At 43.0% G+C, this 72,089-nt stretch overlaps 2 protein-coding genes across 7 annotated transcripts in view; both read left to right on the forward strand.

Moving 5' to 3' along the window:
- The first annotated feature begins 18,629 nt into the window (after positions 1-18,629).
- hmg20a (high mobility group 20A) lies at positions 18,630-44,714 on the forward strand. Of its 4 annotated transcripts, XM_014123821.2 has the most exons (10): positions 18,655-18,752; positions 20,549-20,606; positions 32,778-32,864; positions 33,142-33,351; positions 39,136-39,268; positions 39,850-39,887; positions 41,282-41,357; positions 41,612-41,827; positions 42,488-42,620; positions 44,087-44,714. In XM_014123821.2, the coding sequence occupies exons 3-10, from the start codon at positions 32,802-32,804 to the stop codon at positions 44,088-44,090; spliced, it is 873 nt and encodes a 290-aa protein (XP_013979296.1). In that variant the 5' UTR covers positions 18,655-18,752; positions 20,549-20,606; positions 32,778-32,801; the 3' UTR covers positions 44,091-44,714. The 4 variants fall into 4 exon arrangements, with proteins under 4 accessions (XP_013979295.1, XP_013979296.1, XP_013979294.2 ...); XM_014123820.2 differs by lacking the exon at positions 20,549-20,606 and having other exon boundaries at positions 18,630-18,752; XM_014123818.2 differs by lacking the exons at positions 18,655-18,752; positions 20,549-20,606 and adding an exon at positions 32,611-32,632.
- Positions 44,715-68,375: 23,661 nt separating this feature from the next.
- Positions 68,376-72,089, forward strand: part of peak1 (pseudopodium-enriched atypical kinase 1) — a 298,688-nt gene continuing 294,974 nt past the window's right edge. For 2 of the 3 annotated variants that reach the window (XM_014123825.2, XM_014123826.2), the window contains exons 1-2: positions 68,376-68,568; positions 68,720-68,803. The gene's annotated coding sequence lies outside the window, so the exon portion shown is untranslated. The remainder of the gene's footprint in view (positions 68,569-68,719; positions 68,804-72,089) is intronic. The other variant, XM_014123828.2, reaches the window with a different exon arrangement.

The following is a 72,089-nucleotide window of genomic DNA, read 5'->3' on the forward strand; positions in this document are numbered from 1 at the left end:
GCATGCTTAGGCAAACATTTTTCTAATAAAACCAAATCATCAGTTTCAGAGATTTACAACAGTAAATGGTTTTATTATGGTTGCTCCTCACTGTTAGTAAACGTAGCTAGCTAGCCAATAATTTTTATTTACATCTGTTTGGGATCCTAACTTTATCTTGTGTCATACCTCTAATTTTGTGAGATTGAAATGCATCCACTGTCACAATCATAACCAAAATGTCAACCCTTGTCAATTATGTTAAATTGCTAACAGTGGTTGATGTTACATGTTTGCTAACAAGTTACAAATCGTAAGACTGGTGCATAGCAAGCTAGCAGGTGCCAGGCTATCTAGCCAACTCCAGTCCTATGCTATCATTTGCTGGTAAACCTAGCTTTAGGTGGCTGGTTGGAACGTTAGTAGCTTGCTGTTTAGTAGCCATATCTATGACTAAAAAGAGAAGATGTTTTACAATCAAAATATAGTAGCTAGATCTCTGATTGTAAACCTCTTTCTTTTTAGTCATAGCTAAGCTGCTAGCTAAGTTACCAAAACAGAAAAATAACAGTTTGATTTCCCCCAACTGTAACACAGTAGTATGTTAGCCAGCAATACACAATATGGGTTTCGGTAGATAAACTAAAGTTAGTTAGCTAGTTAGATGCCTGATATGACAAATAAGTAACTTTGCTATTTGTCATCTGCCCTCTTGGTGCTGGCATCGGCTGTAGCTGAGTTTGTTGCTAAATTCAACTCAGTATTTCAAATTATATTCGCTATATTCCTGTTGAAACATAGGGTTGAATGTCATTACAATGATTTTAGGACGTTTTAATGGAAATTCCAAAGCCAAAAATGGTTTTAAGTTTTGGCATGTCAGAATCATGTAATTACACATGAATAGCAGTTACTTTTGGGTATGTCTATTTAGGCAGATATCTAAATTTTTCCATTACATCTGAGAGGTTTTAACAAGGGCCCCCAGGACTAGTGGAATCAGAATAGCCACAACATCAAAGATCCACCACCATATTTATTTTCAGGTTACTTTCTGCTTATGCATTCTCATTTCAACACCAAACCCACCAATGGTTGGCATGGTCAAAGAGCACTACTTTCATGTCATCTTACCAAAGAACCGGTTACAATACAAGTGGCAATTCTATTTAGCAAACTCCAGGCATTTACATTTGTAAAAAGAGCCCTTGGTCACACACACCAGTCGTGGGTTTCACAGTGAAATTATAATATTTTGGTTTCCTGCGCACTGGTCTGATACTTAAAGGTGCAATATGTAGAAATCACTCTGACATTTCCTAGTTGCTAAAATTCTAATAGTTTGCCTAGTTTTTGTTTGTGACAAAGCAAGTAGACATTCACTAATGAATCATTGTATCAACTAAACCACTCTCTTTTCCATATCCAAAAATATAGTATTTTCAGCTGTTTGAAGCTGGTGTTTCAAAACTGAATGTCACAGTATCCACAGAAAATGGTGCCCCCCCTCGGCCGGGCGGCGCTCGGCGGTCGTCGTCGCCGGTCTACTAGCTGCCGCTGATCTGTGTTTCTGTGTTCATTGTGTTTTGTCTGTCTAGGTCCACACCTGTTTTCGTTTCTGTCATTAGTGGGGGGGTATTTAGTTTGTTCCTTTGGGGTTGTGTGTTGTGCGGGATTGTTGGTTTGTCAGCGGGGTTTTACGCTGTGGCCGTGTCTTCTCCATCGTTTTTATTGGAGGATTTATTTTCTCGCCGGGCTGCGCCCCGTGCGTGATTGTCCCTTTGTGGATTACCTGTTTCCCTTTTGGGTATTGTGCACTCCCTGTGTCTTTTTGATCACCTAGTGTTTGGGTGTGAATAAATTTCGAGCTACTGGACAATATCTCCTGCATTTGACTCTGCTCCTTCCTCCTGCCCTAAGTACCCGTGACACTGAAAGTAAAAGACGCAAAATAAAACTTAAGAACAGGAAGCATTCTTCAATGTGAATTTGGTTAGGTCACCCAAAAAGTTACATATTGCAGTTTTAATAACAAGTATTTAACAAGTTTACCAACTTCTTCATTTTGTCCTCAATCTACTACAACTTTTTCACCCCAGATGTTTTGTCTGAACATGGATCTGCAGGACCTCCTGTGGCCGAAAAAGCTAAGTAACATTATGCCTTCTTGTAGTTGCTGTACTCATAATATACAGAACTATCGCCTTATGGTGAGGATAGCCGAGTTGCAAGCCCGTCTTCAGACGCATTCATTAGGCAAGGGCAATTTAAGTGCCACCACTAAATACAGGTAGTAGTGTTAATCCCTCTGCACAGTTGCCATAGCCGGACAATTTTGTCACGAATTCTGGAAAGAAATGTTGTCTACATGCTTAACCTTGTTGCTCATTCAGCCAATAGAAACTTTAAACCAGTTTTCACTACTAAGCAATGCATCGGGGTCAGAGCCTTCCCAGGTCTCTCCTCCACCCATTACGGGGTCTGAGCCGCTGAAAGCTCCCACCATTAGCTCTGACAAATTAAAAACCCTAGTCATTGGCGACTCCAATACCCGTAATATTAGAATTAAAAAGGATCATCCAGTGGTTATACATTGTATACCAGGGGGCAGGGCTACCAACATAAAGGCTAATCTGAAGATTGTTCTGGCTGAGGCTAAACTGTCAAGGGTAGATGGTATAGGGTATTGTTATCCACATCGGCACCAACGATATTAGGATGAAACAGTCAGAGTAATTTAGAAAGATGTGTTGGCATCGAGTAATTGGCTCTGGCCCCGTCACCGGTTAGGGGGAGCAATGAGCTCTACAGCAGACTCGCACAACTCAATCACTGGTTGAAAACTGTTTTCTACCCCTCCCAAAAGATAGAATTTGTAGATAATTGGCCCTCTTTCTGGGTTCTCACCCACAAAACGGGCTCCATCCTAGCTGGAGGGGTGCTCTCATCTTATCTATCAACATAGACAGGGCCCTAAACTCCTCGAGCTCCACAATGAGATAGCCTGCTGGTTGCTCTGCACCCTGTTAGTCAGCTTGCCAACTTAGTGGAGTCTGCCCCTAGTACAGTCAGTGTAGTCAGCTCAGTTTCCCAGTTGAGACCGCATATGTGCCTCGATCTAGATTGGTGTCCGTGTTTGCTTTAGCAATCTCACTGGAATAAAGACCTCCATTCCTGTACTTATTGAAAGAGATTGTTATTATACCTCACATCTCAAAATAAGACTACTTAATGTTAGATCCCTCACTTCTAAGGCAGTCATAGTCAATGAACACTGATGATAAATATTGGCCTGACAGAAACATGGCTCAAGCCTGATGAATTTACTGCATTAAATGAGGCCTCTCCTCCTCGTTACACTAGTGACCATATCTCCCACGCATCCCACAAAAACGGAGGTGTAGCTAACATTTATGACGGCAAATTTCATATTATGAAAAAACATTTGTGCATTTTCATCTTTTGAGCTTCTGGTCATGAAATCTATTCAGTATCACTTTTTTATAGCTACTGTTTACAGGTCTCCTGGGGCGTATACAGATATCCTCTCTGAGTTCCCTAAATTCCTATCGGACCTTGTAGTCATGGCAGATAATATTCACATTTTTGACCAACATGTCTCTCAATCTACGCTGGCCACAATCATAACCTGCATCTAGTTTTGTCACGTGGAATAGATATTGTGGATCTAAATATTTTTTCTCATAATCCTGGACTATTGGACCACTATCTTATTACATTTGCAATCGCAACAAATCATTTGTTCAGACCCAAATCAAGGATTATCAAAAGCCGCGCTATGAAATCTCAGACAATCCAAAGATACCTAGATGTCCTTCCAGACTCCCTCCACCTACCCAAGGACTCCGGAGTACAAAATCAGTTAACCACCTAACCGAGGATTCAAACTTAAACTTGCGTAATACCCTAGATGCAGTCGCACTGCTAAAAACAAAAAACATTAGTCACAAGAAACTAGCTATAAGGGCTCAGGGCCAGACCCAGATGCAGACACAGTAGGCAGATGGTTTGAGTGTTTGATATTTATTAGTTCCAAAAGGGGATAGGCAAGAGAATGGTCATGGACACGCAAAATGTCAAAACCAGATCAGAGTCCAGGAGGTACAGAGTGGCAGGCAGGCTCAAGGTCAGGGCAGGCAGACTGGTCAGGCAGGCAGGTACAGAGTCCAGAAAACAGGCAAGGGTCAAAACTGGGAGGAATAGCAAAAGAGAGAATATCAAAAGCAGGAGCATGGGGAAAAACATGCTGGTTGACTTGAAACAGACAGGAAACACAGGGATAAATACACTGGGAAAAATAAGCGACACCTGGAGGGGGTGGAGACAATAACAAGGACAGGTGAAACAGATCAGGGTGTGACACTAGCTCCCTGGTGTACAGAAAATAGCCAAGCCCTGAAGCAAGCTTCTAGAAAATTGGCACAGAAATGGCGCTCCACCAAATTGGAAGTCTTCTGACTTGCTTGGACAGACAGTACCATGCGATATCGAAAAACCCTCACTGCTGCTCGATAAGCCTACTTTTCCAACCTGATTGAGGAGAATCAAAACAGTCCAAAATGTATTTTTGATACTGTCGCAAAGCTAACTTAATAGATGCATTCCCCAAGTGAGGATGGCCTTCACTTCAGCAGTAATGAATTCTTGAATTTTTACAGAAAAAAAATCATGATCATTAGAAAGTAATATACGGGCTCCTCTTTCAAAATGCGTATTTCTCCAAAACTCAGTTGTCCTGAGTCTGCACAGAATTGCCAGGTCCTCAGATCAACGGAGACTCAAATTTTTTAATTCTGTACCTCTCAAAACATTCACGAATATAGTAATTTCCTCCAAACCTTCTAGCTGCCTACTGGAACCTATTCCAACTACTGAAAGAGCTACTTCCTGCAACTGGCCCCCCTACATAATATATGGCTCCCTATCCTACCGATGTGTGCCAAACTCACTAAGACTGTTAGCCTATATCAAATCTCCCACTGCTCTCAATTTTTTTTGAAAAAGATGCTGCTCAGCAACTCACAAATAATGTATATGAAATGCTCCAGTCTGGTTTTAGACCCCATAATAGTACTGAGACTGCACTTGTGAAGGTGGTAAATTACCTTTTAATGGAATCAGACCATGTCCTTGTGTTCCTAGACAGTGCTGCTTTTGACACAATCGATCACTACATTCTTTTAGAGCGATTGGAAACTCTAATTGTAGTACACATGGACAAGTTCTTGCCTGGTTTAGATCTAATCTGTCGGAAACATATCAGTTCTTCTCTGTGGATGGTTTGTCCTCTGAAAAATCAATGGTCAATGTTGGTGTTCCTCAAGGAAACACAATGTCAACTCTCACTGTTATGCAGAAAACACACAGCTAGCTGTACATTTGGATGAAACATGGTGAAGCCCCAAAATTGTCTACCCTGAAAGCATGCGTTTCAGATATAAGAAAGTGGATGGCGGCAATTGTTTTTACTTTTAAACTTGGCAAAACAGAGATGCTAGTTCTAGGTACCAATAAACAATGAGATCTGCTGTTTGATCTGACAATTTATCTCAATGGTTGTAAAGTCATCGCAAATAAAACTGAAGAACCTTGGCGTTACTCGGGACCCTGATATCTCTTTTGAAAAAAATATAAAAATATTTCAAAGGCAGCTTTTTTCCATCTTAGCAACATTGCAACAAACTTTTTGTCAACAAATTATGCAGAAAAGCTCATCCATGCTTTTGTCACTTCAAAATTAGACTACTGCAATGCTCTACCCTCAGGCTACCTGGATAAAGAACTAAATAAAAATATCACTGCTATAATCTTGACTAGAACCAACAAATTGGATTATACACTGCTCAAAAAAATAAATGGAACACTTAAACAACACAATGTAACTCCAAGTCAATCACACATCTGTGAAATCAAACTGTCCACTTAGGAAGCAACACTGATTGACAATACATTTCACATGCTGTTGTGCAAATGGAATAGACAACAGGTGGAAATTATAGGCAATTAGCAAGACAACGCCAATAAAGGAGTGGTTCTGCAGGTGGGGACCACAGACCACTTCTCAGTTCCTATGCTTCCTGGCTGATGTTTTGGTCACTTTTGAATGCTGGCGGTGCTTTCACTCTAGTGGTAGCATGAGACGGAGTCTACAACCCACACAAGTGGCTCAGGTAGTGCAGCTCATCCAGGATGGCACATCAATGCGAGCTGTCGCAAGAAGGTTTGCTGTGTCTGTCAGCGTAGTGTCCAGAGCATGGAGGCGCTACCAGGAGACAGGCCAGTACATCAGGAGACGTGGAGGAGGCCGTAGGAGGGCAACAACCCAGCAGCAGGACCGCTACCTCCGCCTTTGTGCAAGGAGGAGCAGGAGAAGCACGGCCAGAGCCCTGCAAAATGACCTCCAGCAGGCCACAAATGTACATGTGTCTGCTCAAACAGTCAGAAACAGACTCCATGAGGGTGGAATGAGGGCCCGACGTCCACAGGTGGGGGTTGTGCTTACAGCCCAACACCGTGCAGGACGTTTGGCATTTGCCAGAGAACACCAAGATTGGCAAATTCGCCACTGGCGCCCTGTGCTCTTCACAGATGAAAGCAGGTTCACACTGAGCACATGTGACAGACGTGACAGAGTCTGGAGATGCCGTGGAGAACGTTCTGCTGCCTGCAACATCCTCCAGCATGACCGGTTTGGCGGTGGGTCAGTCATGGTGTGGGGTGGCATTTCTTTGGGGGGGCCGCACAGCCCTCCATGTGCTCGCCAGAGGTAGCCTGACTGCCATTAGGTACCGAGATGAGATCCTCAGACCCCTTGTGAGACCATATGCTGGTGCGGTTGGCCCTGGGTTCCTCCTAATGCAAGACAATGCTAGACCTCATGTAGCTGGAGTGTGTCAGCAGTTCCTGCAAGAGGAATGCATTGATGCTATGGACTGGCCCGCCCGTTCCCCAGACCTGAATCCAATTGAGCACATCTGGGACATCATGTCTCGCTCCATCCACCAACGCCACGTTGCACCACAGACTGTCCAGGAGTTGGCGGATGCTTTAGTCCAGGTCTGGGAGGAGATCCCTCAGGAGACCATCCGCCACCTCATCAGGAGCATGCCCAGGCGTTGTAGGGAGGTCATACAGGCACGTGGAGGCCAAACACACTACTGAGCCTCATTTTGACTTGTTTTAAGGACATTACATCAAAGTTGGATCAGCCTGTAGTGTGGTTTTCCACTTTAATTTTGAGTGCGACTCCAAATCCAGACCTCCATGGGTTGATAAATTGGATTTCCATTGATTATTTTTGTGTGATTTTGTTGTCAGCACATTCAACTATGTAAAGAAAAAAGTATTTAATAAGATTATTTCTTTCATTCAGATCTAGGATGTGTTGTTTAAGTGTTCCCTTTATTTTTTTGAGCAGTATATTACTCCAGTATTAGTCTCTGGCTTCCTGATAAGGCTATGGGCTGATTTCAAGTTGACTTCTAACATACAAAGCATTACATTGACTTGCTCCTACCTATCTCTCCGATTTGGTTCTGCTGTACATACCTACACATACGCTATGGTCACAAGATGCAGGCCTCCTCATTGTTCCTTGAATTTCTAAGCAAAGTGCTGGAGGCAGGGCTTTCTCTATAAACATTTTACGGAATGGTCTGCCAATCCATGTGAGACAGACTTGGTCTCAACCTTTAAGTCTTTACTGAAGACTCAGCTCTTCAATAGGTCCTATGATTAAGTGTTGTCTCACCCACGGGTGCGAAGATGAATGGCAAAGCACTGGAGTGGCGAACCACCCTTGCTGTCTCTGCCTGGCTGACTCCCCTCTCTCCACTGGAATTCTCTGCCTCTGACCCTATGACTGTGGCTGAGTCACTGGCTTTCTAGTGCTCTCCCATGCCATCCCTAGGAGGGGTGCCTCACGTCGTGCGATGCTTTTTTTGATTTGAGTGGGTCTTTCTGTCCGGTTTTGCGCACCCTTGGGCTTGTGCATTGGAGGAGATATTTGTGGGTTATACTCCTCCTTGCAAGGATAGTAAGTTGGTGGTCTGTTGATATCCCTCTGATGGTGTGGGGGCTGCCGGTGGGGTTATATCCTGCCTGGTTGGCCCTTTCCGGGGGTATGGTCAGACAGGGCCACAGTATACCCCGACCCCCCTCTGTCTCAGCCTCCAGTATCTATGCTGTAAAAGTCTCTGTGTTGGGGGCAAGGGTCAGTCTGTCCTATCTGGTGTAATTCTCCTGTTTTATCTGGTGTCCTGTGTGACACCATTCTCAACGCCAACAGTAAAGAGGCTGGCCTTCTAGTCAGAGTTTCTCTGTCCAGTGTCTGTTCTTTTGCCCATCTTAATCTTTTATTTTTATTGGCCAGTCTGCGATATGGCTTTTTCTTTGCAACTCTGCCTAGAAGGCCAGTATCCCGGAGTCCCTCTTCACTGTTGATGTTGAGACTGGTGTTTTGCGGGTACTTGTTACGAGGAGTGTAACAGGGGAACCCAAGAGCAGACTCAGATGAGGAGACCAGGATGAAGTAACCAAGGTATTTATTGAAACACGGGGGGAAGATGGAGTGCAGGCCAGGGGAAGCTTGGGCGGGTTGCAGGAAACCAGGTGCGGAGGCTGAAGCTGGAGCGAGAGGGGTTGGGACAGGGTAAGCAGGTCCGGAGGGGACAAGGGTACCTTCTACGTCAACACCATGTCCAGCTGGCTCAACTGGGGATAGCCATGGAAGAGGTTCTCCGCAGTCTGCAGCATCTCGAACACCCAGAGAAACGTTGCAGCCCATCAGCGGAGGATAATCTAGAACCAGTCTACCCAGCGAGCCAACGCAATGGCCCATTCAGCAACCCGCTCAGGATGCCAGTCTTTCTCTCCCGGAGAAATATGACGGTACACCATCCAAATGCCGTGGCTTCCTCCTTCAGTGCTCAATCTATATTTCACACCAGTTGGGAGTCCCCGCCACTGAGGTCTAAAGTTGCCACGGTTATTTCACTGCTGACCGGGAGGGCATTGGAATGGTCTATGGCTGTCTGGGAGAGAGGAGGAGCTAGATTCTAACGAGGGGTTTATGGCTCTATTTAAATGCTTTTTTGATCATCCCACAGAGGGCAGAGAGGGAGGTGAGCGTCTGCTTCAGCTACAGCAGGGGAATCAGACGGCTGCTGAGTATGCGCTCACCTTCCGGACAGTAGCAGCTTCCAGTGGATGGAATGAACCGGCACTTCACATGCTATTTAGAAGAGGTCTGCGCGAGGAGGTCCAGATGGAACTGGCCTGTCGGGACGACAACCTCACCCTGGACGCACTCATTGTGATGTCCGTCTGGATAACCTTCTCAGGGAGCATAGGCATTCTCATTGCTTCTCTCCCTCCTTCGGCAAGCACTCGGGATCAAAGCCTGAACCAATGGAGGTAAGGGTCACACGCTTTTCTGAAGTAGAACGACGCAGATGGATACAGCTGGGGCAATGTCTGTACTGTGGGCAATTAGGGAACCAGCTACAGTGGTGTCCAGTACTTCAGAATCCGGGATCCACTAGAGCAGAGAGACGGTCACGTGATGTTCCATCCCCTGGACCAGGAGTGAGTATTCCAGATTCAGCTCTTCCTGCTAGACTCTTTTTGGTGTCCATCACTCTGGCTGACTGTCCCTCATGTACTATGTCTACAGCTTTAGTGGATTCCGGCGCTGTGGGGAACTTTATTGATCAGACCCTTGCCTCCTCCCTCAACATTACCATCAACCCGCTCTCCCCTTTTCCAGTCCGAGGTCTTGACTATTGGCCATTAGGATCTGGAACCATGACTCAACCACTCACCCTCACCGTGGAGCCCAATCACCAGGAGAAAATCCCCCTTCATCACCAGTGCACCAGATCATCCTCTGCCTCCCTTGGCTCCAACGCCATGACCCTACCATCTCATGGTCGAGGATGATTATCAGACTGGTTACCTGAATGCCGGATGACCTGCTTCCCTGTCCCCTGTGGTTCCACGTCGGTTGAGTCCTGTGGTTGCCCTTCAGCCCAACATCTCGGAGGTATACCAGGACCTGTGGGAGGTATTCTCAAAGACCCACGCCACCTTTCTCCCTTCTCAATACAAAAGTTTGGTCACCTACTCAAGGGTTTTTCTTTATTTTGACAAGACATCAAAACTATGAAATAATAACACATGGAATCATGAAGTAACCAAGTCTTCATATTTGAGATTCTTCAAAGTAGCCACCATTTGCCTTGAGTGTTGCACAATCTTGACATTCTCTCAACTGGCGTCATGAAGTAGTCACCTGGAATGCAGTTCAATTAACTTCTTGGTGACAGGGGGCAGTATTTGGAAATTCAGATGAATAACGTGCCCAAATGAAACTGCCTGCTACTCGGGCACAGAAGGTAGGATATACATATTATTAGTAGATTTGGATAGAAAACACTAAAGTTTCTAAAACTGTTTGAATGATGTCTGTGAGTATAACAGAACTCATGGCAGGCAAAAACCTGAGAAAATAAAATCCAACCAGGAAGTGGTTGTAGTTTTTCAAGTGATTCCCTATCCAAACTACAGTGTCTGTGGGGTCATTTTGCACTTCCTAAGGCTTCCACTAGATGTCAACAGTCTTTAGAACCTTGTTTCATGCTTCTACTGTTACTGGGGAGAGAATAAGAGCTGTCTCAAGCCTGGGACCAATGAGTTGTTTACTGTGCTCGCGCATTATGCCTTTGGAATAGTGATCTGAACACACGAACAAACCGGAGGTATTTGGACATAAATATGGAGTTTATCGAACATTTCTTGTGGAAGGGGGAGTCCTGGGAGTGCATTCCGACGATGATCAGCAAAGGTAAGTGAAGATTTATAATACTATTTCTGAGTATTGTTGACTCCAGAACTTGGCGGGTAACTGTATAGCTTGCTTTGATGGCTGAGCTCAGTACTCAAAATATTGAACAATGTGCTTTCGCCGTAAAGCTATTTTGAAATCTGACACAGCGGTTGCATTAAGGAGAAGTGTATCTTACGTTCTCCCCTCGGGTGTAGCTCGTCTGAGGAGGAGACGTAAATGCCTGTGCTTACGCACACACGGTAAACCAGATGGATGGGTAAGAAATGTGGGGTGTAATGAACGGAAATAACCAGACCACAACCAGAACTCAAGGTTAGCCCTCGGGGGTTTAGTAAAGTAATTAAGCAAACAATATAAAACACCCATAAAGAATCAGTAAGATAACAAGAAAAAACAACCAGGGAAGGTAAGAGAAGGGAATGTTTGGGATCGGGGTCCAATTAATGAAAATAAACAAAAGGTCCCTCCTCTTCTACACACCTAATCCTTCCTAACACACTCTAAACCCTAACCCACTGTCCTACCTGGTTCCAAGAAAATACAAGGGTGACACCCGCCTGGCTAAGCTAGTGTATAAAACTATGGGTTATCTACGTGGGAATGTACACCCATGGGCAGATCTACCTTTTCCCTTCTCCAGGACCTAGGCAGGGTGGAGTACCTCAAGAGGACAGGCTGAAACACAAACAAAGATAAATTAAAATAACAAATCGTCAAACAAAACAAGGGTCCATCTCTCTCTCCTCTCTTCTCACATGGCAAACAGATATCCTCTCGTCAATCAGCTACAGCTGCCAGGACTCCGGACCGAAGCCCCGCCCACCATCGTCAGCCGCAACTCAGTACACCTGTAATGCCTAGGACACAAACACACTAATATGGGAAAATGGGGAGCAAGAAAAACGTGTCACACGTAACAGTATCTATAATTCTTTCAATAACTGTTGTAAATTTTATCAACGTGTATGATGAGTATTTTTGTAAATTGTTGTGCTCATTCACCGGGAGTTTTGGAGGCAATACATTTTCTGAACATCACGCGCCAATGTAAAATGGGGTTTTTGGAATTAAATATGAACTTTATCGAACAAAACATACATGTATTGTGTAACATTGAGTCCTGGGAGTGTCATCTGATGAAGATCATTAAAGGTTAGTGATTTAATTTTAGCTGTATTTCTGGTTTTTGTGACGCCTCTCCTTGCTTGGAAAATGGCTGTGTTTTCTTGTTTAGGCGCTGTCCTAACATAATCTAATGTTATGCTTTTGCCGTAAAGCCTTTTTGAAATCGGACAATGTGGTTGGATTAACGAGAAGTGTATCTTTAAAATGGGATATAATAGTTGTATGTTTGAGAAATTTGAATTGAGATTTTTGTTGTTTTGAATTTGCCGCCCTGCTATTTCACTGGCTGTTGAATAGCGTCCCACATGTCCCAGAGACGTTAACAGGTGTGCCTTAGTTTTATTATTTTAAAAAACTGACTCCTGTGAAGTCGTGACCTGCGACATACACCTATTTTCCTGCAACAAGTCATAAATAACCGTAACGAGGCTATATACAGGGGGTACTGGTACAGAGTCAATGTGTGGGGAAATAGGGTAGTCGATGTAATAGGTAAAGTGATTATGCACAGATAAACAGCGTAGCAGCAAATAGTCAATGGCATTTGTTAAGCTGTTCAGGGGTCTTATGGCTTAGGGGTAGAAACTGTTAGAAGCCTTTTGGAGCTCTGGTACTGCTTGCCGTGCGGTAGCAGAGAGAACAGTCTAGACCTAGGGTGGCTGGAGTCTTTGGCAATTTTTAGGGCCTTCCTCTGATACCACCTGGTATGTAAGTCCTGGATGACAGGAAGCTTGGCCCCAGAGATGTACTGGGCCATACACACTACCCTCTGTAGTGCCTTGCGGTCGGAGGCCGAGTAGTTGCCATACCAGGCGGTGATGGCCTTCAGATAGAAGCTGTTTTTCAGTCTCTCGGTCCCAGCTTTGATGCACCTGTACTGACCTCGCCTTCTGGATGATAGCGGGATGAACAAGCCGTGGCTAGTGTGGTTTATGTCTTTGAGGATCCAAGCCAAATTTCTTTAGCCTCCTAAGGTTGAAGAGGCACTGTTGTGCCTTCTTCACCACCCTGTCTGTGTGGGTGGACCATTTCAGATTGTCAGTGATGTGTCCACTGAGGAACTTGAAGCTTTTCACCGTCTACACTGTGGTCCCGTCGATGTAGATGGGGGCGTCCTGTCTCCTGAAGTCCACGATCAGCTCCTTCGTTTTGTTGACGTTGAGGGAGAGGTTATTTTCCTGGCACCACTCCGCCAGGGCCCTCACCTCCTCCCTGTAGGCTGTCTCGTCATTCTTGGTAATCAGGCCTACTACTGTTGTGTCGTCTGCAAACTCAATGATTGCGTTGGAGGAGTGCGTGGCCACGCAGTCATAGGTGAAGGTGAACAGGGAGTACAGGAGGGGGCTGAGCCCTGTATTGAGCACAGTGTCCTACCTTCACCACCCGTGGGCGGCCCGTCAGGAAGTCCAAGACCCAGTTGCACAGGGCGGGGTTCAAACCCAGGGCTCAGAGCTTAATGATGATTTTGGAGGGTACTATGGTGTTGAAGGCAGAGCTGTAGTCAATTAACAGCTTTCTGACATAGGTATTCCTCTTGTCCAGGGCATAACTGCACTGTTTGTACATATTCCCAGTCACCTTGCCATGGTTAAATGTGATGGTTTGCACTTTCAGTTTTGCCCGAATGCTGCCATCTATCCACGTTTTTTGGTTTGGTTAGGTTTTAGGGATCCCGAGTGGCGCAGCGGTCTCGGGCACTTTATCTCAATGATAGAGCCATCACTACAGACACCCTGGTTCAAATCCAGGCTGTATTACAACCAGACGTGATTGGGAGACCCATAGGGGGGCGCACAATTGGCCCAGCGTCGTCCGGGGTAGGCTGTCATTGTAAATAAGAATTTGTTCTTAACTGCCTAGTTAAATAAAGGTTACATTTAAACCCCCCAAAAATGATATAGTCACAGTGGGAACAACATCCCCTATACACTTCCTGATGAACTCAGTCACCGTGTCAGTGTACACGTCAATGTTATTCTCAGAGGCAACCCGGAAAATGTCCCAGTCCGTGTGATCAAAACAATCTTGAAGAATGGATTCCTATTGGTCAGACTAGCATTGAATAGACCTTAGCATGGGTACTTCCTTTTTGAGTTTCTGCCTATAGGAAGAGGGGGACAGAATGGAGTCATGATCTGATTTGCCGAAAGGAGGGCGAGGGAGGACCTTGTAGCCATCCCGGAAGGGAGAGCAACAATGGTCGAGAGTTTCTGAAGTGCTAGTACTACAAGCAATGTAGTGATAGAACTTTCGGTAGCGTTTTCCTCAAATTTGCTTTGTTAACCTCTCTAGGGTATGTGGGACCAAATCGTCCCACCTACTCAACAGCCAGTGGAATCCCGTGGCGCGTTATTCAAATACCTTAGAAATGCTATTACTTCAATTTCTCAAACATATGACTATTTTACACCATTTTAAAGACAAGACTCTCGTTAATCTAACCACACTGTCCGATTTCAAAAAGGCTTTACAACGAAAGCAAAACATTAGATTATGTCAGCAGAGTACCCAGCCAGAAATAATCAGACACCCATTTTTCAAGCTAGCATATAATGTCACATAAACCCAAACCACAGCTAAATGCAGCACTAACCTTTGATGATCTTCATCAGATGACAATCCTAGGACATTATGTTATACAATACATGCATGTTTTGTTCAATCAAGTTCATATTTATATCAAAAACCAGCTTTTTACATTAGCATGTGACGTTCAGAACTAGCATACCCACCGCAAACTTCCGGTGAATGTACTAAATTACTCACGATAAACGTTCACAAAAAACATAACAATTATTTTAAGAATTATAGATACAGAACTCCTTTATGCAATCGCTATGTCCGATTTTAAAATAGCTTTTCGGCAAAAGCACATTTTGCAATATTCTGAGTAGATAGCCCAGCCATCACGGCTAGCTAATTTGACACCCACCAAGTTTGGCCCTCACCAAACTCCGATTTACTATTAGAAAAATGTGATTACCTTTGCTGTTCTTCGTCAGAATGCACTCCCAGGACTTCTACCTCAATAACAAATGTTGGTTTGGTTCAAAATAATCCATAGTTATGTTCAAATATCCTCTGTTTTGTTCGTGCGTTCAAGACACTATCCGAAGGGTGACGAAGGGTGACGAAGGGTGACACGCCCGACGCGTTTCGTGACAAAAAAATTCTAAATATTCCATTACCGTACTTCGAAGCATGTCAACCGCTGTTTAAAATCAATTTTTATGTGATTTTTCTCGTAAAAAAGCGATAATATTCCGACCGGGAAACCCTGTTTAAGTTCAAAGACGAAAAAATAAAAACATGGTGTCGCCTCGTGCACGCGCCTGAGTCTCATTGTTCTCTGATCGACCATTATCCAAATGCGCTACTGTTTTTCAGCCAGGGCCTGCAAAGACATCATTCAGCGTTTTGCCGCCTTCTGAGAGCCTATGGGAGCCGTAGGAAGTGTCACGTTACAGCAGAGATCCTCAGTTTTCAATAAAGAGAGTGTAGAAGCCCAAGAAATGGTCAGACAGGCCACTTCCTGTAAGAAATCTTCTCAGGTTTTTGCCTGCCATATGAGTTCTGTTATACTCACAGACACCATTCAAACAGTTTTAGAAACTTTAGGATGTTTTCTATCCAAAGCCAATAATTATATGCATATTCTAGTTTCTGGGCAGTAGTAATAACCAGATTAAATCGGGTACGTTTTTTATCCGGCTGTGCAAATACTGCCCCCTACCCTAGAGAGGTTAAAGTCCCCAGCTACAATAAATGGATATGTTGTTTCCAGTTTGCACAAAGTCCAGTGTAGTTCCTTGAGGGCCATCGTGGTATCGGCTTGAGGGGGAATATACACGGCTGTGACTATAACTGAATAGAGTTCTCTTGGGAGGTAATATGGTCTGCATTTTACTGTGAGGTGTCCTAGGTCGGGTGAATGAAAGGACTTGAGTTCCTGTGCGTTATCACAATCACACCATGAGTAGTTAATCATGAAACATACACCTCCGCCTTTCTTATTCACGGAGAGTTCTTTATTCCTGTCTGCGCGATGTACTGAGAATCCAGCTAGCTGCATGGATGGCAACAGTATATCCGGAGAGGGCTATGATTCTGTGAAATAGAGTATGTTACAGTCTCTAATGTCTCTGGAAGGATGTCTCTGAAGGAGAGCCTCACCCTGAGCTCGTCTACTTTATTTATTCATACAACTAATGAACTTGAAACTTGATATACCCATGACTTCAGTCCACGAGAAAGTACAGCAATATGCACAGAAAATATTGCTTGGTATGATAGACACCCAATTTGATAATGGCCAAATAGCCAAAGTGACTTGAGAGCTGAGCATGATATAATGCTTCTCAAGGTGAATTCAAGTGTGCCACATCTACACTATGTGTCACTGTACCCACATAAACTCAGTGAAAAAAGAAACGTCCTTTCACTGTCAACTGCATTTATTTTCAGCAAACTTAACATGTGTAAATATTTGTTTGAACATTAGATTCAACAACTGAGACATAAACTGAACAAGTTCCACAGACATGTGACTAACAGAAATTGAATATTGTGGGGGTCAAAATCAAAAGTAACAGTCAGTATCTGGGTGGCCACCAGCTGCATTAAGTACTGTAGTGCATCTCCTCCTCATGGACTGCACCAGATTTGCCAGTTCTTGCTGTGAGATGTTACCCCACTCTTCCACCAAGGCACATGCAAGTTCCCGGACATTTCTGGGGGGAATGGCCCTAGCCCTCACCCTCTGATCCAACAGGTCCCAGATGTGCTCAATGGGAATGAGATCCGGGCTCTTCGCTGGCCATGGCAGAACACTGACATTCCTGTCTTGCAGGAAATCATGCACAGAATGAGCAGTATGGCTGGTGGCATTGTCATGCTGGATGGTCATGTCAGGATGAGCCTGCAGGAAGGGTACCACATGAGGGAGAAAGATGTCTTCCCTGTAACGCACAGCGTTGAGATTGCCTGCAATGACAACAAGCTCAGTCCGATAATGCTGTGACACACCGCCCCAGACCATGACGGACCCTCCACCTCCAAATCGATCCCGCTCCAGAGTACAGGCCTCGGTGTAAAGCTCTTTTCTTCTACGATAAACGTGAATCCGACCATCACCCCTGGTGAGACAAAACCAAAAGCCAGTCCTGTCTGGTCCAGCGACGGTGGGTTTGTGTCCATAGGCCATGATGTCTGGTGAGGACCTGCCTGACAACAGGCCTACAAGCCCTCAGTCCAGCCTCTCTCAGCCTATTGCGGAGCTCTGATGGAGTGATTGTGCGTTCCTGGTGTAACTCGGGCAGTTGTTGTTGCCATCCTGTACCAGTCCCTCTGATGTGATGTTCGGATGTAACGATCCTGTGCAGGTGTTGTTACGCGTGGTCTGCCACTGCGAGGACGATCAGCTGTCTGTCCTGTCTCCCTGTAGCGCTGTCTTAGGCGTCTCACAATACGGACAGGTGCATGTTCATTAATTGTTTATGGTTCATTGAACAAGCATGAGAAACAGTGTTTAAACCCTTTACAATAAAGATCTGTGAAGTTATTTGGATTTTTACGAATGATCTTTGAAAGACAGGGTCCTGAAAAAGGGACGTTTCTTTTTTTTGTTGAGTTTATTCAAATACATGCCTTTTAACTTTCTGAATATTCTGGTTTATCAAGAGCATTTTCTATATACAAATGTTTACATTTCGATCAATAATAAAATTAGAACCTACAGTATACCCGCACCGCTCTGATTCAGAGGGGTTGGGTTAAATGTGGAAGACACATTTCAGTTGAATGCATTCAGTTGTACAACAGACTAGGCATGCCCCTTTCCCTTTCTAACCAAAGAAGTCATAATAATTGTTTTTTTATTCATAGTTGCAGTTTCATAGTATAGCCACAAGAGGCCATTCCAACCCCACTTATCATGCAAAAAAAGAACTATGATAAGAAGTAGCACTTCTTGTATCAACCAAAAAGTCAACCCGCTTTGGCTAATATTATTCTGGAGTCAATGGACTGCCATCCCTTATTGATTTTACACATTGTATTTGATTAAACACTTTTGTGATTAGGTGTAAATTCGGTCCAAATAAGCATTCAGAAACATTCTGTGTTAAAATGTAGTTCGCGTTTTAAGAAATTCCTCTCTGAATACAATCTTTGAAGGCACATACAACCACATACATAAGTCACTGATGCACAGCATTAAGGTTAACAATATTCTAAAATACCCTGCATTAAATGAATGTCACCATAATGCAAGGGTTAGAGCTATGCGGGATCCTACCCTAAACCCTAAACCAGGGGCGTCAAACTCATTCCATGGAGAGGCATAGTGTTTGCTTGTTTTTGTTTTTTCCTTTCAATTAAGCCCTAGACACCCAGGTGAGGGGAGTTCCTTACTAATTAGTTACCATGATTAATCAATAAAGTACAATGGAGGAGTGAAAACCCTCAGACACTCAGCCCTCGTGGAATGAATTTGACACATGTGCCCTAAACCTTAACCACTACCCTTATCCTAACCTTAACCATGACCAGAAACCTTACATAACCCTAACCTTTTGAAATGTCTACTTCAATGGGTTAGGGACGTCCCAAGTATCCCTGATTGCATTGATCACAATGCAAGCGACACTCGGATGAATTTAGTGAATCGGTTTCCGGTAGTGACGTGGTTCCACTTCCAGGGAGGACTTCTGCATTGTTTTGATTCTGAGAGCCCCATCGCCAGCTAATTTCTGGATTTTTAACCAAAAAGAATAAGTTACAGGTTAGTGTACTCTATTGTGAACAAATTATTAAATAAAGTGAAAAACACAGACCTGCTTCACTATTGTCGGATAAACCAAAACCCTTTTAACCAGCAAAGTAGCGAGCTAGCGAAGATGCATGCTAGCTAACGTTAAAATAGAATTAGGACATGTGACGTTAACGTTATATCTTCCCAGAAGGAACTTCAGTTGTGCTAAGTCAGATAAGATAAAGATGTATAACTAGTCAAGTATAGTTACCTAGCTACCTGCCTTGCAGACCAGAGACTAGTCAGCTAGCTAGTGCTTGGCAAGCTATTAAACATATTGTCTAGTCAGACCATCACTAGGGACCTCAAACGTTCAGCCTGCTGCTCAGACCCCATGGACGCTCTAGTCTAGACCAGTGGTTACACCAAAACAAGTATATATATTTTTTTCTTCCAAGAAACTCAGTCCTGCTTTAAACTTACTCTTGAAGCTTGTAGTTGTAAAATGCACTAGGTGCAATTTCGAAATTGGGTAGTGAATGTTAGTCATTGCATACTTTATAAGTTGTCAGTGATGTCCAGATCAACTAGCCCATGTCAGCTAAAAAAATTATATATATTTCGTTTTTTTAGCCAATAGATATTATTGTACATTTTGTCACTCAAATGTCACATGAATGCACATTAGACATTGCAAAATGTATAGAATTGAAAGAAAATTTGCTTTAAAATGGTAAACAATGTTGCACCCCATGGCAAAATGTGTACAATTGCAGGAAATAAGCTTTAAACCTGCAAAATTCTCTCCACCAACAAGAGGTGTAAACGATCTGTGTCATAAACAGTGCTTGTGCCCATAGAAATAGATGTGGCATGTTCCCGCAGCCCTCCTTTTTACCTCAGATTGGTGATCTTAGTAAACAAGTTTATAGTCAACATGATGACAAGATCAATTGCTTAAAGGGATATTTAGTTTTTTTGCATTTTTAGACCTAATTTTCCACTTACTCAGTGTTGAAGCAGCATTCAGACAGTTGATTTGGTCAGACTTCCATTCCTGAGATTTCTTTGGCTGGCTTAGTTGCTTGCATGAGCCATATGGTGGTAGTGACCAGACTCACCCAAAAAATGTGCTTCAAAACGTCCCACAAGAAACTCTACAGCCATCTCATGTCTTTGTGGCCTATACCCACGTCAATATCAAAATACTTAACTGTTTCCACTATTACGAGCATAAATGTGTATAACTCCCGACTTTTTACTCCCTGTTTTGCCCTTGTCTTACAACTCATTTCTACGCCACTACTACATCCGCGCACTGCTAGTCTCGCTTGGCCACACCTCCAAATTCCACTGGCCTGGTTTTGAGGTTGGCGCAGGGCAGACACGGCTTTCAAGCGCTACACCACCCAAAATGATTAAATCAAAACATGTCTAAGTCAGACAGCTGCGAGCCTGAAGAGGATGCATACTTTGCAGAACCATAATTTATATGAGCCAGAATATGCTGATGAAGAGCATTGACAGATAGAAGCCAAGACAACACTGGGGGAAATGGCAACAGGTGATCCGGCAGACCAGCAACAGCACCCAGAAAGAGAGTCACGGTGAACTGTAAATATGAAAAATGCAAGGTAATGCCGATCAAAATTGGGTGTCTGTGCTGTTCCGATGGGACTTGATAAAGCCAACACTTGAAGAACTAAATTTGTCTGCCAAAGACACTTATGGTGTCGGGAACAGCACAAGTCTGTGTGACAGATCATGCAGATTTCCCAGCCCGTATCAACCCAGGAGTAATTGAAAGGTTTTTCCATGTCCCTAAGATCAACTGGGGAAAAAGGGACCACATCCAGCAGGACCAAAGAGGCAGCTGTCGATATAGTAAGTTAACATTTTAAATTGAAGTTATCAATAATGTACAGTATAGATATAAATTTCAATATATTATGTGTCCTATAATGATCCCATATTGATCTTTTCCCATTCCATAGTCAATATTGTGATGGAATGGGCACTCAAGGGAGAAGCTTGGAAAAGGTAATGGACAAGTAAAGCTGTCCTGCGTTGCTGAGGCAATCTGTAGAAAGAATCCTTCACCTTCAAGAGTATACGTTGGATTTATGCAGTCTGAGGACACACATCTGGTTCTCTGAACCACTTGATTCTCAAGAACGTATAAAGACTGAACACGTAATGATACCAAGTTTTATTACACATCTATGGCTATAACCATGTAAATATAAGGTGTATAACTGCCTATGAGTATGTGAACAACAGTTACTTGTTCTTCAACATGTTTCCAAATAAAGCTTGTTTTTATGACACACAAACATGTTCCCAGATAAAGACAACACTGCAAGTATGTGTTGTTGACAATCAATTTGTAATGAAGGTAAAAGTAAACACGCATACATACAACTAATAGAAAAATACACTTTTGAATAAGTAAATGAACATGTAAACATGTTATACACTACTACTTTAGCAATCCATCTACCTATGTACCTTCTTCGACATCTAGGCTATCCGTATCCTTATCCCTATTATAGCTAGTGAAATGCTGCTAGTTTGCCTTATTCATATTTCCGTATGTATAGCCACGCGCTCTGTTGACAAGCAAGAGATGACACCTACTCCGGAGTGTCAGACTTGTTGCTCACGTGAGTGGAACAACATACTTCAGCTGAAGTAGCTAGTCCATTTTCATCAAAATCATAATCGCGAATGTTTGCAGAAAAAAACTATCGCATTTTGACAGCCCCCCCCCCACAAAAAAAAAACATAAAAGACAATAGAATTTTATGTGGAGATGTTTTGAAGCATGTTTTTGGGTGAGTCTGGGCACTACCACTATATGGCTCATGCAAGCAACTAAGCCAGCCAAAGAAATCTCAGGAATGGATCTTTCCAAAACAACTGTCTGTAGGATGCTTTAACACTAACAGTAAGTGGAAAATTAGGTCTAAAATGCTAAAAGCATAAATATTCCTTTTAAAACAGATCAATATATTTGGTTTTGTACTGTCGATTTTGTCGTTAGCGCTGAGGGTCGCAGGACATAGAACGCAGCAATAATTTTCTTTCTCAAATGGAAGGGATAATTCGGGGCGGTTTCTCTATAAAGGTTGCTGGCCACAAACCAATACACAGATTTGAAAGTCAAACTATCACATACAGTGGCTTCAGAAAGTATTCACACCCCTTGACATTTTCCACATGTTCTTACAGCCAGAATTTAAAAAAGTTTTTTAACGTGGAATATTTTTTTTTTAGACATTTTTACAAATTAATATAAAATGAAATGCTGAAATGTCTTGAGTCCATAAGTATTCAACCCCTTTGTTGTGGCAAGCCTAAATAAGCAAATTTTGACTCCTGAGCTTAACTCCTCTCTGTACCCCACACAAATTCTGTGAGGTCCCTCAGTCGAGCAGTGAATTTCAACCACAAAGACGGGGGAGGTTTTCCAATGCCTCGCAAAGAAGGACACCTATCGGTAGATGGGTAAAAAAAAGAAATAAGCAGACATTGAATATCCTGTTGAGCATGGTGAAGTTATTAATTACACTTTGGATGGTGTATCAATACACCGTCACTACAAAGCTACAGGCATCCTTCCTAACTCAGTTGACCGAGAGGAATGAAACCGTTCAAGGATTTCACCATGAGCCCAATAGTGACTTTCAAACAGTTAGAGTTTAATGGCTGTGATAGAAGAAAACTGAGGATGGATCAACAACATTGTAGTTACTCCACAACACTAACCTAATTGACAGAGTGAAAAGGAAGCCTGTAAAGAATAAAACTATTCCAAAACATGCTTCCTGTTTGCAACAAGGCACGAAAGTAATACTGCAAAAAATGTGGCAAAGCAATACATTTCTTGTTTTGAATAATGTGTTATGTTTGGGGCAAATCCAATCCAACACATTATTGACTACCACTCTCCATATGTTGAAGCATAGTGGCGGCCGCATCATGTTATGGGTATGCTTGTAATCGTTAAGGACTGGGGCATTTTTCAGGATTAAAAAAATATGTGGAATGGAGCTAAGCACAGGCAAAATCCTAGAGGAAAACCAGTCTGCTTTCCACCAGACACTGGGAGATTAATTCACCTTTCAGCAGGACAATAACCTAGAACGCAAGGCCAAATATACACTGGAGTTGCTTACCAAGAAGTCAGTGAATGTTCCTGAGTGTCCGAGTTACAGTTTTGACTTAACAAATCGTCTTAAATCTATAGCAAGACCTGAAAATGGTTGTCTAACAATGATCAACAACCAAGTTTGACCGAGCTTGAAGAATTCTGAAAAATATAATGAGCAAATGTTGCACAATCCAGGTGTGGAAAGGTCTCAGACTCACCCAGAAAGACTCACAGCTGTAATCGCTGCCAAAGGTGCTTCTACAAAGTATTGACTCAGGGGTGTGAATAATTATGTAAATTAGATTTTCTGTATTTAATTTTAAATTTGCACAAAAAAATCTAGACATGTTTTCACTTTGTCGTCATGGGGTATTGTGTGTAGACGGGTGAGGAAAAAACATATTTAATCCATTTTGAATTCAGGCTGTAACAACAAAATGTAGGAGTAGGAATACTTTCTGAATGCAGTGTAAATAGCAGCCAACTGTTGTCACTGTTGAAATCCTATGGCAGGTCGTAATTCGTTGAAGTTAACTAAGAGAAAAAGTTGTTTGTTCCATTTTCCGTGGAGGTAGCCTCCCGAAATCAACATCCACCATTCCAAAATATATACTGAACAAAAATATAAACGCAACATGCATCAATTTCAAAGATTGAGTTACAGTTCATATAAGGAAATCAGTCAATTGAAATAAATTCATTAGGCCCTAATCTATGGATTTCACATGACTGGGAATAAAGATATGCATCCTTGAAAAAAAAGGTAGGGGAGTTGATCAGAAAACCAGTCAGTATCTGTGTGACCACCATTTGCCTCATGCAGCGCAACACATCTCCTTCGCATAGAGTTGATCAGGCTGTTGATTGTGACCTGTGGAATGTTGTCCCACTCCGCTTCAGTTGTTGTGCAAAGTTGCTGGATATTGGCGGGAACTGGAACACGCTGTCATACACGTCGATCCCAAACATGCTCAATGGGTGACGTCTCGTGACTATGCAGGCCATGGAAGGACTGGGACATTTTCAGCTTCCAGGTATTGTGTACAGATCCTTGCCACATGGGGCTGTGTCTTATCATGCTGAAACATTAAGTGATTGCAGCAGATGAATTGTGCATTCAAGTTGCCATCGATAAAATGCAATTGTGGCCGTAGCCTGCCATTGACATCAGCAAACCGCTCACGCACATGATGCCATACACGTGGTTTACCGTTGTGAGGTCGGTTGGACGTACTGGCAAATTCTATAAAACAAAGTTGGGAGGTGGCTTATGGTAGAGAAATGAACATTCAATTCTCTGGCAACAACTCAGGTGGACATTCCTGCAGTCAGCATGCCAATTGCACGCTCCCTCAACTTGAGACATCTGTGGCATTGTGTTGTGTGACAAAACTGCACATTTGAGTGGCTTTTTATTGTCCCAAGCACAAGGTGCACCTGTGTAATGATCATGCTGCTTTATTAGCTTCTTGATATGCCACACATACAGGTGGATGGATAATCTTGGCAAAGGGGAAATGCTCACTAACAGGGATACAAACATTTGTGCTCAAAATTTGAGAGAAATAAGCTTTTTGTGCTTAAGTACAATTTCTGTGATCTTTTATTTCAGCTCATGAAACATGGGCCCAACACTTTACATGTTGCGTTTTATATATTTTTTCAGTGTACATTCAAGGACAAGCACATTTTTACATTGTTGGAGGGAAATGCTTTAAAACTCTGGCCCTGGGAACCCAAAGGGGTGCACATTCTCTCTCTCCCCCGGCCCCCACCCAACCCCAATGAAAGGATTGATGGGTGCCGAGGGCACTGAGACCTGGAAGCACAACTCAGAGGTATTCAGACAGGTATGGTAACATATTTTATTAGCAGGATCAAGCCATCCACACACAATGGATGCATATCAAATATTTAAAAATAAAGAACAGCATCAGTAAGCCAGACAATTTACAAGTCAAATGGAGGGTCAGGCCCTTGTAGGTCTATAAAGGTTGCACAGGTGGAATGAAATGCATCATTTTTAAAGTACAACCAATTTTTTTCTAGTTTTAATAAAGTGAATCAAATTGTGCAGTCATCGACCGTGCAATGGAGGGTGGACGTTTTACCACTCAAGAACTATACATCTCTTGGCGAGGATAGTAGAGAAAGCAAGTGCATCCTAAACTTGTCTGGACACCATTAAGTCAGTAGGTGGTAGACCAAAAAGGGCAACCAGAGGGCACAATTCTACATTGACTCCAAAAATTACAGATGTCAAAACATAACGATCTTGGCAGCAAAACATATGACAGGGATGCAAACTAGTCACCTTTCGGCGAAATTCGACGTTTTAAATCCAAAATAGTGATTCGTGTAGATCCGATGAGAGAACTTTTTTGGAGGGGGGGTGGAGGATCACTACTGGCTGTAAGCGAACGAGTGATGCGCGTTTGGAGCAATACTATCCAATGCTCAGCCAATCGATCACATAAGAGAATGCAGCGCAGCACCCGACTGAAGAGAGAAGAGATCCAATTTACTAGTTACAGCATCAGCTAGAGCTCTGGAAAGGCAGCTTGCCAGTTACAGCAGCGCGTCCCCTGAACGATAACGTTAGGCGAGAAGCCTGACCACGGACACGGGGTGAGAAGGTGATGAAGCCTACTTCATTATGTTGTAACCGAAAAACAACTGGCATTTGGAAAGTTTGAGGTGAGGGAGACGGTGTGGTGGAACAAGTATTAGCATTGTTAAGTATCATGCTAGCTGGATCGAATTCTCCTTTAGCTAGCTAGATAAATGTTGAGGAACATTAGCCAACTTATCTGATCAAATAATTGAGTTTATGGCGTGAAAATTAGCTTGCTAATGAAGTCAGACAGCTAACGTTAGCTAGTTAACGTTACATCAGATGAGCTAACGTTAATAACCTTACCAATTCGCTATAGTATTAACTGTTATACGACTCCTTGACGTTCCTCAAGTTATAACGCGTTAGTTGCTTACTGGACCCTGGCAATCTGTGAAATTGTAACTAGCTAACGAACTAACCACTATTTGTTAACTAATGTTTTCCCTCTACAGTATGTGATTAATTTTCAGAATTAGGTGAAAATGAGGCGTTGCTTGTTAACAAGTGGATTCAGGGATCAAGTGTAGCTGGAGCTGGGCCTCGCTATGGAGGTGAAAGGAACACCACACACTTTCTCACAGGCAGAAAGTGTACAATGTAATAATGTGCAGTGTAGCCCAAATATATTGTTTTTGTTGTGTTGAACTTGACAGTAACACGTGTGTGTGTGTGTGTGAGGGGGATGATACTTTCTTTTTTTTACTCGGTGAATGTTATTTTTGCACATGTAGCCATCGGGAACTTAATGTCTATGCTGGCCACTATAATAGAGCAAAAATAGAATGCCAGTTTGTTTCATTCTATTTCTACTTTAAGATGTTTTTTCCCCCCAAGTGCAATATTTAGATATGTGTGGTCACAAGCCTTCTATTATAAAGGCTGTCATGGCTAACCTCAATATTAGTGTATTGTTTTTTTCTCAAGACTTGAGTGTCATTTGCAGTAAAGTCTAGGCAACAAATAACATTGGATTGCTTTCTTTACATGTTTTAGCTGTGAGTTAGGTTCACATGAACCACTTTATTTTACACACAGAGACTGATCATGTAGATCATATTCTTTGTTGTTTAATTAGTTAACATGCATTTCCCCCTAGTGTCACCTTTTTGGGCCCTGAGCAGTCTGATATGAGTAAGATCTACAGAAGCCTCTACATCGGTCACATAGAGGGTCTAGGTTTGGATACATTTTACTTAGCCTGGACTTAGTCCAATAGATTCGGTGTAGCAGCTTGAACTGATCAAGTGCATGTCTAGCACAAATAGACGATGTATGAACACTCAACACTACTTGCTTCCATTCCTCATTGAAGAATTCATAGTTAAGATCTTCCCATTTTGTTTTAATGTTCAGAATAGAGGAGGGTTGTACCAATGAGAGAGAGAGGCATATTGTTGCAATTTCTTTTCAGGCCCTGGATTAAAATAGTATCTAATAGTGAAGCTGCATTCCGTACTTGAGTTATTTTTTTGCATCTTTTACTTACGGTTTTGTGCACCAGGTTTATTAACCTCTCTGGGACATGTGGGACAACTATTATATCCCATTTTAAAGATGCACTTCTCGTTAATCCAACCACATTGTCCGATTTTAAAAAGGCTTTACGGCGAAAGCATAACATTAGATTATGTTAGGACAGCGCCGAGACAAGAAAAACCACACAGCCATTTTCCAAGCAAGGAGGGGCGTCACAAAAACCAGAAATATAGCTAAAATTAATCACTAACCTTTGATGATCTTCATCAGATGGCACTCATAGGACTTCATGTTACACAATACATGTATGTTTTGCTCGATAAAGTTCATATTTATATCCAAAAACCCAATTTTTTACATTGGCGTGTAATGTAAAGAAATGTTTTGCCTCCCAAAACTTCCGGTGAATGACCACATCAATTTACAGAAATACTCATCATAAACATTGATAAAATATTAAACTGTTATTCAAAGAATTATAGATACACTTCTCCATAATGCAACCACTGTGTCAGATAAAAAAAAAAAAACTTTACAGCGAAAGCACACTTTGCAATAATCTGAGTAGAGCGCTCAGAGACGAAACCAAACCCGCCATTTTGTGGAGTCAACAAAACTCAGAAATAACATTTATAAATATTCACTTACCTTTGATGATCTTCATCGGAATGCACTCCCAGGAATCCCAGTTCCCCAATAAATGTTCATTTGTTTCGATAAAGTCCATATATATGTCCAAATACCTCCTTTTTGTTTGCGCGTTCGGTAGAGTACTCCAAATGCACTGTACTCGCACAGCTAAGTTCAGGCGAAAAGTCAAAGTTATATTACAGTTCGTAGAAACATGTCAAACGATGTATAGAATCAATCTTTAGGATGTTTTTATCATAAATCATGCATAATATTCCAACCGGACGATTCCTTTGTCTTCAAAAAAGAAAAGGAACACAGCTAACTCTTACGGGAGTGCGCGCCACTGGGCTCATGTCATTTTCTCAGTCATCTGACTCCAGGACCTCTTATTCTCTCCCCATTCACAGTAGAAGCATGGAACAACGTTCTAAAGACTGTTGACATCTAGTGGAAGCCCTAGGAGGTGCAAAATGACCCCACAGACACTGTATACTGAATAGGGAATCACTTGAAAAACTACAAACCTCAGATTTCCACACTTCCTGGTTGGATTTTTCTCAGGTTTTTGCCTGCCATATGAGTTCTGTTATACTCACAGACATCATTCAAACTTCAGAGTGTTTTCTATCCAAATCTACTAATAATATGCATATCCTGCCTTCTGGGCCCGAGTAGCAGGCAGTTTAATTTGGGCACGTCATTCATCTGAATTTCCGAATACTGCCCCCTGTCACTAAAAAGTTAAACAGCTGAAAATACAATCTTTTTGGTTATTGAAAATATATTTTACAGCGGTTTAGATGGTACAATGATTCTCCAGGATACACTATGCATTGTTTGTTTTGTCACTAACAGAAATTAGGCAAACCATTCCAATTCTAGCAACCAGGAAATGGTGGAATGATTTCGGCATATTGCAATCAAATTAGAAATCAGCTATCATGCTGGTTAATGCGATGATGTCTATTGAATTTGGAAAAATTCACACACTCGGCCCCGCCCCACCTACTCAGCCGGTACTGAGTTGCAGCCGTGGCATACTGTATACATTTTACTAAACAGTATGGGCTAAATAGTATGCAGTTTAATCTTAAGGATTGGACCCTTTTTTTTCTATTTCAATTTCCGCCCAGAAACAGCAGGGGTTCAAACTGTAGAACCCAGCTCCTACATTTGAATATAAAAATAGATTTTATCAAACAAAACTGCTACATTTTATCTCTGGGACCCCCAGGATGACAAATCAGAGCAAGATTACTGAATTATTTACCTTCAGAAGTGAATATATCAAACAATTACATTATTTACCTTCAGAGATGAATATATCAAACAATTTGCCGTGATAAAAGTTTTTTGTTGTTGTGCACTCCTCAAACAATAGTATGGTATTTTTTCACTGTTACAGTGCAGTTAGATTTAACAAGAATGTAAGCTTTCTGCACATATGTCCTGGAAAGTTGGCTGTTACTTACATTCTAGTCACATTTGCGCACGTTAGCAACAACCGCCCCAGTATAGGGACACCGATCCCGTAGAGGTTTTAAGTATGTTGGACACTAGTATGGGTATTCGGACACAACCAGTAACTTGTCATTTTTGCAGATTTAAGTGTATGAGCTAGTAATGTATCTATTGTTTACAAATTAGCTATGACATAGCCAATGAATATATATATATATATATAGCACAACTTCAGATTTCACCCCCACCTCAAAATCGAATGGTTGGAAGTGAGCTTCTTTTCTGCTCCCGCTTTGGCCATGCAGTGCGCCTCGTAAGTGATTCCTCGTTCTGAAATGATCAACTTTACCCTGTATATTTAAAAAATGACCATATACACTGAGTGTACAAAACATTAGGAACACCATCCTAATATTTAGTTGCACCCCTTTGCGCTCAGAACAGCCTCAATTTGTCAGGGCAGGGACTCTACAAGGTGTCATTCCACAGGGATGCTGGCCCATGTTGACTCCAATGCTTCACCCGAATGTGTCAAGTTGGCTTGCTGTCCTTTTTGGTGGTGGACCATTCTTGACACACACAGGAAACTGTTGAGTGTGAAAAACCCAGCAGCGTTAAATCATGGCTTTCACCTGGTCAGTCCATGTCATGGAAAGAGCAGGTGTGCCTAATGTTTTGTACACTCAGTGTATACTGATTGTTAAAGCAAAACTATAGCGGATGCCAAACCTGAACAATATAAAATATATTGTAAGCCCCTGACTTTTAATAGCTTACTTTTATTCCGGTAAAACGTTTTCAACAGCGCATAGATAAAAATAACCTAGCAAATTACATAGGTTGTCACTCAACTAAGGAAGCCTAATATCACTCATGACATTTTAGCATTTGACTGCTGAAGGTGCCACACAGATGTGCAAGATCAGAAACAGGCTGTGTCCCTTGTGTTGGTCAGCGTGCGTAGCTGGGCACAGTGTGAAGTTTGACTAGGCTACTGATATTGCCTGGGGCTGTTCAGAATGCAAAATGACTTGTAGATCAATGACTGTCAACACAGTTACATGCTTAGTTCGGCACTGAAGGAGAGGACGCATCAGTTGTCACAAAATATTAGGTATATCTGGAAGTTAGAAATAAAGTAATATGAGCAAAAATAACATTTTAAATTGCAGATTCGTATTGCTTGAATCGATTTTCTGACCGACGCATGCTACATTTGGATCGGTTTGGAGTCCACGGACCGATGCAGTCACATCTTAAACATTTGAATTGGGAACCGATGCGAATTGGTGAATCATTACATTCCTACTTTTATCCCAATTTGCGTTGATAATGGTCTAGGCCGAAGTGGTTTTCTCCTTTGAGTTATCTAATACGCTCATTTCTTTTTGTAGAACAGTCCAAACGATTGGAGTGAGAGTCAAGTGTTAAACGATAAGAGCATGACATCACTGCGTCCAGCATCCAGACAGCAAACATGGCATAGCAAACGTTGACACTGACTCAACTGGGTCTCAATGTCAGTGCTTCACTGTCAAAGAGCAAAGGAAGGAATCGTCACCTCTATTTCCAGTTTCAGTAACTTCCTGTTAGTCACGGTGTGCACTGCACACTAAGGACCAACATGTTAGGCCTATTTGCCTGTTTCGTCTTATATGCTACAGCCTGAGCCAAAATAAATGAACTTTCTTCTGTGAGAGCTCATTCATGTGGAGCAATGATTCTCCACCATATTGCTTTTACCTGTCTTATATAGGAATATACAAGTAAATCACCTTGATGAAGGAAGGATGCACTGAAAAACATTTGAATTCTACAGTTAACTGCAAAAATAAAGAAAACACAAAGTGTCAAAAGTTAATTGGGCTCCTGAGTGGCGCAGTGGTCTAAGACAATGCATCTCAGTGCAAGAGGCGTCACTGCAGTACTTGGTTCGAATCCAGGCTGCATCACATCTGGCCGTGATTGGGAATCCCATAGGGCGGCACACAATTGCCCCAGCGTCGTCCGGGTTTGGCCGGGGTAGGCCGTCATTGTAAATAAGAATTTGTTCTTAACTGACTTGCCTGGTTAAATAAAGGTTTTTTAAATAGGGCTTTGGGCCGCCACGAGCTGCCAGAACAGCTTCAATATGCCTCGGCATAGATTCTACAAGTGTCTGGAACTCTATTGGAGGGATGAGACACCATTCTTTCATGAGAAATTCCATAATTTGGTGTTTTGTTGATGGTGGTGGAAATCGCTGTCACAGGCACCGTTCCAGAATTTCCCATGTGTTCAATTGGGTTGAGATCTGGTGACTGAGACACACACACACACCTTTTAAGACCCCATGCTCCTTTGAGACCCCTCTTTCATTGCGATGTGTAATGGAAATGGCACATATGGGATATGTTTTCATCTGTTTGGAGGGTGGATTTTTCTTTTGTCAAACTTCCTTAAATGTGACAAATTATGATGGAAACTGTTTTTTGAATAAATTACGATTGCTGAATAATTTCAAGGTACGCGGGGCAAAATCTATTTTTTCAACTATAAACATTTTCTTTGCAGGACAAGGATTGTCCTGACTTTCAAGAATGCCTGAATTGCTTCACTTTGCTTTTGTGGCTGGCTGGCTGGCTGGCAAGTTTCACCACAATTATTTCAGATCTACAGGAGTGTAAGTTTCACAAAGGCACAGACCGTGGCGACACATTGGAACGTGATAATTATTAGAATAGGGCAGATATTAGTCAATTATTGCATTCTATCCATGCTGGCTTTCGCTGGCTACCTGAGACATGAGGGCACACAGGCTGTCACCAATGTATTCATGGACAATTTGCCTAATTGGGTAATTGAAACACTTCAACTACTTCAATTTTATTCGACACTTAAGTTTGTGAGAGAACTTTTTTTTAAAGTCTGGCATCATTACAGCCAGCTGTTTTTATTGACACGATAGTTAAATCGAAACGCACCCTTGCAGGCAATTGCTGCATCTATTTTCTATGCAAACTTTCTAAATGTCGACACAAAATGACTGGACAAGTTAATGGAAACAACTACAGTGATCTCTTCTAGCCACTGTAGCCGAAATAACGAGTAACTGGGCATTTTTATAAATGACCCTAAGCATGGTGCTTAATTAAATCAGAAACCTCACCTGTGTTTAAGCACCTGCTTTCAATATACTTTGTATCCCTCATTTACTTAAGTTTTTCCTTTATTTTGGCAGTTACCTGTATGTGTGTACTGTGATTTCCCCTGCAGTAGAGGGCACTAATGCTTCATTCCACTTTCCTCTGGGTAGAGTTTTCTTTCTTGATCTGTCAGGAGTTCCTGTGTTTTCTCATGGGATTGTCTTCAGTAGCAATTGCAACAGTAGTGTTATTTTTGTATATATATATATATTTTTTTTACAATGACTTTGTCAATTCTGTCTTTTTTTTAAAGGACATTCTACTCCAATGCATGAAAATTCAATTATGCTGACACCACCTGAAATAACTGATGTGCGCCACAGAGCAAGCGCAAGCGGTGGCTCTGCTCGTGGCTCTCATTTGCGCTTTTGCTCACTTTTTGAAGGTAGTTTTGCGAGCCATTTATAGGATATTTGAATTACAGGAAAGTTTGCAAGATTATACTTTTTTTGTAGCAGTCTGCAGAAATGTTTAGACTGTTAAGGTGCTGTATGCACAATAGGAACTAATGTTGTTTGTTTCCACTGTAGGCTCCTTTCCTGGAGGCTGAGGCGATGGAAGAGCAGACAGGCTCACCTGGTAACACAGACAACAGCAGCCAGAGAAATGAAGAGGAGGTGAGACCATGTCATTTAAATAACCATTACACACTCAGGGCTGGTTTCCCGGGTCCAGATTAAAAGCCTGGACTGTAAAACGTTCAATGGTGTGTTAGATAAGGGCTGTAACAAAAGCCACCACCCCTTGCCTAGAGTTAGCTTGCCTGGAATCCAAACTGTTTCAACAGAGGATATACGTTTTGGATTCCAGAGTAAGCACCATTTATGATAAGTGCTAACTTTAGCTGTGTTTGTTTTGCCACATCTCCCCACCCTTCCCTCCGCGTCGCCACAGAAGCCCAGGCGCAGCAGCTGGACCAAGGGCCGTAAGAGGAAGAAGCCAGTGAAGGACAGCAACGCCCCCAAGGCACCGCTGACGGGCTATGTGCGCTTCATGAACGACCGGCGTGAGCAGCTGAGGGCTGAGCGGCCTGACGTGCCCTTCCCAGAGATCACCAGGATGCTGGGCAATGAGTGGAGCAAACTGCCGCAGGAAGACAAGCAGGTTAGCCATGCAGCTACACTGGCCTGAAAAGGTTAACCCCCTAAGGTCTATGTCCGTGCCCCCACCGAAATCTAATTAGCATAATCAAAAAATCCCAATTAAAATCTGTCGGTTTAAGTTAGAGATACTGTTTCTGTTTTTTGCACTGGATGCGTCTCAATCCACCGCATCCGCCTATGTCGCACAAGGTGACTGAGCTAGAGCAGTGTTTGTCAGACCATGAGACATCCTGAAAATCGTGGTTCTCACAAAATCGTCAGTAGTGTCCAAACGGTTTGGGCTACAATATGACCCATCTGTGGAAAGGTGAGACTCACAAACACTTAAATGTTGTTTTTCTCTAGGACCCCCACAGGCCTCCCAAGACTCATCTGAAAGTCTCCCGGTACCAAAACAATGAATGGAAGTATATATGGAGACTGTTTAGTTCCAAAAATAAGGGGTTAAATACATGTATAAAAACAAATGTAGACATTTGGAGGGGGGGGGGGTGAAACTGTTGTTCCATGTAGTCAATCTGTTATTCAATGAGTTTGTATGGGCTAATAGTAGTAAGGCCAAATACACATTTATCAAATTATTTATTATATAAACTTGGCAAAAAAAGAAACGTCCCTTTTTAAGGACCCTGTCTTTCAAAGATAATTCGTAAAATCCAAATAACTTCACAGATCTTCATTGTAAAGGGTTTAAACACCGTTTCCCATGCTTGCTCAATGAACCATAAACAATTAATGAACATGTACCGTGGAGTGGTCATTAAGACACTAACAGCTTACGGATGGTAGGCAATTAAGGTCACAGTTATGAAAACTTAGGACACTAAAGAGGCCTTTCTACTGACTCTGAAAAACACCAAAAGAAAGATGCCCTGGGTCCCTGCTCATCTGCGTGAACGTGACTTACACGGAACCCAAACCGTCTGCGCGCGTACGCCATCGTGCGTTATCGTGCATACATTTATTTTGTCCCCCTACACCAAACGCGATCACAACACGCAGGTTAAAATATCAAAGCAAACTCTGAACCAATTACATTAATTTGGGGGCAGGTCGAAAAGCATTAAACATGTATGGCAATTTAGTTAGTTAGCTTGCACTTGCTAGCTAATTTGTCCTATTTAGCTAGCTTGCTGTTGCTGGCTAATTTGTCCTGGGATATAAACATTGAGTTGTTATTTTACCCGAAATGCACTAGGTCCTCTACTCCGACAATTAATCCACACATAAAACAGCCAACCGAATCGGTTCTAGTCATCTCTCCTCCTTCCAGGCTTTTTCATCTTTGAACTTATATGGTGATTGGCATCTAAACTTTCATAGTATTACTACACCGACCAGCAAAACAGTTCGTCTTTCAATCACCCACGTGGGTATAACCAATGAGGAGATGGTACGTGGGTACCTGCTTCTATAAACCAATGAGGAGATGGGAGAGGCAGGACTTGCAGCGCAATCTGCGTCAGAAATAGAAAGGAGCCCTTGGCATTGCAGACGCTCGTTGGTGCGCATGAGCAGTGTCGGTGCAATAATTGAATAACATGGATTTCAACATTTATTTTGCGACGCTCACGATGTGTCCGGTCTGGTTAGACATGCTGCAAGGAGGCATGAGGACTGCAGACGTGGCCAGGGCAATAAATTGCAATGTCCTACTGAGACGCCTAAGACAGCGCTACAGGGAGACAGGATGGACAGCTGATCGTCCTCGCAGTGGTAGACCACGTGTAACAACACCTGCACAGGATCGGTTCATCCGAACATCACACCTGTGGGACAGGTACAGGATGGCAACAACAACTGCCTGAGTTACACCAGGAATGCACAATCCCTCCATCAGTGCTCAGACTGTCCGCAATAGGCTGAGAGAGGCTGGACTGAGGGCTTGTAGGCCTACTGTAAGGCAGGTCCTCACTAGACATCACCGGCAACAACTTCGCCTATGGGCACAAACCCACCATCGCTGGACAAGACAGGACTGTCAAAAAGTGCTCTTTACTGACGAGTCGTGGTTTTGTCTCACCAGGGGTGATGGTGGGATTCGCATTTATCGTCTAAGGAATGAGCGTTACATCGAGGCCTGTACTCTGGAGCGGGATCGATTTGGAGGTGGAGGGTCCGTCATGGTCTGGGGCGGTGTGTCACAGAATCATCGGACTGAGCTTGTTGTCATTGAAGGTAATCTCAACGCTGTGCGTTACAGGGAAGACATCCTCCTCCCTCATGTGGTACCCTTCCTGCAGGTTCATCCTGACATGACCCTCCAGCATGACAATGCCACCAGCCATACTGCTCGTTCTGTGCGTGATTTCCTGCAAGACAGGAATGTCAGTGTTCTGCCATGGCCTGCGAAGAGCCCGGATCTCAATCCAATTGAGTACGTCTGGGACCTGTTGAAACGGAGGGTGAGGGCTAGGGCCATTCCCCCCCAGAAATGTCCAGGAACTTGCATGTGCATTGGTGGAAGAGTGGGGTAACATCTCACAGCAAGAACTGGCAAATCTGGTGCAGTCCATGAGGAGGAGATTCACTGCAGTACTTAATGTAGCTGGTGGCCACACCAGATACTGACTGTTACTTTAGATTTTTACTCACCCTTTGTTCAGGGAGACATTATTCCATTTCTGTTAGTCACATGTCTGTGGAACTTTTTTCAGTTTGTCTCAGTTATTGAATCTTGTTATGTTCATAGAAATGTGTGTGTGTGTGTGTGTGTGTTATATATATATATATATATATATATATATATATATATATATATATATATATATATACTGCTCCAAAAAATAAAGGGAACACTTAAACAACACATCCTAGATCTGAATGAAAGTAATAATCTTATTAAATACTTTTTTATTTACATAGTTGAATGTGCTGACAACAAAATCACACAAAAATAATCAATGGAAATCCAATTTAACAACCCATGGAGGTCTGGATTTGGAGTCACACTCAAAATTAAAGTGGAAAACCACACTACAGGCTGATCCAACTTTGATGTAATGTCCTTAAAACAAGTCAAAATGAGGCTCAGTAGTGTGTGTGGCCTCCATGTGCCTGTATAACCTCCCTACAACGCCTGGGCATGCTCCTGATGAGGTGGCGGATGGTCTCCTGAGGGATCTCCTCCCAGACCTGGACTAAAGCATCCGCCAACTCCTGGACAGTCTGTGGTGCAACGTGGCGTTGGTGGATGGAGCAAGACATGATGTCCCAGATGTGCTCATTTGGATTCAGGTCTGGGGAACGGGCGGGCCAGTCCATAGCATCAATGCCTTCCTCTTGCAGGAACTGCTGACACACTCCAGCCACATGAGGTCTAGCATTGTCTTGCATTAGGAGGAACCCAGGGCCAACCGCACCAGCATATGGTCTCACAAGGGGTCTGAGGATCTCATCTCGGTACCTAATGGCAGTCAGGCTACCTCTGGCGAGCACATGGAGGGCTGTGCGGCTCCCCAAAGAAATGCCACCCCACACCATGACTGACACACCGCCAAACCGGTCATGCTGGAGGATGTTGCAGGCAGCAGAACGTTCTCCACGGCGTCTCCAGACTCTATCATGTGTGTCACGTGCTCAGTGTGAACCTGCTTTCATCTGTGAAGAGCACAGGGCGCCCGTGGCGAATTTGCCAATGTTGGTGTTCTCTGGCAAATGCCAAACGTCCTGCACGGTGTTTGGCTGTAAGCACAACCCCCACCTGTGGACGTCGGGCCCTCATACCACCCTCATGGAGTCTGTTTCTGACCGTTTGAGCAGACACATGCACATTTGTGGCCTGCTGGAGGTCATTTTGCAGGGCTCTGGCAGTGCTTCTCCTGCTCCTCCTTGCACAAAGGCGGCGGTAGCGGTCCTGCTGCTGGGTTGTTGCCCTCCTACTGCCTCCTCCACGTCTCCTGATGTACTGGCCTGTCTCCTGGTAGCGCCTCCATGCTCTGGACACTACGCTGACAGACACAGCAAACCTTCTTGCGACAGCTCGCATTGATGTGCCATCCTGGATGAGCTGCACTACCTGAGCCACTTGTGTGGGTTGTAGACTCCGTCTCATGCTACCACTAGAGTGAAAGCACCGCCAGCATTCAAAAGTGACCAAAACATCAGCCAGGAAGCATAGGAACTGAGAAGTGGTCTGTGGTCCCCACCTGCAGAACCACTCCTTTATTGGGGGTGTCTTGCTAATTGCCTATAATTTCCACCTGTTGTCTATTCCAATTGCACAACAGCATGTGAAATGTATTGTCAATCAGTGTTGCTTCCTAAGTGGACAGTTTGATTTCACAGAAGTGTGATTGACTTGGAGTTACATTGTGCTGTTTAAGTGTTCCCTTTATTTTTTTGAGCAGTGTGTATATTTATATATATATATATATATAACACACACACACACACACACACACACACACACACACACACACACACACACACATACAGTGGGGAGAAGAAGTATTTGATACACTGCCGATTTTGCAGGTTTTCCTACTTACAAAGCATGTAGAAGTCTGTCATTTTTATCATAGGTACACTTCAACTGTGAGAGACGGAATCTAAAACAAAAATCCAGAAAATCACATTGTATGATTTTTAAGTAATTCATTTGCATTTTATTGCATGACATAAGTATTTGATACATCAGAAAAGCAGAACTTAATATTTGGTACAGAAACCTGTTTGCAATTACAGAGATCATACGTTTCCTGTAGTTCTTGACCAGGTTTGCACACACTGCAGCAGGGATTTTGGCCCACTCCTCCATACAGACCTTCTCCAGATCCTTCAGGTTTCGGGGCTGTCGCTGGGCAATACGGACTTTCAGCTCCCTCCAAAGATTTTCTATTGGGTTCAGGTCTGGAGACTGGCTAGGCCACTCCAGGACCTTGAGATATATATAATATATATATATATATATATATATATATATACACACACACACTTCAAGGGGTCTTAAATTTTTGAATCAAATAGCAAAATGATCCTTGTATGACCTTCTTAAGCAGCCTTAAATTAACCATTCAAGAGAATACTTTTTGCTCATTATTGTGGATCGTTACTCCAAATACAAAGGATTCCTATTCTGTTGGTTTTGACGGATGCCATGAACATTGATCTATTGTAAGGAAATCACCACCAGGACAGATTTTCCTCTACTACAACAATCCGGTCAGGTATATCCTGTTGATTGTATTTTTTGTGTGACTGATATTTTTGCATTTTGAAGGGGGATTGCTCATTTTTGTTTTTTGATTGACTTTGGGACTATTTTTGGATTGGATTCTGGACTTCCATATTGACATTGGACATTGAGAATTGTGTTGGGATTCTATTTGGGATTTGGACTTTATTTTGGGCCTATTTGTAAGAAAGTGAATTGTTTATTTTGATGGAAACTCATTTGTTGACAATATATGCATATTTTGCTCACTTTATATAATTTTGTCTGTCTTGCTTTGGTTGCTCTCATATGAACACAGTATTCTTTGAACTTTAATAATGTAGAATGGTTTTAGATCCAAGCCGATTGTTACACAGTTGATGGATAGTGTCAATCGCTTTAACTGGAGGAAACTGGTATTCCTCTCATTGTGTCCACTCTATGAGGTCCAAGTCGCTCCACCCTCTTACCACACTCTGTCATTCCCCCATATGCTTATTAGCAGCACAGCAATTTGGCTACAGCTGTCAATATTAATTCGAATTTTGAATCAATCAAAAAGGTTTTAAGCGGCTATGATTGATATCCTGTTTCTCCCCCTCTGTCTCTCTCCCTCTTCTCTGTGTGCAGCGCTACCTGGACGAGGCGGAGAGGGACAAGGAGCGCTACATGCGTGACCTGGAGAAGTACCAGAAGACGGAGGCCTACAAGCACTTCACCCGGAAGGTGCAGGAGAAACAGAAGGTCAAGAGGCACCGGGGAGGTAAAACACCACCGAAAGAGTTGCGTCATGTTCATTAGGGCATGCAACGGTTGATCCTATAACGCTCCTCTCAAGGGCTGCATCCCAATATAAAACAGTTTTCCTTTTCTTTATAACCACTGATCAGAAAAAAGGCCAGTGCACCTTTGAAACTTGACAATGTTTGCCCCCACAGGGTCAGATGGGTTTGAAACAACATATTTCTCCCTACAGATCAGCTGTGTTGAAGGAAAATAGTTTGGTTCAACAGCCCACACAAGCTTTTCAGCCTTATACATGTGCTTTCTGTTCAATATGATACATTGGCAAGCTGCTCTTTTGTTATGCCTTCAAATAAGACAGATGAGAAAAAGCATCCCATTGGAAACACTGGAGGTGTGTACAATACAACCTCATTATCAGATACATTTATTTGATAGCTGAGCTTTTCTGTGCTTTGGGATGGCTCCCATTACTAGTTTTAAAACATCTCTTTGACTCATCCTCAATGAGTTCAAGATGTAGCAAAGGCACGCTGCACAGAGGAAGCATGAATCATCTCCTGTCCCTTTTTATTTTTTTTATTCCTTCCTTTCTCACAGATGGCGGGCACCAGGTAGCCAACGAATCTCTTCACGAGGTGAGTTGACCCTACCACACCCAATCCCTCCTATACGCTAAAGCAAACAAATAGCTAAAAGTGCTCGTCTTGAAGAAAATCCAATTGGGTCCAGTCGATTGGCTCGAGAGCTGGAAACAGCAAGGTTGTTGCGCTAGTCAAACCAGGGAATGGTTAATATGATGATGGAAATGGTCCCATGGGGCTCAGTTGGTAGAGCGTGGAGCTTGCAACGCCGGGGTTGTAGGTGTCTGCTAAATGACTAACATGGTCCCGTGGGGCTCAGTTGGTAGAGCGTGGAGCTTGCAACGCCAGGGTTGTGGTTGTCTGTCTGCTAAATGTCTAACATGGAAATGCAGCTTGAAAAGTTCTGTTCTGTAGTAATCTCGCCATTAGCATAAATCATAATGCTGCAGTCACAATTGATCACACATGAACAACTTAATGATTTGCTGTATGTTGGGCATTCTTATAAGGGCCTTGGCACAATATCCTCACCTAAGTACCCCAACTTCTCAAGGGTCTGGCCCCCTCTCGCTTCACATTAAGCGCTTACTGGAGCGGCACTAAAGCCCGATTAAACCCGCTTTGACACTCATTTATGTAGGGCTGCAAGCCCATGGCTTCTTGTAAGTGTGTAATTCATTTTTTATGGAGTTAAGCACTGTAATTAAAGGGTATGGCCTTTTCAAACACAGGAGGGAAAACACCAAGGTAACTTCTTAGCTGGAATTAGGAGTTCTGAAATGACACCAGCATTTCTTCCAGATTAGCATACTCTTTAGGTGGGGCGTAAAGGCTTGCGAAGCAACATCCAGGACTGTAGGGTACAGACACAAGACAATGTTTTCAATTCATACTTATTGCTCTTTTTCCCACTTTTTAAAAGATTCCACTCATAATGCATGTTTAACTCCATAGTGTAACTTTGTTTATGACCATCTACTGCTAAATGACTAAAATGTTGTAACTAAGCGTCCCCTTTTTCCAGAGTTTCAATGCGCTATCCAGTGAGTGGCCAATCTCCACCTGCTGCCATCCCACTGCCCATACAAGATGAATGAGCACAGCCCAACACACATTAGTCCACATCACAATAGCAAAGATCACTTTTACTACAAGGGCCCACTGTGCCTGTCTAGCAATAGACACTAGTTTTCAGTCCAATGAGAAATTATTGTGGTTTAGGGAAATGATTGGTGGCAACAGTGTTTAAACTGTTAGATTTTTACATTTTTTTATTTAGCAGGCTTCTTATCCAGAGCAACCTACGTTGCAGCCACCAAATGTTGGTGCAATGTATATGGTTGATCAGAGCTTCAAACCATTTCCTCCCCCTCTCAAACGTGTTCACTCAGTTTTACAAGCATCTCTCTCTCACCCACTCACTCATTTTTTTTTCTCCACCCCATTAGAAGGACACAGAGGGCAAGGAAAGGTCTGTGTTCGACATTCCCATCTTCACAGAGGAGTTTCTCAACCACAGCAAAGGTACACAGCATTTTTGTTTTGCAATGTTTGTTTTACTCCAGTAACTTCCTTCCCAATACTAAATTGTTGTTGACTAGAGCACCCGTACTCATCTCCAAAATATCTGCCCCTCTTTAGGTAACAACACAATAGCAACTAAAAACACAGAGGATTCAATTGAATTATTGATACTATTTACCCTCCCTGCTACCTCACATCACATACCTTAACACCCGTTTCCTCTGACCGAGGCATTTGTCTGTCTTCGCACACAGCACGGGAGGCGGAGATGCGTCAGCTGCGCAAGACCAACATGGAGTATGAGGAACGCAACGCGGCACTGCAGAAGCACGTGGAGAGCATGCGCGGCGCTGTGGAGCGCCTGGATGGCGACGTGAGGCAGGAGAGGGGACGCAACGGGCTGCTCCAGCAGCACCTGGAGACCCTGCGCCAGGCCCTGACCAGCAGCTTCTCCTCTGTGGCCCTGCCTGGTGAGAGTGACACACACACACACACACAAACAGGTATATGAAAACAATACCACACACACACATATATCCCTACTGTCCCCATCACACACGCTTCAGTACCTCAGCTCAAGGTCTTATGCGATCACTTCAGGGAAACAGCGGATATCTTTTGTTCATTACCATCAACCCTCACTTCAACGGCTTCTTCAAACCGCAGAGGCCCTGTTTGAAAACTTCTGCCTCCTGTCACCTTTTGAGAACTAATTTTCTGTGATTATGCAAGTCCTCCTTGTTGATAAATTATTCAATATTTTACGGGGATTATAACCAGGAGCCTGATTTGACATTTCCTCCTGTGTGAAATTTGCATGGATAATCTTCAGAGGGAAACAGAAGTAAAAGCTCCTTGTTTTTATTCTTGTGCGTTTTGGAACCCTGAGTGAGCCCTTAACGTCCCTCCACCATTCCATGGTTCTATGTGTTCTACACCTTGATATTGTAAACAGGGCAATATTCATTAGGCACCAAACAGACAAACATGGAGGTACTACCTGAATTTTTCCAAAAAGAAAATGCTCGTATTCCTTTTCCATTGCAAAATGTTTTGCTACGATGTACCCTAGTTAAATAGGACTCAGGCCTGTATACATTCCCATGCTCAAGTTACCCTCTCGCCTGCAGTTAGTGGGGAGACCCCTACCCTGGACACCATCGACTCCTACATGAAAAAGCTCCATGGTATCATCCTGAGTAACCCGCAGGAGCACGATAACCTCATCGGCACCGTGAGAGAGGTGGTCAACCGGCTGGACAGGTAACTACCAAACTCTAGGTTTTTTTTGTGTGTTATATTTTACTTCTAATTGCATGGTAAAATTGTATTATCACAAAAGAAGTTTACCTAACACTCTTTCCTATTGTTTTGAAAGAACTGTATAAATCCTAGTTAATTCCTTTTTCATATACACTACATGACCAAAAGTATGTGGACATCTGCTCTTCGAACATCACATTCCAAAATCATGGGCATTAATATGGAGTAGGTCCCCCCTTTGTTGATATAACGGCCTCCACTCTCTGGGAAGGCTTTCCACTAGATGTTGGAACATTGCTGCAGGAATTTGCCACGAGTATTAGTGATGTTGATTACTGGTGTTGGGCGATTAGGCCTGGCTTGCAGTCAGCGTTCTTTTTCATCCCAAAGGTGCTCGATGGGGTTGAGGTCAGGGCTCTGTGCAGGCCAGTCAAGTTCTTCCACACCGATCTTGACAAACCATTTCTGTATGGACCTCGCTTTGTGCACAGGGGCATTGTCATGCTGAAACAGGAAAGGGCCTTACCCAAACTGTTGCCACGAAGTTGGAAGCACAGAATCATCTAGAATGTCATTGTATGCTGTAGCATTAAGATTTCCCTTCACTGGAACTAAGGGGCCTAGCCTGAACCATGAAAAACAACCCCAGACTATTATTCCTCCTCCACCAAACTTTACAGTTTACACTATGCATTCGGGCAGGTAGCGTTCTCCTGGCATCTGCCAAACCTATGGTGAAGCGTGATTCATCACTCCAGAGAACGCATGAGCTGTTCCAGAGTCCAATGGCGGCGAGGTTTACACCACTCCAGCCGACGCTTGGCATTGCGCATGGTGATCTTAGGCTTGTGTGCAGCTGATCGGCCATGGAAACCCATTTCATGAAGCTCTAGACGAACAGTTATTGTGCTGACGTTGCTTCCAGAGGAAGTTTGGAACTCGGTAGTGAGTGTTGCAACCAAGGATAGACAATTTGGCTGAGCTGCTGTTGCTCCTAAACGTTTCCACTTCACAATAACAGCACTTACAGCTCTAGAAAGGCAGAAATTTGACAAACTGACTTGTTGGAAAGGTGGCATCCTATGATGGTGCCACGTTGAAAGTCACTGGGCTCTTCAGTATGGCCATTCTACTGCCAATGTTTGTCTATGGAGATTTCATGGCTATGTGCTCGATTTTATACACCTGTCAGCAATGTCTGTGGCTGAAATAGCCGAATACAGTAATTTACAGAGGTAACCACATACTTTTGTATAAATAGTGTACCTTCATCATGGGATATTCTCTTTGATCCTAAGCTTAGGATTTCCCCCAACATTGCCTGCTGTAAAACCAGAGAAATACTGGTGTGAAACCAGACTGAGCTAGCCTCAATTGAACCATAGCCCTAGGTTAATGACAGCCTGGGGCTAGGAAACCCATTTAAAAACTCTTAATATCTTTTGTGATTATTTTCTCTTTTGTAGGTAATTGGACTCAGCTGGACTATTTGACTGTTGTGGCCACAGGGATTGTGAGAATCCAAACCTCTTCATTGTCTGGTCCAGTTTAGGATTTCCATCGAGACGGTGATTTTAAAACACCTTTTATTAACTTTAGTGAAGTGAAAATGTGTTGGGAATATCATTATAATTTTTTTTTTTTATCTGTTGACGCTATCAGTGTAGTTATAATCATTTTATAGAAAATGCCATCCTGGAGATGATGTCAGTTCAAAAATGACTTTGTTCTGTAAGATTCCAAACTTCATGTGTCATTCAAGCCCCATTCCAATCATAAATAACTTCTCTGCCACTGTGTCAACGTAATGATGTGCATATAGAAGTATTTGGTTGACATTTGAATTCACTTAAGCCTGTATGTTTACTGTTCTTTTTATTTGTCAAATTCTTTTAATGTCAAGATTTGAGTCTCTTCAAATGTTAGCTGATTTGAGAAATGTCACATTGTGTTTGTGTTGCATCACACATAAGCAGGGGTTGTTTGTATTCTATAGCAAAAGCTTTTGTTAAAAAAATTCTGTGCCAGTCCAAATTTATTTTGATAGTTGTGGAAAAAGTACTCGTTTGTCTTCAATAAAATGCATTTACAGAACAGTGTTTAATTAACATATTTTCACTGTCTCGATAAATCCACATTACCCAGGTAAAAACTTTTTTTTTAAATTGGTCTTCCACTTTAACACAAACGTACATACACTTTAAATCAGAAGTGGGGGGGATATATTTTATTTTTATCCAGTCGGATAAACACTCCAAACAGCCTACCCGACCACTCGGAGGCGTCCACATGGTCCGCAAGCACACCGTTGCCTCGTTTTGTATCACATTCCAATGATAAAACTGGGGGGTACAAAAATGCAATCCCAGTGAAAGTTGTGCCCCTGCTTAAATAATTGCTTAGTCTGCTGCACAAAAGTAACTAAACACATTGCCAAAATTATATCCATGTGTAGCAGAGCATCAGACTTAGTATTTGGTGCATCTTACATTTTGACTTTGCAGGAAAGGTACATATTACAGATATACAAAGTATACCTTATATGCATGATCACGGATGAGTATCTGGGAAACAGGAAATGTCACATTGGGTAACGGCTCCTTCATAAAAAGTTCAGATAAATGAATCTTTAGACACATTTTTTTTTTGTGAATAGCAACAACAAAAACATCCCTTGTAGTTAATTATCACAGTTTATGCACTACAACTATGTAGAATATTGGCCTGTTGGAAATTACAACTCCCTACTACATCGCTCAGTTCAGCCTGGATCTGATTTACCTTTAGAGAAACTGTGCAAGGTGCGCATTGAGCTTAAAGAAGAAAGAAATGGAAATCAGTCAATTGTTTAAAAACAGAAAAATAACTGAAATGTTGGTTAATCGCTCAGCACTACTATCAGATGAACTCAAGAGAAGTTCAACTATAGGATCCTGACAAGTTATAGCACGTGAAAGATATTGCTTCGGATCCCGTTCGCCACGTCAACTTGTTCAAAACAACCCACAGGGCATTTATTAGTGTGGTTTATATTACAGTGTCAACTGCGGCAGAAGAGATTCCTCTATTGTGGTGCCAAACAATGATGGGCTTATGCAGCTCTGTTTATGTGAAAAATATTAGGGAAGCAAGTGTCTTTAATCTCAAACAGCAGGCTTCAGCTCGTGACATTGCACAGGGCTCAGAATGCGCTCCTCAAACAGGCTGAGTTTGAAGACTCTGTTTGCCTGATCAAATTAAACCGTGGCATTAATCCTCTCCAATCCCATCACTATTTGACATTGTGATTGGTCAGCACAAGTTGAAGCTCCACCCAATGAGTTCTGAAAGTGCCTACTTCTTTTAGAGTCGAAGACATTTGAATGTGGCTCGTTGATTGTGTGTTGCTTGCGTTATATTGAGTTAAATTTCTCTGAGAAAAAAAAAGTGTTTGTAATAAAAGTGTCAATATAAAGTGTGATATGGTTCGGTGTGGCTCAGTTGGTAAAGCCTGGCACTTGCAACGCCAGGGTTGTGGGTTTAATTCCCATGGGTGACCAGACCAATAATGTATGCACTATCTATTTTAATTAGATCTTGACAAGATAGTTTTTTTTAATTTAGCAGACAATCTAACCACTCAAAGTACCATACTAACATTTTGGTCCGCTTTCTCTCCAGCTACAGAACCTAATAGGCATCCTTCGCATGTACAGTTGAAGTCGGAAGTTTACATACACTTAGGTTGGAGTCATTAAAACTCGTTTTTAAATCACTCCACAAATGTCTTAACTATAGTTTTGGCAAGTCGATTAGAACATCTACTTTGTGCATGACACAAGTAATTTTTCCAACAATTGTTTACAGATTATTTCATAAGCTTCTGATAGGCTAATTGACATCATTTGAGTCAATTGGAGGTGCACCTGTGGATATATTTCAAGGCCTACCTTCAAACTCAGTGCCTCTTTACTTGACGTCATGGGAAAATCAAGAAATCAGCCAAGACCTCAGGAAAAAAATGTGTAGACCTCAAGTCTGGTTCATCCTTGGGAGCAATTTCCACATGCCTGAAGGTACCATGCTCATCTGTACAAACAATAGTACGCAAGTATAAACACCATGGGACCACGCAGCCGTCATACCGCTCAGGAAGGAGACGCGTTCTGTCTCCTAGAGATTAACGCACTTTGGTGCGAAAAGTGCAAATCAATCCCAGAACAGCAAAGGACCTTGTGAAGATGCTGGAGGAAACAGGTACAAAAGTATCTATATCCACAGTAAAACGAGTCCTTTATTGACATAACCTGAAAGGCCGCTCAGTAAGGAAGAAGCCACTGCTCCAAAACTGCCATAAAAAAGCCAGACTACTGTTTGAAACTGCACATGGGGACAAAGATCGTACTTTTTGGAGAAATGTCCTCTGGTCTGATGAAACAAAAATAAAACTGTTTGGCCATAATGATCATCGTTATGTTTGGACGCTTGCAAGCCAAAGAACACCCTCCCAACCGTGAAGCACGGGGGTGGCAGCATCATGTTGTGGGGGTGCTTTGCTGCAGGAGGGTCTGGTGCACTTCACGAAATAGATGAAATCATGAGGGAAAATGATGTGGATATATTGAAGAAACATCTCAAGACATCAGTCAGGAAGTTAAAGCTTGGTCGCAAATGGGTCTTCCAATTGGACAATGACACCAAGCATACTTCCAAAGTTGTGGCAAAATGGCTTAAGGACAACAAAGTCAAGTTATTAGAGTGGCCATCACAAAGCCCTGACCTCAATCCTATAGAAAATGTATGGGCAGAACTGAAAAAGCAAGGAGGCCTACAAACCTGACTCAGTTACACCAGCTCTGTCAGGAGGAATGGGCCCAAATTCACACAACTTATTGTGGGAAGCTTGTGGAAGGCTACCCAAAACGTTTGACCCAACTTAAAGACAATGCTACCAAATACTAATTGAGTGTATGTAAACTTCTGACCCACTGGGAATGTGATGAAAGAAATTAAAGCTGAAGTAAATCATTCTCTCTACTATTATTCTGACATTTCACATTCTTAAAATAAAGTGGTGATTCTAACTGACCTAAAACAGGGTATTGTTACTAGGATTAAATGTCAGGAATTGTGAAAACTGAGTTTAAATGTAGTTGGCTAAGGTGTACGTAAACATCCGACTTCAACTGCATTTTGGTTGAAGTGTCCTTTTAAGGTGGATCGTCATATCTGCAAATCAGCAGACAAATACTGTGGTACCGTCTGTTTATGGGTGGGTTGTCTGAGATGGGGGTGTTGTAATGAGTACTTCCTGTTATTGCTCACCGACACACATTTCCTCTCTTTGCCAGCCAGCCCTTCCTGTCCACAATGGCCCACATGTGCCCCTGGCGCTTACCCAACATGCCCATCACTCACAGGTGTTCCAACTCCGCCGGTCCCTTGGAAACCCACCAGATAGTCTGTCCTCTTCCTCAGAATTTTACCAAGTTGACAAAGTCCCTAATTTTTGTTCAATTCTATTATTTCCAACTCTACTCAATTATATTATATTTGCCAGTTAGGTAAGAGATTGAACATGAGATTAATTACCTAAACAATCTCATTAGGCTCTATAACCAGAAGTCGCCTTTGAGCCCTCTATGAAAATGTTTACTTTTCAGCCTCTGGAATTTGCTCTCACAAGCAAACCCTTCATGCTCTGTACATAGAGGCAACGAGGTTCATTTGTGTAATGATCTCAGGTGGGCCGGTCACTTTGATGTGAACCGGTAGCTGTGAGATCTTTTTATTTTTTTTATTTTACAAATCAGTGAAAGGAGAGGGAGAAGCAATGTTGTTGTATACACACATAGACACACACCAGCGTGCCTAACATGGCATTCTCTGCTTCCTTGACTGGCTTCCTGTTGTCTGGGGTTTAAGGGGGAGCTTTTAGTTGGGATATCCATAAGCAGTGGTCGGGGGGGAAATGGGTCAGTTTCCGATGGAGAGCAACAATTCCTGGGCCGAAGGCAGGAGTGAGTGAGTCAGGCGTCATGTGCTGAGCTAGCTTACAGTCATATCCTCGCTGATTCAATCTCAGCTAGCTACAACACCAGGGCACAGCTGAAAGTCCACTCAATGGCCTCCTCTACTGAGTTTTAACAATAGAGAGTCAGGGTGAAGCAGCACACTTACACATGCTTACAGGGACGAACGGATCCAGACTAGCTTGGCTAGTACAGTAACATTTTTCCTCAATTATTTTGTGGCCATACTGTATAACTTGGGAGTGTTGACATACTTCAAATGATACAGACCACAGCTAGTTCAAATTTGCTGCAGAATCTTATAATGATAAATCATGTCTGCCGAAGATACAAAATATATCAACTGTATAGTCTTGTAGGCCTAGGAATTCTGTAGAGAACAGTGAAAATATCTGAAAGTTAAAAAAAATTGACACATTTTGTGGAAAACTTCCTTTTGAAGTCTATAATCTTCCATGGTCGGTCGACTTCTTTCTGAATACAGTAAGATTTTATATACTGCTCAAAAAAATAAAGGGAACACTTAAACAACACATCCTAGATCTGAATGAAAGAAATCTTATTAAATACTTTTTTCTTTACATAGTTGAATGTGCTGACAACAAAATCACACAAAAATAATCAATGGAAATCTAATTTATCAACCCATGGAGGTCTGGATTTGGAGTCACACTCAAAATTAAAGTGGCTGATCCAACTTTGATGTAATGTCCTTAAAACGAGTCAAAATGAGGCTCAGTAGTGTGTGTGGCCTCCACGTGCCTGTATGACCTCCCTACAACGCCTGGGCATGCTCCTGATGAGGTGGCGGATGGTCTCCTGAGGGATCTCCTCCCAGACCTGGACTAAAGCATCCGCCAACTCCTGGACAGTCTGTGGTGCAACGTGGTGTTGGTGGATGGAGCGAGACATGATGTTCCAGATGTGCTCAATTGGATTCAGGTCTGGGGAACGGGTGGACCAGTCCATAGCATCAATGCCTTCCTCTTGCAGGAACTGCTGACACACTCCAGCCACATGAGGTCTAGCATTGTCTTACATTAGGAGGAACCCAGGGCCAACCGCACCAGCATATGGTCTCACAAGAGGTCTGAGGATCTCATCTTGGTACCTAATGGCAGTCAGGCTACCTCTGGCGAGCACATGGAGGGTTTTGCGGCCCCCCAAAGAAATGCCACCCCACACCATGACTGACCCACCGCCAAACAGGTCATGCTGGAGGATGTTGCAGGCAGCAGAACGTTCTCCACGGCGTCTCCAGACTCTGTCACGTCTGTCACGTGCTCAGACTTACCATGTAAGAAGCAAGTGGAACAAACTGGGATGGTCAGGTTTATTTGCTCAGAAATAGGGCAAAGTTATGCATGTTAGTCACAAACAAATATTCTTGATAGATTGTGATATACAGTAAATCATCTTTGAACTTGCGGTGGCACATGTTACGTGTCTCCTTAAATGCTGCCCTCTGATGGTAACTGAGAACAATTGCAAAACTCCACACAAGACGTATCATTAGTATTCCAGAATTGCACAGGGGGATAAAGTAATAGAAACTGATGTAGACCACCGTGGTTCCAGGCGGCCTACAAATACATCTCTGTACTGCATTCGGAAAGTATTCAGACCCCTTGACTTTTTCCACATTTTGTTACGATACGATTCTAAAATGAATTAAATCGTTTTTCCTCCCGCAATCTACACACAATATTTTTTTTATTTAACCAGGTAGGCTAGTTGAATACAAGTTCTCATTTGCAACTGCAACCTGGCCAAGATAAAGCAAAGCATTTCGACACATGGAATAAACAAACATGCAATCAATAATACAGTAGAAAAATCTTTATACCCCATGTGCAAATGAGGTAGGATAAGAGAGGTAAGGCAAAAAATAGGCTATGGTGGCAAATTAATTACAATATAGCAATTAAACACAATACCCAATAATCACAAAGCAAAAACAGGTTTAGAAATGTTTGCAAATTTATGAGAAAAAACCCCTGAAATATCACATTTAAAGTATTCAGACCCTTTAACTCAGTTCTTTGTTGAAGCACCTTTGGCAGCAATTACAGCCTCGAGTCTTCTTGGGTATGATGCTACAAGCTTGGCACACCTGTATTTTGGGAGATTCTCCCATTCTTATCTGCAGATCCTCTTAAGTTCTGTCAGGTTGGATGTGGAGAGTCGCTGCACAGCTATTTTCAGGTCTCTCCAGAGATGTTAGATCGGGTTCAAGTCCGGGCTCTGGCTGGGTCACTCAAGGACATTCAGAGACTTGTCCCAAAGCCACTCCTGCTTTGTACTTTTCTCCGTTCATCTTTCCCTCGATCCTGACTAGTCTCCCAGTCCCTGCGGCTGAAAAATATCCCCACAGCATGATGCTGCCACCACCATCCTTCACTGTAGGGATGGTGCCAGGTTTCCTCCAGACGTGACGCTTGGCATTCGGCATTCAGGCCAAAGAGTTCAATCTTTGTTTCATCAGACCAGAGAATCTTGTTTCTCATGGTCTGAGAGTCTTTAGGTGCCTTTTGGCAAACTCCAAGCGGTTTGTCATGTGCCTTTTACTGAGGAGTGGCTTTCGTCTGGACACTCTACCATAAAGGCCTGATTGGTGGAATGCTGCAGAGATTATTGTCCTTGAAGGTTCTCCCATCTCAACAGAGGAACTCTAGAGCTTATTCAGAGTGAGCATTGGGTTCTTTGTCATCCCCCTGACCAAGGCCCTTCTACCCCTGATTGCTCAGTTTGGCTGGGCAGTCAGCTGTAGGAAGAGTCTTGGTGGTTCCAAACTTCTTCCATTTAAGAATGATGGAGGCCACTGTGTTCTTGGGGACTTTCAATGCTGTAGAAATGTTTTGGTACCCTTCCCCAGATCTGTGCCTCGACACAATCCAATCTCAGAACTCTACGGACAATTCCGTCGACCTCATGGCTTGGTTTTTGCTCTGACGTGCACTGTCAACTGTGGGACCTTATATAGACAGGCGTGTGCTTTCCAAATCATGTCCAATCAATTAAATGTACCACAGGTGGACTCCAATCAAGTTGTAGAAACATCTCAAGGATGATCAATGGAAACAGGATGCACCTGAGCTCAATTTCGTGTCTCATAGCAACGGTCTGAATAATTATGTAAATAAGGTATCTGTTTTAGATTTTAAATACATTTTCCAAACAAATTTAAAACCTGTTTTCGCTTTGTCATTATGGGGTATTCTGTGTAGATTGAAGAGGACATTTTTTTATTTAATCCATTTTAGTAACGTAACAAAATGTGGAAAAATGTAATGGGTCTGAATACTTACCGAATGCGCTGTATGTAATGCTTATGAAGGTCATTGTTTTAAAGTTCTCATTGACTCCATGATGAAATCACTGAGCGGTTTCCTTCCTCTCTGGCATCTGATTTTGGAAGGATGTCTGTATCTTTGTAGTGAAAAGGTTTATTGATACACCATCCAAGTGTAATGAATAGCTTCACCAATCTCAAAGGGATATTCAATGTCAGATTTTTTTTATTCTTCTAAAATAGCTTTGCTGTCAAGCAATGTATACACAATGATCAATGTTACCAGTGAAGATTTCCTACGCTGGACAACTTGTTACAGCTGTTTATAAGTCATTGATAATAAATCTGCCAATTTGTTTCATGCCATTACATTAAGATATAAGGGGGGAACATAGCTATATATATAAAATTCATAAGTTAATTTAAAACCTATCATGGTTGGTGTCTTGGATTCGTCCAAAATTGTGTCACATAAAACATGACTATTCTGTCCTTGCATTTATGGTAGAATAAGTTGCCATTATATCATATTAACCATTAATCAGTTAAATTAGAGATTGAAGGTGAACCCTGTAAGAATCTTGGATCTAGCTGATCTAGAGATCTCAGAAATGCAGTTTAACTACGTAACATTTAGTTTCTTCTTATGTTATGAAAACAGTTATGGGCACACAAATCCCCCCCAAAAGTATGCAATTGCAAAATCTAATGCTTCTAACCGAAAGAGTCACCTTACCTTGATGCTTAAAACCTAATTCGATATATTGTCATTAATGTGGTTCTTAAATAATTATGCATAATACTTGTTGGATGCACAGTTGGTGTCAAACTGCTTAATTATGCTGTAATAATTTCACACACCATCATCCAATCCAGGAAGGAATTTTCTGAATGACAGTCAAGTGAGGAACAGCTGTTGTGATGTAGCATCGCACGCGCTAACAGACCAAGTGCTGAAAAAAAAGCTGTTTGCGAGGAATGTCCAGAATATTTTGGTGTCTCATTCCTTACGCCAGTGAAGACAGTGGTGATGGGATCCATGTTGGATCTAATATCCCTAGCGCATTGATGTTGATCTGTTGCAGTCGGCTTGATTTACAGCAGGGTGTTGTTAGATTTAACAGAGAAAGCATCAAGGTAATGAGTTCCTGTTTTCATACGTTAATTAGGTAGGATAGACTATTGCGCAACACCCAACACTATTCCTATTAATTATTCTGGATATTGTCACGGATCTCCTCGGTACTGTTGCTCATTTGTTCCCCAGCTCCAGAGGTCTACGTCACTGGCCTTCTAGGCATCACTGAACTGGATTCATTACCACCAACCCCGGACTGTCTTGTCTCATTACGCACACCTGGCTCCCATTCCCCCTGATTAGTTTGTGTATACTCTACCGTTCAAAAAAATAGTACCCGCAAAACACCAGTCTCAAAGTCAACAGTGAAGAGGCGACTCAGGAATGCTGGCCTTCTAGGCAGAGTTCCTCTGTCCAGTGTCTGTGTTCTTTGCCCATATTAATCTTTTCTTTTTATTGGCCAGTCTGAGATATGGATTTTTCTTTGCAACTCTGCCTAGAAGGCCAGCATCCCGGATTCGCCTCTTCACTGTTGACATTGAGACTGGTGTTTTTTGCGGGTACTATTTAATGAACCTGCCAGAAGGAAAGAAACTCCACGAATTAACTTTTTATTTCACCTTTATTTAACCAGGTAGGCTAGTTGAGAACAAGTTCTCATTTGCAACTGCGACCTGGCCAAGATAAAGCAAAGCAGTTCGACACATACAGAGTTAAACATGGAATAAACAAACATATAATCAACAATACAGTAGAAAAAGTCTATATACAGCATGTGCAAATGAGGTAGGATAAGGGAGGTAAGGCAATAAATAGGCCATGTTGGTGAAGTAATTACAATATAGCAATTAAACACTGGAATGGTAGAATGTGCAAGTAGAGATACTGGGGTGCAAAGGAGCAAGAAATAAAAAAATACAGTATGGGGATGAGGTAGTTGGATGGGCTATTTACAGATGGGCTATGTACAGGTGCAGTGATCTGTGAGCTGCTCTGACAGCTGGTGCTTAAAGCTAGTGAGGGAGATATGAGTCTCCAGCTTTAGTGATTTTTGCAGTTCGTTCCAGTCATTGGCATCAAAGAACTGGAAGGAGAGGCGGCCAAAGGAAGAATTGGCTTTGGGGGTGACAAGTGAGATATACCTGCTGGAGCGCCTGCTACGGGTGGGTGCTGCTATGGTGACCAGTGAGCTGAGATAAGGTGGGGCTTTACCGAGCAGAGACTTGTAGATGTTCAGGAGCCAGAGGGTTTGGCGACAAGTATGAAGCGAGGGCCAGCCAACGAGAGCGTACAGGTCGCAGTGGTGGGTAGTATATGGGGCTTTGGTGACAAAACGGATGGCACTGTGATAGACTGCATCCAATTTGTTGAGTAGAGTGTTGGAGGCTATTTTGTCAATGACATCGCCGAAGTCGAGGATCGGTAAGATGGTCAGTTTTACGAGGGTATGTTTGGCAGCATGAGTGAAGGGTGCTTTGTTGCGAAATAGGAAGCCGATTCTAGATTTAATTTTGGATTGGGGATGTTTAATGTGAGTCTGGAAGGAGAGTTTACAGTCTAGCCAGACACCTAGGTATTTGTAGTTGTCCACATATAAGTCAGAAGCGTCCAGAGTTGTGATGCTGGACGGGCGGACGGGTGCAGGCAGCGATCCGTTGAAGAGCATGCATTTAGTTTTACTTGCATTTAAGAGCAGTTGGAGGCCACGGAAGGAGAGTTGTATGGCATTGAAGCTCGTCTGGAGGTTAGTTAACACAGTGTCCAAAGAAGGGCCAGAGGTATACAGAATGGTGTCATCTGCGTAGAGGTGGATCAGAGAATCACCAGCAGCAAGAGCAACATCATTGTACAGAGAAGAGAGTCGGCCCGAGAATTGAACCCTGTGGCACCCCCATAGAGACTGCCAGAGGTCCGGACAACAGGCCCTCCGATTTGACACACTGAACTCTATCAGAGAAGTAGTTGGTGAACCAGGCGAGGCAATCATTTGAGAAACCAAGGCTGTTGAGTCTGCCAATAAGAATGTGGTGATTGACAGTTGAAAGCCTTAGCCAGGTCGATGAATACGGCTGCACAGTAGTCTCTTATCGATGGCGGTTATGATATCGTTTAGGACCTTGAGCGTGGCTGAGGTGCACCCATGACCAGCTCTGAAACCAGATTGCATAGCGGAGAAGGTACGGTGGGATTCAAAATGGTCGGTAATCTGTTTGTTAACTTGGCTTTCGAAGACCTTAGAAAGGCAGGGTAGGATAGATATAGGTCTATAGCAGTTTGGGTCTAGAGTGTCTCCCCCTTTGAAGAGGGGGATGACCGTGGCAGCTTTCCAATCTATGGGAATCTCAGACGATACAAAAGAGAGGTTGAACAGGCTAGTAATAGGGGTTGCAACAATTTCGGCAGATCATTTTAGAAAGAAAGGGTCCAGATTGTTTTGCCCGGCTGATTTGTAGGAGTCCAGATTTTGCAGCTCTTTCAGAACAGCTATCTGGATTTGGGTGAAGGAGAAATGGGGGAGGCTTGGGCGAGTTGCTGTGGGGGGTGGAGGGCTGTTGATCGGGGTAGGGGTAGCTAGGTGGAAAGCATGGCCAGCTGTAGAAAAATGCTTATTGAAATTCTCAATTATAGTGGATTTATCGGTGGTGACAGTGTTTCCTAGCCTCCGTGCAGTGGGTAGCTGGGAGGAGGTGCTCTTATTCTCCATGGTCTTTACAGTGTCCCAGAACATTTTTGAGTTTGTGCTACAGGATGCAAATTTCTGCTTGAAAAAAATCTAGCCTTAGCTTTCCTAACTGCCTGTGTATATTTGTTCCTAACTTCCTTGAAAAGTTGCATATCACGGGGGCTATTCGATGCTAATGCAGAATGCCACAGGATGTTTTTGTGCTGGTCAAGGGCAGTCCGGTCTGGAGAGAAACAAGGGCTATGTCTGTTCCTGGTTCAAATTATTTGGAATGGGGCATGCTTACTTAAGATGGTAAGGAAGGCACTTTTAAAGAATAACCAGGCATCCTCTACTGACGGGATGAGGTCAATATCCTTCCAGGATACCCGGGCCAGGTCAATTAGAAAGGCCTGCTTGCTGAAGTGTTTTAGGGAGCGTTTGACAGTGATTAGGGTGGTCGTTTGACCGCAGACCCATTACGGATGCAGGCAATGAGGCAGTGATCGCTGAGATCTTGGTTGAAAACAGCAGAGGTGTATTTGGAGGGCAGGTTGGTCAGGATGATATCTATGAGAGTGCCCGTGTTTACGGATTTGGGGTTGTACCTGGTGGGTTCATTGATAATTTGTGTGAGATTGAGGGCATCAAGCTTAGATTGTAGGATGGCCGGGGTGTTAAGCATGTCGCAGTTTTGGTCACCTAGCAGCACGAGCTCTTAAGATAGATGGTCGGGCAATCAATTCACATATGGTGTCCAGAGCACAGCTGGGGCAGAGGGTGGTCTATAGCAAGCGGCAACAGTGAGAGACTTGTTTCTGGAAAGGTGGATTTTTAAAAGTAGAAGCTCAAATTGTTTGGGTACAGACCTGGATAGTTAGCCTACAGAGTTCTGTCTATCTTTGCAGTAGATTGCAACCCCACCCCCTTTGGCAGTTCTATCTTGTCAGAAGATGTTATAGTTAGGGATGGAAATTTCAGGGTTTTTGGTTGTCTTCCTAAACCAGGATTCAGACACGGCTAGGACATCCGGGTTGGCAGAGTGTGCTAAAGCAGTGAATAAAACAAACTTAGGGAGGAGGCTTCTAATGTTAACATGCATGAAACCAAGGCTTTTACGGTTACAGAAGTCAACAAATGAGAGCACCTGGGGAGTAGGGGTGGAGCTAGGCACTGCAGGCACTACATCACCAGAGGAACAGTGGAGGAGTAGAATAAGGCTATGGCTAAAGGCTATCAGAACTGGTCGTCTATTATGTTCAGAACAGAGAGTAAAAGGAGCAGGTTTCTGGGCGCGATAGAATAGATTCAAGGCATAATGTACAGACAGAGGTATGGTAGGATGCGAGTACATTGGAGGTAAACCTAGGCATTGAGTAATGATGAGAGAGATATAGTCTCTAGAGACGTTTAAACCAGGTGATGTCACTGCATATGTCGGAGGTGGAACTAAATGGTGGGTTAATGCATATTGTGCAGGGCTAGAGGCTTTACAGTGAAATAAGACAATCACTAACCAGGACAGTAATGGACAAGGCATATTGGTATTAGGGAGAGGCATGCGTAGCCGGGTGATCAATAGGGGTCCAGTGAGTGGTTTGGCGGGCTGGAGACACGGTGATTCAGACAGCTAGAAGGCCGGGGCTAGCAAGCTAGCAGAAGGGCCTTAGAGGGACTGTTTTAGCCTCCATGTGCGGTGACGTCAATAGACCAGTCGTGATGGATTAGTAGGGTTCCGAGTAGCAGAGGGGTCCAAGCCCAATTGGCAAAATAGGTATAGAGGCCCAAGAAATTGACCGATGGATCTATACAGCTAACAGTCCTACATGCTCTAGACAGCTAGCAGGCCGCGGCTAGCAGATGGGCATTCAGGGGACGTCGCGATGTAGAGGCCAGTTGAGTACCCCCTTGAGCAGATTACGTTGTAGTCCAGTCGTGAAGGATCGGCGGGGTTCCGTGCCCCATACCGGCAGTAGAATGGGTCCGGGTATTGTAGCCCAGGAGTGGCTGATGGGCCTCTTTAGTTAGCTGGGAGAAAGGGCCTAGTATGGGCTAACTCCAGGCTAATTGGTGCTTGCTTCGGGACCGATGTTAGCCGGGGTAGTCACTCGGATAGCAGCTAGCTAGCTGCGATGATCCAGGTGAAAATGTCCAGAGCTTGCGGTAGGATTCCGGGGACATGGAGAGAAAATAGGTCCGGTATGCTCTGGTTTGAGTCGCGTTGTACAAGCTGGCGAGAGCTTTCCGAGCTAAAGGTTAGCTGATGACCGCTAGCAGTGGTTAGCTGGCTAGTAGCTGGCTATCTTCTGTTGGGAGATTCCAGATTCAAGGTAAATAAAAATACTTTAGAAAAAGCAGATCCACACCACATTGGGTGAGGCGGGTTGCAGGAGAATAGTCTGAAGTTTAGGTTTAGAAAAAAATATTTAAAAGATATGCAAAGAAAAAGATATATACATGGGACACGACAAGACGAAGGACAAAGACGTCTGACTGCTACGCCATTTTGGATAAGCACACCTGTTAATTGAAATGCATTTCAGATGACTACCTCATGAAGCTGGTTGAGAGAATCCCAAGCGTGTGCAAAGCTGTCATCAAGACAAAGAGTGGCTACTTTGAATAATCTCAAATATAGAATATATTTACATTTGTTTAACACTTTTTTGGTAACTACATGATTCCATGTGTTATTCCACAGTTTTGATGTCTTCACTATTATTCTACAATATAGAAAATAGTAAAAATAAAAGAAAAACCCTGGAATGAATAGGTGTCCAAACATTTGAATGGTACTGTATATTTACAAAATATATCAACTCAGAAAAAAAAGAAAGTCTTCTCACTGTCAACTGCGTTTACTTTCAGCAAACTTAACATGTGTAAATATTTGTATGAACGTAAGATTCAACAACTGAGACATAAACAGAACAAGTTCCACAGACATGTGACTAACAGAAATGGAATAATGTTTCCCTGAACAAAGGGAACAAAGTAACAGTCAGTATCTTGTGTGGCCACCAGCTGCATTAAGTACTGCAGTGCATCTCCTCCTCATGGACTGCACCAGATTTGCCAGTTCTTGCTGTGAGATGTTACCGCACTCTTCCACCAAGGCACATGCAAGTTCCTGGACATTTCTGGGGGGAATGGACCTAGCCCTCACCCTCCAATCCAACAGGTCCCAGACGTGCTCAACGGGATTAAGATCCGGGCTCTGTTCGCTGGCCATGGCAGAACACTGACATTCCTGTCTTGCAGTAAATCACGCACAGAATGAGCAGTATGGCTGGTGGCATTGTCATGCTGGAGGGTCACGTCAGGATGAGCCTGCAGGAAGGGTACCACATGAGGGAGGAGGATGTCTTCCCTGTAACGCATAGCGTTGAGATTGCCTGCAATGACAACAAGCTCAGTCCGATGATGCTGTGACACACCGCCCCAGACCATGACGGACCCTCCACCTCCAAATCGATCCCGCTCCAATCAAATCAAATGTATTTATATAGCCCTTCTTACATCAGCTGATATCACAAAGTGCTGTACAGAAACCCAGCCTAAAACCCCAAACAGCAAGCAATGCAGGTGTAGAAGATCGGTGGCTAGGAAAAACTCCCTAGAAAGGCCAAAACCTAGGAAGAAACCTAGAGAGGAACCAGGCTATGAGGGGTGGCCAGTCCTCTTCTGGCTGTGCCGGGTGGAGATTATAACAGCACATGGCCTAGATGTTCAAATGTTAATAAATGACCAGCATTGTCAAATAATAATAATCATAGTAGTTGTCGAGGGTGCAACAAGTCAGTAACACAAGAGTAAGTGTCAGTTGGCTTTTTCATAGCCGATCTTTGAGAGTATCTCTACTGCTCCTGCTGTCTCTAGAGAGTTGAAAACAGCAGGTCTGGGACAGGTAGCACATCCGGTGAATAGGTCAGGGTTCCAGCAGGTCTGGGACAGGTAGCACGTCCGGTGAACAGGTCAGGGTTCCATAGCTGCAGGCAGAACAGTTGGAACTGGAGCAGCAGCACGGCCATGTGAACTGGGGACAGCAAGGAGTCATCAAGCCAGGTAGTCCTGAGGCATGGTCCTAGGGCTCAGGTCCTCTGAGAGAGAGAAAGAAAGAAAGAGAAAGACAATTAGAGAGAGCATATTTAAATTCACACAGGACACCGGAAAAGACAAGAGAAATACTCCAGATGTGACAGACTGACCCTAGCCCCCCGACACATAAACTACTGCAGCATAAATACTGGAGGCTGAGACAGGAGGGGTCAGGAGACACTGTGGCCCCATCCGATGAAACCCCCGGACAGGGCCAAACAGGTAGGATATAACCCCACCCACTTTGCCAAAGCACAGCCTCCACACCACTGGAGGCATATCTCCAACCACCAACATACCATCCCGGGACAAGGCCGAGTATAGCCCACAAAGATCTCCGCCACGGCACAGCCCAAGGGGGGGTGCCAACCCAGACAGGCAGACCACGTCAGTGACTCAACCCACTCAAGTGACGCACCCCTCCCAGGGACGGCATGGAAGAACACCAGTAAGCCAGTGACTCAGCCCCCGTAATAGGGGTAGAGGCAGAGAATCCCAGTGGAAAGAGGGGAACCGGCCAGGCAGAGACAGCAAGGGTGGTTCGTTGCTCCAACCTTTCCGTTCACCTTCACACCCCTGGGCCAGACTACACTTAATCATAGGACCTACTGAAGAGATGTGTCTTCAATAAAGACTTAAAGGTTGAGACTGAGTCTGCGTCTCTCACATGGGTAGGCAGACTATTCCATAAAAATGGAGCTCTATAGGAGAAAGCCCTGCCACCAGCTGTTTGCTTAGAAATTCTAGGAACAATTAGGAGGCCCGCGTCTTGTGACCGTAGCGTACGTGTAGGTATGTACGGCAGGACCAAATCGGAAAGATAGGTAGGAGCAAGCCCATGTAATGCTTTGTAGGTTAGCAGTAAAAACTTGAAATCAGCCCTTGCCTTAACTGGAAGCCAGTGTAGGGAGGCTAGCACTGGAGTAATATGATCAAATTTTTTGGTTCTAGTCAGGATTCTACCAGCCGTATTTAGCACTAACTGAAGTTTATTTAGTGCTTTATCCGGGTAGCCGGAAAGTAGAGCATTGCAGTAGTCCAACCTAGAAGTAACAAAGGCATGGATTAATTTTTCTGCGTCATTTTTGGACAGAAAATTTCTGATTTTTGCAATGTTACGTAGATGGAAAAAAGCTGTCCTTGAAACAGTCTTGATATGTTCTTCAAAAGAGAGATCAGGGTCCAGAGTAACGCCGAGGTCCTTCACAGTTTTATTTGAGACGACTGTACAACCATCCAGATTAATTGTCAGATTCAACAGAAGATCTCTGTTTCTTGGGACTTAGAACAAGCATCTCTGTTTTGTCCGAGTTTAAGAGTAGAAAGTTTGCAGCCATCCACTTCCTTATGTCTGAGACACAGGCTTCTAGCGAGGGCAATTTTGGGGCTTCACCATGTTTCATTGAAATGTACAGCTGTGTGTCATCAGCATAGCTTGTGAAATGTAACATTATGTTTTCAAATGACATCCCCAAGAGGTAAAATATATAGTGAAAACAATAGTGGTCCTAAAACGGAACCTTGAGGAACACCGAAATGTACAGTTGATTTGTCAGAGGACAAACCATTCACAGAGACAAACTGATATCTTTCCGACAGATAAGACCTAAACCAGGCCAGAACTTGTCCATGTAGACCAATTTGGGTTTCCAATCTCTCCAAAAGAATGTGGTGATCGATGGTATCAAAAGCAGCACTAAGATCTAGGAGCACGAGGACAGACGCAGAACCAACAGATGCAGAACCAACAGCTTTTTCAAAAAATTTTGAGAGGAATGGAAGATTCGATATAGGCCGATAGTTTTTTATAATTTCTGGGTCAAGATTTGGCTTTTTCAAGAGAGGCTTTATTACTGCCACTTTTAGTGAGTTTGGTACACATCCGGTGGATAGAGAGCCATTTATTATGTTCAACATAGGAGGGCCAAGCACAGAAAGCAGCTCTTTCAGTAGTTTAGTTGGAATAGGGTCCAGTATGCAGCTTGAAGGTTTAGAGGCCATGATTATTTTCATCATTGTGTCAAGAGATATAGTACTAAAACACTTTAGTGTCTCCCTTGATCCTAGGTCCTGGCAGGGTTGTGCAGACTCAGGACAACGGAGCTTTGGAGGAATATGCAGATTTAAAGAGGAGTCCGTAATTTGCTTTCTAATGATCATGATCTTTTCCTCAAAGAAGTTCCTGAATTCATCACTGCTGAAGTGAGAGCCATCCTCTCCTGGGTAATGCTGCTTTTTAGTTAACTTTGCGACAGTATCAAAAAGAAATGTCGGATTGTTCTTATTTTCCTCAATTAAGTTGGAAAAATAGGATGATCGAGCAGCAGTGAGGGCTCTTCGGTACTGTCTTTCCAAGCTAGTCGGAAGACTTCCAGTTTGGTGTGGCGCCATTTCCGTTCCAATTTTCTGGAAGCTTGCTTCAGAGCTCGTGTATTTTCTGTATACCAGGGAGCTAGTTTCTTATGACAAATGTTTTTAGTTTTTAGGGGTGCAACTGCATCTAGGGTATTGCGCAAGGTTAAATTGAGTTCCTCGGTTAGGTGGTTAACTGATTTTTGTCCTCTGACGTCTTTGGGTAGGCAGAGGGAGTCTGGAAGGGCATCAAGGAATCTTTGGGATGTCTGAGAATTTATAGCACGACTTTTAATGCTTCTTGGTTGGGGTCTGAGCAGATTATTTGTTGCGATTGCGAACGTAATAAAATGGTGGTCCGATAGTCCAGGAGTATGAGGAAAAACATTAAGATCCACAACATTTATTCCATGGGACAAAACTAGGTCCAGAGTATGACTGTGGCAGTGAGTAGGTCCAGAGACATGTGGATAAAACCCACTGAGTCGATGATGGCTCCGAAAGCCTTTTGGAGTGGGTCTGTGGACTTTTCCATGTGAATATTAAAGTCACCAAAAATTTGAATATTATCTGCGATGACTACAAGGTCCGATAGGAATTCAGGGAACTCAGTCAGGAACGCTGCATATGGCCCAGGAGGCCTGTAAACAGTAGCTATAAAAAGTGATTGAGTAGGCTGCATAGATTTCATGACTAGAAGCTCAAAAGACGAAAACGTCGTTGTTGTTTTTTTTGGGGTAAATTTTAATTTGCTATCATAAATGTTAGCAACACCTCCGCCTTTGCGGGATGCGCGGGGGATATGGTCACTAGTGTAACCAGGGGGTGAGGCCTCATTTAACACAGTAAATCAGGCTTAAGCCATGTTTCAGTCAGGCCAATCACATCAAGATTATGATCAGTGATTAGTTAATTGACTATAACTGCCTTTGAAGTGAGGGATCTAACATTAAGTAGTCCTATTTTGAGATGTGAGGTATCACAATCTCTTTCAATAATGGCAGGAATGGAGGAGGTCTTTATACTAGTGAGATTGCTAAAGCGAACACCGCCATCTTTAATTTTGCCCAACCTAGATCGAGGCACAGACACGGTCTCAATGGGGATAGCTGAGCTGACTACACTGACTGTGCTAGTGGCAGACTCCACTAAGCTGGCAGGCTGGCTAACAGCCTGCTGCCTGGCCTGCACCCTATTTCATTGTGGAGCTAGAGGAGTTAGAGCCCTGTCTATGTTCGTAGATAAGATGAGAGCACCCCTCCAGCTAGGATGGAGTCAGTCACTCCTCAACAGGCCAGGCTTGGTCCTGTTTGTGGGTGAGTCCCAGAAAGAGGGCCAATTATCTACAAATTCTATCTTTTGGGAGGGGCAGAAAACAGTTTTCAACCAGCAATTGAGTTGTGAGACTCTGCAGTAGAGCTCATCACTCCCCCTAACTGGGAGGGGGCCAGAGACAATTAATCGATGCCGACACATCTTTCTAGCTGATTTACACGCTGAAGCTATGTTGCGCTTGGTGACCTCTGACTGTTTCATCCTAATATCGTTGGTGCCGACGTGGATAACAATATCTCTATACTCTCTACACTCGCCAGTTTTAGCTTTAGCCAGCACCATCTTTAGATTAGCCTTAACGTCGGTAGCCCTGCCCCCTGGTAAACAGTGTATGATCGCTGGATGATTAGTTTTTAGTCTAATACTACACGTAATGGAGTCGCCAATGACTAGGGTTTTCAATTTGTCAGAGCTAATGGTGAGAGGCTTCGGCGTCTCAGACCCCATAACGGGAGGAGCAGAGACCAGAGAAGTTTCGGCCTCCGACTCCGACTCGCTTAATGGGGAGAACCGGTTGAAAGTTTTTGTCGGCTGAATAAGCGACACCAGTTGAGCATTCCTACAGCATTTCCCTCCAGAAGCCATGAGAAAGTTGTCCGGCTGCGGGGACCGTGCGAGGGGGTTTGTACTAACGTTAATATCTGTACTTACTGGTGGCACAGACGCTGTTTCATCCTTTCCTACACTGAAATTACCCTTGCCTAACGATTCCGTCTGAAGCTGGGCTTGTAGCACAGCTATCCTCGCCGTTATGCGATCGTTCTCCTGTATATTATGAGTACAACGACTGCAATTAGAAGGCATCTGTTAATGTTACTTAGCTTCGGCTGTTTGAAGTCCTGACGAACCATGTCCAATGTACAGGCCTCGGTGTAACGCTCATTCCTTCGACGTGAAACGCGAATCCGACCATCACCCCTGGTGAGACAAAACCGCGACTCGTCAGTAAAGAGCACTTTTTGCCAGACCTGTCTGGTCCAGTGATGGTGGGTTTGTGCCCATAGGCGACATTGTTGCCAGTGATGTCTGGTGAGGTGCTGCATTGCAACAAGCCCTCAGTCCAGCCTCTCTTAGCCTATTGCAGACAGTCTGAGCACTGATGGAGGAATTGTGCGTTCCTGGTGTAACTCGGGCAGTTGTTGTTGCCATCCGGTACCTGTCCCGCAGGTGTGATGTTCGGATGTACCGATCCTGTGCAGGCGTTGTTACACATGGTCTGCCACTGCGAGGACGATCAGCTGTCTGTCCTGTCTCCCTGTAGCGCTATCTTAGGCGTCTCACAGTACGGACATAGCAATTTATTGCCCTGGCCACATCTGCAGTCCTCATGCATCCTTACAGCATGCCTAAGGCACGTTCACTCAGATGAGCAGGGACCCATGGCATATTTATTTTTGTGATTTTCAGAGTCAGTAGAAAGGCCTCTTTCGTGTCCTAAGTTTTCATAACTGTGACCTTAATTGCCTACCGTCTGTAAGCTGTTAGTGTCTTAACGACCGTTCCACAGGTGCATGTTCATTAATTGTTTATGGTTCTTTGAACAAGCATGGGAAACAGTGTTTAAACCCTTTACAATGAAGATCTGTGAAGTTATTTGGATTTTTACGAATTATCTTTGAAAGACAGGGTCCTGAAAAAGGGACGTTTGTTTTTTGCTGAGTTTATATTTGGGGGGATTGGAAATGATGCAGACAATTACATTGATGAAATCCACAATCTATCTGCAATATTAAAGGCGATCTACACCCTAAAAAAAGTATATATTTTGGGTTCCATGTAGAACCCACTATGGAAAGGGCTCTATATTGAACTAAAGAGGGTTCTTCAAAGGGTTCTCATGGGGACAGCCGAAGAACCCTTTCCGGTTCTAGATAATACACTTTTAGACAAAAAGGTGCTGACTGTTTTCCACCCCAGTTTATTTGAGACAGGTAAAGTTCTCTCTACAGTCCAAAATGCATGTTGTTTACAGTGTAAGGCATTGGGGCCAATGTAATGGGCAGAGTGAAAGGCCAGCAGCCCTCTAATCTAGACAAATGCCTAGAACAGGTATGCCTGTCTCTTAGCACTTCATCTAATGACAAACCAGATTTCCATTGAGTCATTGCATCTCATGTTATTCACCTGTTGATATTGGTATTTGGGTCAAGAACACAAAAGCACATCACACCAGACCCTCATAATGAACATTCTAAACCCTAATTCCTCTCACTTCTTAGCTTTTTATCCAAGATCTTACTGGACCAGTGTGGACTAAAAGATTAAATCACATTTATATGCTTTTGGGACACATATTTGGACAGCTACAATTTTATAGTATAATGTTGTCAGCCTGTCTATGGTGCTGCTGTGTCTAACTGTTCAAATGTAAAAAAAAAAAAAAAAAAAAAAAAAAAATGTAAGATAGCAACATGACCTAGCCTTTTGTCCAAACTCGTCTATTTTGTATTCTAGGGACTCTAGTGAGTAGACTGGCATTGGCATAGTTTTTTCTCTATAAGTCAATATGTAATTTATAGGCCTACAGAACGGGTGTAGTAGAAAGTGCTGTTGGGTATGTAGACCTCAGACCCCACAAAGACCAGGGAGGTTTTCCAATGCCTCGTGAAGAAGGGCACCTATTGGTAGATGGGTAAATATAAAAATAAGCAGACACTGAATATCCCTTTGAGCATAGTGAAGTTATTATTTACACTTTGGATGGTGTAACAACACACCCAGTCACTACAAAGATACAGGCGTTGTTCCTAACGCAGTTGCCGGAGAGTAAGGAAACCACTCAGGGATTTCAGAATGAGGCCATTGGTGACTTTAAAACAGTTACAGAGTTTAATGACTGTGATAGGAGAAAACTGAGGATGGATCAACAACATTGTAGTTACTCCACAATACTAATCAAATTTACAGAGTGAAAAGAAGGAAGCTTGTGCAGAATAAAAACATTTTTTTTTAAATGCATCCTGTGTGCAACAAAACACTAAAGTAATACTGCAAAAAATGTGGCAAAGCAATTAACTTTTTGTCCTGAATACAAAGTGCTATGTTTGGTGCAAATCCAATACAACACATTACTGAGTACCACTTTCCATATTTTCAAGCATAGGAGGTGGCTGCATTATGTTATGGGTATGCTTGTAATCTTTAAGCACTGGGGAATGTTTCTGGATAAAAATATAAGGAATAGAGCTAAGCACAGGCAAAATCCTAGAGGAAAACCTGGTTCAGTCTGCTTTCCACCAGACACTGGGAGATTAATTCACCTTTCAGCAGCACAAAAACACAATGCCAAATCTACACTGGAGTTGCTTACCAAGAAGACAGTGAATGATTCTGAGTGGCCAAGTTACAGTTTTTACTTAAGTTTTCTTGAAAATCTATGGCAAGACCTGAAAATGGTTGTCTTGCAATGATCAACAACAAATTTGACAGAGCTTGAAGAATTTTGAAAAGAATAATGGGAAAATGTTGCACAATCCAGGTGTGGAAAGCTATTAGAGCCTTACCCAGAAAGACTCACAGCTGAAAAAAGGTGATTCAACAAAGTATTGACTCAGGGGTGTGAATACTTATGTAAATGAGACATTTCTGTATTTCATTTTCCATAAATGTAACATTTCAAGCATGTTTTCACTTATCGTAGCAGGGTATGTGTGTAGATGGGTGAGAAAAAACCCAAAATGTAATCCATTTTGAATTCAGGCTGTAACACAACAAACTGTAGAACAACTCATGGGTTATGAATACTTTCTGAAGGCACTTGTAGTTTCTACAGACCCTACTGAGTACTCCAAACTCCACTTTTACGTCAGCACAAAGTATAGTTTTTTCACTATAAACCAATATGTATTTCATAGACAGTGATTTGCGTTGTGGCCTATGGAATGGTTGTAGTTGGCCTGAAGACCCGACGTTGAACTGCATAGAATTCTACGTCGGGGAGAAATGAGCGTGTGGATAAGGAACGTTTCCTCTCACGACCTCTACAAGCCAGAATGCTGAATAAAATTATACTTTACCGGTTGTCCGTGGGGGTGGTCTTTTTGCAGGTAGGAACGTAAGACAAAATATACACAGAGTAGTGTTATCAACCCGAACTTCAGTATGCTGGTCTGTATATTGTTTGTATTTCCGGTTTTATGTTTCAAAACTGAAGCAATTTGCACATGACGAACACTTGCTCAATATAATGGAGCTTAACCGAACGACAAACATTTCCAGCTGATTGCGAGGAAACATGCTTTGGTCAACTACATGTGGTTACGTTTGGATATTGTTTCCATATTGTCCATCATGTGCAATGCATCAGCATGTTGAAAATACAAGTGACAGACCGGCGCCGCAAAAAAAACCAGTAAACAACGCTTTCCTGTCCACATCCTACCACCAAAAGGACCAACAGGATGTTCAACCGGTAAAATAAGTGTAAATATCATTTTATTCAACATTCTGCCTTGTAGAGACAATTGGGTCTTTTTTCCAGCGATTTCTTTCAGAATGATGTTCATGGGTAACCATGGAAACAGTCAGATTTTTTTATGGAAGGTGTAGTAAAAGGCCAGCAACACTCTGTATTATTCAGCGACCCATGAAATGACACCATATACAGATTCTACAGACCCTACTGAGTACTTCCAACCCAACTCTTACATCGGCACTAAGAATAGTTTTTTCACTATCAGTCCAATATTGTCAACATACCAGTCTGAAGATTGTGTTTTTTAATAGTGGCCTTAAAATAATGTTTTTAAAACATATGTAAAACTTTTTTTTACCATAAATGTCTTATTGCATTTGCTTATAAGCACAAAACTATCGAAATAGATACAAATGTTATCTTTTGAATGAGTTTTCCACCTTACAATGTTTTTGAAATGGGGCTTTTATTTTGAAGGTTTCTTTATTACCGTATCTGAGTGACGCCATCTTCAGTGCTGCTAGCGAATAGTAAGTAGCACGCAGAGGAGTGAAAGATTAGTCTACGCAGAAGCACTGACAGAACTGTTCAAATACCGAAGGATGTTTTTTGTTGTTTTTTTGTCCCGGCACTCGACAGCAACATACGAGCGGATTATGATTGTCAAGAACTTGAAGAAACGTGAGAGAAGATAAAGGACCTAACGGTATACATTTAAAGTGCTTTCCGAATAGAAACGGCCAAAAGTCTCGTATCTGCTCTAAAGTTCCCGTGTGGACAGGGACGAAAATATATGCCATGTCTTTTTGTGACAGGGTTTTCTGACATTTATCATAAAACATATATTTTATTTACAGTTGATCCTTGGATAAAGGCATATCACCCAGTAGTCGCCTACCTAGCTACCAACGGGAAAAGTTGACTCCTCCGTGCTACTGCAGGTAATTAAGTGGTAAAACATTACCTGCTCATTCATTGCGTGGTTACTGTAACGTTGGCACAGTTGGGTCACTATGGGACTCTGTAGAGCATTTACAAAAATGAGGCACTTCAATTATTATAAGTAGTGCATCAATATAGCAGTTGTCAAAACACGTTTTGCTGACAACTTTGTTTAAATGGCTGTTTGGAACTCGTCTGGACTGTTGCCCATGACTTATGCACAAAGAGTCACACGTGTCGTAAGCAACAAGTGTAGACTAATGCCGCGTTTAAAACAACTGGGAATTTAAACTTACGGCACTTCCCAAGAACGCAGAGAGAAAGAAAATTGAGAAATAATATCAAAGTAAAACATGTAATAATAATAATAAATACACAATGAGTAACGATAACATGGCTATATACACTGGGTACCAGTGTCAAGTCTGCGCAGGGGTACGAGGTAATTGAGGTAGATATGTACATATTACTGTGGTTGGTCGGATGCCAAGCAGTTGCCATACCAAGCGGTGATGCAGTCAGCCCAGATGGTTATTATGGTGCAGCAGTAGAACTTTGTGGATATGATGGTCCATGCCAAATATTTTCAGCCTCCTAAGGGGGAAGAGGTGTTGTCGTGCACTCTTCAAGACTGAGTTGGTGTTTGTGGACCATGATAAATCCTTAGTGATGTGGACACAGAGGAACTTGAAGCTCTCAACCCACTACGCTACAGCCCCGTCGATGTGAATGAGGGCATGCTCTGCCCTCCGTTTTCTGTAGTTCACAATCAGCTCCTTTGTCTTGCTGACGTTGAGGGAGAGCCAGGTCTCTGACCTACTCACTATAGGCTGTCTCATTGTTGTTGCTGATCAGGCCTGCCACCATCGTGTCGTCTGCAAACTTTATGATGGTCTTGGAGTTGTGTTTGGCCACGCAGTCGTGGGTGAACGGGGAGTACAGGAGGGGACCAAGCACACACCCCTGAGGGGCCCCCGTGTTGAGGGTCAGATTGGTGGATGTGTTGCTGCCTTCTCTTACCACCTGGGGGAGGCCCATCCGGAAGTCCAGGATCCAGTTGCAGAGGGAGGTGTTTAGTCCCAAGGTCCTTAGCTTAGTGATGAGCTTGGAAGGCACTATTGTGTTGAACGCTGAGCTGTAGTCTATGAACAGCGTTCTCACATAGGTGTTCCTCTTGTCCAGTGCAATAGAGATTGTGTTGTCTGTGGATCTGTTGGGGCAGTATGTGAATTGGAATGGGTCCATGGTGTCTGGGATGATGGTGTTGATGTGAGCCATGACCAGCCTTTCAAAGCATTTCATGGCTACAAATGTGAGTGCTACAGGACGATGCTGTATTGGAGTACTGAGAACTAAATGCCCTACCAAAATTAAGTTACTTTTTCTGTTACTGAGGGGGATCGTCTTCTGATCCAGAGATGGTGTAGGTGACTTGTGTCAAATTCCCTCCTTTGTCTGGTGGATGATTATATGTGTCTGTTTTTGTTTACACAAGTGCCTCAGCATTGTTATGATTGCCATTCATGAGTTGATACTGTCCACAATAGCAGGCAGTTAACTTTGTTACTTCCTCACGTGTTACAGTGAATGCTAGGAGGTACAGTAAGATGGGAAATTTCAAATTAAGGTTGACGATACCAGCCCACCATTATGTGTGAAAAACCCTTTCTGCCCTTGCCAACTTGGATTGAGTCCCAGCTTGGGAAAACATACAGCACCTAATATCCTTTAGTGTGAACAATAGACTGTGTTGTTCCATGGCAAGCCAGGTCAAAACTGACTAGTCCCAATTAATTATATTTTCAGTCAAAATTCACAAGCCTCACTGACAGTCTTTGGGTCACAGATTTTTTTTTTTAAAGTTGAATTGCTTGGAATACTTCTCAGATGTCACCTTGGACATGGGCATTCTGTTTGCTCTTTCCCTTTCACTTTGCATATCATAAACATTTTATATGGTGGTTGGTTGATAGTTGATTTACACCTAAACTGTTTCCCAGAGGTATCTAAAAACCTCTGTTGTACTGCATTTTTTTAAATCAATCAAATTCAGCATGGCATTAGTGATGGGGGATAAAATCAATACAATTACAAATTGGGATTGAATTTTTTTACAGTATATCTTAATGACAATATCATTTTCGCGCTAGTTGGCTGTACCTGCACCAAAACTCCAGTATTTTTTTCCCCTTCGTAGCTTGTTCTCCATCTTATTTTATAATAGGGAGCCAATTTAAAGCACTTTTATTTCCATGACTGATCAAAACTCGTTTTCTCTTGTCCCTCTGCAGCAGGTGAGCAATATGTTTGGACCATGGAATAGCAATAAAATCACAGTATTGAATCACAATACATAGAATTGTGTAAATCGGAATACATATCTTATTGGCACGTAAGTACTGTGATAATATTGTCTCTTGAGGTCCCTGGCAATTCCCAGCACTGCATAGCATGTGTGTGGTAGTTTACCAGAGAGATGACTCAGAACTTGACCTGACCTGAGACTCTTTATTTGGTTGTGTTTCAGAGAGACACTCACCTCTTATTCATTTTGGGGAGGATTGGGAGGGGGGGGCAGCCAAGCACAAGCATACTTGTAAAGGAAATGTCATGTGACACCCTGGCCTTTGAAAACTTCCCTTTCCCTCAGCCGGCCGGAAGAGCTAGCAGGGGAACAGGTGTGACCCAGCTTTAGCCTGCCTGGGAAACACCACACAACATAACCTACTGCAGCAGACTAACAGGAAACTGAAGGAGACAATTGCAGACAGTAGATGTTGTTCTTTATCTTGAATTTAAACTTGGTTTCTTGGTTTATCAAACCAGTTGGCTGTTTACTGAACCAAGTTTTATTCAGTTAATCCATTGACTAAACTCTAACATTGTGGCATGATTAGAGTAGGTAGTTTAATTGTCTCATGTATAGGGTTACACATGTACAGTGAGCTCCAAAAGTATTGGGACAACAGTGACACACTTAGTTGTTTTGGCTCTTATACAATGACAGAGGTTAAAGTGAAGACTGCCAGCTTTAATTTGAGGGTATTTTCATCCATATCTGGTAAACCGTTTAGAAATTACACCACCTTTTGTACAAGGCCCTCCCATTCTAGGGGGGACAAATATCATATTCCCCCCCGAAATGCTAATCTCCTGTTAGTGTCATAGTGAGAGGTTAGCATGTCTTGGGGTATGATATTTGTGCGTCTGTAACGTTCTTACTCATCATTATTCACAATTCATTCAGGACTATCTGTAATCATGGTAGTGTCCACATTAATGTAA

The sequence above is a fragment of the Salmo salar genome, chromosome ssa10 (assembly GCF_905237065.1).
Source record: "Salmo salar chromosome ssa10, Ssal_v3.1, whole genome shotgun sequence".
Lineage (NCBI taxonomy): Eukaryota > Metazoa > Chordata > Actinopteri > Salmoniformes > Salmonidae > Salmo > Salmo salar.

Bases quoted from the DNA above. Each gene is read 5' to 3' on its own strand.
- hmg20a (XM_014123820.2), top strand. From the start codon at position 32,802: ATGGAAGAGCAGACAGGCTCACCTGGTAACACAGACAACAGCAGCCAG. The intron at 39,888-41,281 runs GTGAGTTGACCC...CCACCCCATTAG, and splicing joins CCAACGAATCTCTTCACGAG to AAGGACACAGAGGGCAAGGA. The intron at 41,358-41,611 runs GTACACAGCATT...CTTCGCACACAG, and splicing joins GTTTCTCAACCACAGCAAAG to CACGGGAGGCGGAGATGCGT.